General features: G+C 42.2%; 2 protein-coding genes and 1 long non-coding RNA gene across 16 annotated transcripts in view; 2 read left to right on the plus strand and 1 right to left on the minus strand.

Moving 5' to 3' along the window:
* CCKBR (cholecystokinin B receptor) overlaps positions 1–1,465 on the plus strand; it is a 10,815-nt gene extending 9,350 nt beyond the window's left edge. For all 3 annotated transcript variants that reach the window (XM_025459297.3, XM_025459299.3, XM_025459298.3), the window contains 2 exons: positions 1–165; positions 309–1,465. The exon at positions 1–165 is cut by the window's left edge and continues 2 nt beyond it. In XM_025459297.3, the coding sequence (XP_025315082.3) occupies positions 1–165; positions 309–847 (704 nt within the window). In that variant the 3' untranslated portion in view covers positions 848–1,465. The remainder of the gene's footprint in view (positions 166–308) is intronic.
* An 8,512-nt stretch (positions 1,466–9,977) lies between these two features.
* Positions 9,978–55,403, plus strand: LOC112667546 (uncharacterized). 12 transcript variants are annotated; one of them, XR_007404453.1, is made up of 7 exons: positions 9,978–10,371; positions 10,564–10,629; positions 11,320–13,247; positions 17,539–17,701; positions 49,201–49,310; positions 50,830–50,946; positions 55,073–55,403. It is a non-coding gene; the product is annotated as an uncharacterized LOC112667546 (long non-coding RNA). The 12 variants fall into 12 exon arrangements; XR_007404447.1 differs by having other exon boundaries at positions 11,320–13,240; XR_007404448.1 differs by lacking the exon at positions 50,830–50,946 and having other exon boundaries at positions 11,320–13,240.
* A 1,534-nt stretch (positions 55,404–56,937) lies between these two features.
* Positions 56,938–58,570, minus strand: CAVIN3 (caveolae associated protein 3). The gene is made up of 2 exons (XM_025459300.3): positions 58,074–58,570; positions 56,938–57,569 (listed from the first exon to the last, which is right to left on the minus strand). The coding sequence occupies exons 1-2, from the start codon at positions 58,455–58,457 to the stop codon at positions 57,162–57,164; spliced, it is 792 nt and encodes a 263-aa protein (XP_025315085.1). The 5' UTR covers positions 58,458–58,570; the 3' UTR covers positions 56,938–57,161.
* Between the last annotated feature and the right edge of the window lie 13,519 nt (positions 58,571–72,089).

Consider the following 72,089-nt stretch of genomic DNA (forward strand, 5'->3'; position numbering starts at 1 on the left):
CGGTACTGCTGCTCCTGCTTTTGTTCTTCGTCCCAGGCGTGGTTATGGCTGTGGCCTACGGGCTCATCTCCCGCGAGCTCTACTTAGGGCTTCGCTTCGACGAGGACAGCGACAGCGAAAGCCGAGTCCGAAGCCAAGGAGGGCTGCGGGGTGGGGCGGGACCAGGTGGGTGAGATCCAGCCTTGGGAAGGGGCGGGGCGGGGCCCAGAGTGGGTGGACCAGAAAGGAGCGGGGGGGGGGGGGGGGGGGGGGGGGGGCTGGGGGCGGAGAGGACGCAGCCGGCTCTGACCGCCCCGCTCTGTGCTCAGGTCCTGCCCCCCCCAATGGGAGTTGCCGGCCGGAGGGCGGGCTGGCTGGCGAGGACAGCGACGGCTGCTACGTGCAGCTTCCGCGCTCGCGTCAGACCCTGGAGCTGTCCGCGCTGACCGCGCCCACTCCTGGGCCCGGAGGTGGCCCCCGGCCCTACCAGGCCAAGCTGTTGGCCAAGAAGCGCGTGGTGCGGATGCTGCTGGTGATCGTCGTGCTTTTTTTCCTGTGTTGGTTGCCACTGTATAGTGCCAACACGTGGCGTGCCTTCGACAGCTCTGGTGCACACCGCGCACTTTCAGGAGCGCCAATCTCTTTCATCCACTTGCTGAGCTACGCCTCAGCCTGCGTCAACCCCCTGGTCTACTGCTTCATGCACCGTCGCTTCCGCCAGGCCTGCCTTGAGACGTGTGCCCGCTGCTGCCCCAGGCCTCCACGAGCTCGCCCCCGGCCCCTTCCAGACGAGGACCCTCCCACCCCTTCCATTGCTTCACTGTCCAGACTGAGCTACACCACCATCAGCACGCTAGGGCCTGGCTGAGGGGTAGGGGGAGAGTGGAGGCTGAGACGGGACACACCCATTCCTACAGGCAGGGACCCACCCAGACACACAAGAGAGGTAGATCCACTGACAAAGGAGACTACACCCCAAAGCATGGACTAATCCCAAAGCACACACAAACACACACATATACACAAGTGGCTTACTTGACACAAAAGAAACAAACCAGACTCCCACACAGGAAATAAAGCACACTGTTGATAGGGAACTGAGCCTGGCACATGGAAACATGGCCCTGACCTTAGACACACACACACAGCATCCCTAGCAGTGGACTATCCATACATAGTGGAAACTCTAAGAGAATCTGGGCTGCCTCTCATATCCACATAGTAATGGCACTGATTCTTTAGGGCTCTGGAGCCTGGCACAGTACTGACTCCTGAGATGCTCCAGAGTGCCCCCAGTTTGACCTCACAGTGCCCTTCCCCATTTCAGCACTGAAAATATTAACTAGCCTAATCTCACACCTCCCTGACCAACAGCCTATTTTGCACTGAAAAGGCCCTTAATTCGTTTCCAGTTAAATAGTATGGCCCTGCCCCTCATCCCTCATCCAAACTCAAGAAATAAAAATGACTTGGCTTCCTTCCTGAACTTCCTTTCTGGACTTTTTCTGGGGGGCAGGTGAGGGGCGCAGGATTTTGTAGACTCTTCCCAGTCAGGTCTCTCTTTTCGCTGCTCACTCTTGTGCATGACCTCCTGCCAAAAAGCCCACAGTCTGAGGCTCAATGGGGATTGGGTATTCTCCTGGGTTGTCATCCTGGACCCACGTAAAGGCCAGGGTCATACACAGTAGCTGGGGATGGGGATGGGGGTGGGAAGTCAGATATCCATGATTCATCACGATTCCTCAGCACATTCTCCTGAAATAGTGTCATTGCTATATTAATAGATACTAAAATTTTATTGAAATGATAAGAGGAAGCACTGTATAAAAAGACTCAGTTTGCAACACCAGGGTTCAGATCATGATAGCTATACAGAAGCTAAAGAGTGGGGCCTCTTTAATGCACTCTTCTCTGGTGTCAGAATCTGGCCAAGCTTCTGCCCCATGGAATCATCTTTACTGGCCAGCAACAAAGGGGGGAGGCAAATGCTGGATCCGAATAGGAGGAGTCCCAGAGCCTAACCCCCTTTTGACTGTAACTCAGATCCAGCTCCAGAAAGAGGCAGAGACAGCAACATCACCCCTCCCCACACATAATGACAAGCAAGAACAGATGACCTCACCAAGGAACATACTTGGATATTCAGAAGTATGATATGTTGGGAGGCTTTCTTGATATTTCATCTTGTAGGATGGGAAAACTGAGACTGAGAGAGCAGGAAATAAAGCTGTTCAAGGTCATACAATAAATTAGAACATGACAGGAAAAGAAAATCCAATTGAAGTAGACACAGAGCTGGAGTTGGGAAAAAAGCCATACTCATCAGGAGGCAGACCCAAGTTTTATGGGGCCTGGAGCTTATAAAATTGGGTGCCTTTTTTTTTTATGAAAAAGACTACAAAATTACAGATACAAAATTGCTAGGACCTTGGAAGTTGCCTGTGTAGTGAAAATCCCTGAAATTTAACCCTCGTTAAGCTCACAGCCAGTACCACCTCTAACTCCACCCGCTAACTGGGCTGGACAAAGTCTGAGTAGAGTGGAGGACAGTGAGAAAGGAGAGTGGTCTTCTGTTTACCAGTGCTGAGGCTGCTCCCATCCATCCTTTCTACAGGGCCCTGGGCTGCAAGAGGCAGGACACGCAGGAAGAAAAGGAGGGAGAAGGCGTTCCAAGCTGTCAACTACAACAGTACTGGTTAAAAATAGAATCCCAGCTGGTCTGACTTGCTGAAGACAAGATATTGGGCCTTTCTCTCTCATGCCAACTTTTCCAGGGGGTGGAAATAGGGTTGCTCACAGGCTTTGCCACACTCAAAGGGGGATTGCCTTGATGAGGCTGCTCTACTGTCAGCCCCTCCAGCTGGGGCCTGGGCTCCTGATGACCACCAGATGGCAGTGGGAAGCTCCGTGGGGGTAGTGCTCCAAGTTCAATTTCAGCCTAGAGTGTGAGCCTAAGTACTGTGGCCCAGTCTAGTCTAGAACCTAGCATGGCCTGAATAACACTATTTCACACACAGTGCAGCCCTTTGGTCTATGAGGTACTTACATGTCCATCACCCTCTAACCCCGGCCCTGTCTAGTTACTCGAATGTGGAATCTCAGGGACTTCTCATCCATTTTCTATCTCTTGAAATCTGTTGAACATTTCAGGTCTGGATTTAATATTGCTGTCTCCACAAAGTGCTCCTTGGTCATCCTCACAAAGCTTGTCTGCTCCTATAGTACTTACTGCTTTCTCTCTTCTATCATATTTATTTGTGTTCCTGCCCAATTTCCCATACTGGGCTGGGAACAGCATGATGTGGTGGGAAGATGACAGAGCCTGGGCTAGAAGTTGGGGTGATGAGAGGAGGGTGGGAAATCCAGCACTTCTCAATGCCATGTGACAGGCATCTTACAAATACCAATTCACTTCATTCTCAGAGCTCTCCTGCAGCATATTTCTCTTTATTCGACAGATGAGGAGGGTGAAGCTGAGAAAGCTTAGTGGACATGAGGTCCTACAGTTGGAATGCAGGCACACTGAGCTCAGGGGCCTGCCCCCAACACCTTTACTCTCTCCTGGCATGCTGTGTTGTCTTTTAAGCCTTAAAGACCTGGGTTCCAATGGGCCTGACCTGCCTTTTAAAATTTGTGTGATTTTGTACAAGTTATCTCAGTGAACTCAGTCTCAGCTATAAAACAGGAATGATTACATTAACTTCTGTGATATGTGATTTATAGTAAGACATACACATTCAGTCTTTATCCTCTTTCCTGCCACAGAGCCCCTATAACCCATGGAATTTCCTAAGTGATGAAAGCCAAAAAGGTGCCTTTTGACATGTTAAAGAGCTGACTTTCCCAAAGCCCCTAGGTCACTTTGAGAAAGGGCTGGTTGCAGTGACATATCTGATAAAGAATTAGTATCCAAAGTCTAAAGAACTTACCAAACTCAACACCCAAAAAATAAATAATTCAGTTAATGAGCAGAAAACATGAACAGACATTTTTCCAAAGAAGACATACAGATGGCTAACAGAAACATGAAAAAGAGGTTCAATATCACTTGTCATTAGGGAAATACCAATCAAAACCACAATGAGATACCACTTCACACCTGTCAGAATGGCTAAAATTAACAACACAGGAAACAACAGATGTTGGTGAGGATGTGGAGAAAGGGGAATCCTCTTACACTGTGGGTGGGAATACAAACTGATGCAGCCACTATGGAAAACAATATTTTTAACTCAAAAAGTTAAAAATAGAGCTACTCTATTACCCAGCAATTGCACTACTAGCTATTTATCCAAAGGGTACAAAAATACTAATTCAAAGGGGCACGTAACACCTTGATATTTATAACATTATCAGCAATAGCCAAATTACAGAAAGAGCCCAAATATCCATCAACTGATGAATGGATAAAGAAGATATGATATATATATATATATATATATATGATATTACTCAGCCATTAAAAAGAATAAAATCTTCCCATTTGCAATGACATGGATGGAGCTAAAGGGTATTATGCTAAGCAAAATAAGTCAGTCAGAGAAAGACAAATACCATATGATTTCACTCATATGTGGAATTTAAGAAACAAAACAAATGAACATAGGGGAAGGGGGAAAAAGAAAGGGGGAAGCAAACAATAATAGACTCAACTATAGAGAACAGTTGATAGAGGGAGGCAGGTGGGGGATGGGCTATATGAGTGATGAGTATTAAGGAGGGCACTTGTGTTGAGCACTGGGTATTATATGTAAGTGATGAATCACTAAATTCTACACCTGAAATCGATTTTACCATGTATGTTAACTAACTAGGATTTAAATAAAAACATGGGGAAAAAGTGGGCTCGTTGTCAAGAAACCAATCAAGTGATGGCGGGTTAGACCTTTCAGCCCTACCCCCTCTCCTTCAAGGAGGGGAAAGGGTCTGGGAATTCAGTTCAAGCACCAATGGTCAATGGTTTAATCAATCATGTCTACATAATAAGGCCTCTATAAAAACAAAAAGGACAGGTTTTGGAGAGCCTCCAGGTTGGTGAACACATAGAAATTGGGGAGAGTGGCTTAGAAGACTTGGAGAGATCATGGAAGTTCTATCCCTTTTGCCCACACCTTGCCCTATGCATCTCTTCCACCTGGCTGTTCCAGGTGTTCTTTTATAATAAACTGATGATCTAGCAAGTAAAATGTCTCTCTTGAGTTCTGTGAATGCTCTAGCAAATTAACTGAACTCAAGGAAGGGATTTTGGAACCTCCAATCTATAGCCAGTTAGGAGCACAAGTGAAAATTTGGACTCACAATTGGCACCCAAAGTAAGGGGGCCATTGTGTGACTGAGCCCTGAATCTGTGGGATCCAACACTATCTCTAGGTAGATAATGTCACAGTTAAGTTGTAAGATATCTAGCTGGTGTAAGAGCTTTGCTTGGTGGTGTGGGAAAAAAATACATCATAACTGGTGTCAGAATCGTAATTCACACTGCCATTTTGAGAATTATATAAAACAATGCTCAAAGTGCTTATCACAGTACCAGGCACATAGCATAAGAAGGGTTAGACTCAAGATTGCTTGAGGATCAGCATGCAGAAGAGCACCAGGAAACAAGGTCCTCTGCAGAGACCACTCCTAACTCAGGGGAGGAGAACACTGGGTCCAATAGGAGGCTCGGGGCCTGCTAAGAGATGGTATTAGAATATGGTGGAGTCAGGCAGAATTTAAATCCTGATCTGCTTGACCCTAAAGCCCACACATCCTGAGCCCATGCATCATCACTATGAATCCTAACTCTGATGTCCTAGAGGGGTCATTCAGGGATGGGGAGTTAGGAGCAATTGGGAACCACTCAGACTCTTCTCAGGACTCAAAGTAGAAAAACAGGCAAGTTTATAACTCCCTGCAGACCTAGATCCTTCAGCAAGCCCCACTTCTCAAATCACCGTTCCTGGAGGAAAGCCCCTGAAGATTCATTTCCCCAAAACAAGAGGGGGGCAACTGTCCTGAAAATCTTACCCCCTCAAACTTTACAAGAAAGCAGGTTTCCTGGCTAACCCTTAGATCTGGGGTCAAACCGGAGAAGAGGAAGCATCACAGTGAACATGAACAAAGGAGGACCTTAGGCCAAAAGCTGGCCCCTTTCCTAGACAACTCAAACCAGAGTCTTGGTTGATCATACACTCTAGTTAGTCAGGTCTGATTAGTGAGAAGCAAAGGATGTTTTATGGAAGGACTTTGTTCCTTCAAGTTATTTCTGGGATAAAACAAGTGAGGGGGAGGAAAGCAAGTACAAAGATTGAAGAAGAAAACAGGCCCCAGCTGTAGTCAAAGTTCTGTTGCTGATATAATGCCTAGAGGAGGGACCTCCTGGAAATGATGGCCTTTGTAGATTCTAGCAACATTCCTTTAGCTGTTTCCTGTTCTCTGAGCTTTACTTACTATCCCCCAACCTACAGAGGCACTTGGTCAGACACATTCTTGGTCCATCACTAGCACCATGCACAAAGGTAAGTACCTTCCCCTTGGTAAAGCCTGATCTTTTGGAAACAGAATCTAGCCCAGCCACATAGCCACATTTTGAGGGAAGAAAATAGTTTACCAAATAGGCCCACTGAAGGAGCACTTTGTCTTAATCAGTTTTGAGCCCCAGAACCCACCTAGGCATGTAAGTAATAAAAGATAAGACGTGTAAATATGTATTTGAGGAATACATATTTGAATGATTATGCTGGTTTGAGTGATAAGGCTGTCCAATTTCCGGGGTGAAACAAGTAAGCTTTGAGCAATGTGGGAAAGGCCGAAGCACAGGACATTCCCAGTCATATACGTGATCCTATCTATCTACGTTTCAAGAAGCAGGGCCACATCTTGTGTGTAGGCGGGGAGAGGCAGGTGCAAAGGCCCCTCCTGAAGACAGACAGAGCCTTTGAGGTGGGACTCAGTTTGTGAGCAGGGAGAAAATTCCCTTTTTCTCAAACCAGAAGTAATTCCCCAGTCCCTGCAAATTTAGTAATGGATGACCCTTTGGGGCATTTGAAGGCCAGCCCCAGGCTGCCTAGATGGACCTGTAGGTCAGCCCAGAAAAGGCAAGAGCAAGAGCAATGGGGTGGTTGAAGCAGAAAAGTCTGGCCTTAAGCATGGAATGTTTAGTTACTACAGCCAGAGAGATGGTGGGCCCTCCACACATGTCAGGGAAGAGCTGCCCCACCAACGTGGAATGGTAACGCTGCAGGACCAGTGAGAACTAAACAGCAAATATGGGAATCTAATGAGAGGACACCAAAAAGCAGCAACAGTATGGGAGGTAATGCCGGTTTCCTGGTATGAAAACTGGTCTCACTGGAAGGATCTGGTATCCAGTCTACCTCAATGCTACTTACTAACTGTGGAACGATTAGTTTTGACTGGTAACTCCCTTTCTGAGCCTCAGTTTCCCTCAACTGCAAGTATCCTTGACCTGGGGATATCTTATGCTTTGCCATGTAGTTGTGAGGGTCACATGAGATGGAGCAGCTATCTCCCCTGGAAAATGTACAAGCCCAGGAAGATTGTTAGAAGCCCTCACACTGAGGCAATTCTAGCACCCACCTCCACGTGTAACCCAAAGTGAAAATAATACTGAATCATATAGCATCATGGGATGAAGTCCAATAAACTTCTGCCTTCCCCATGATGAGTACTTCAGAGACTTTTATTTGAGATGCCAAAAACGGATTTACTTATAATTTTTTATTAGTCTTATATGCACACAACTTAAAGAGTCAACTAGTTCTACAACATTAAGACAATTAGCAGTCCCTGCCCGGCCCCCTGCCTTGCTCCTTTCCACTACTCTTTCCCCAGAAGGAATCACGGTCAAATCTTTTATCTTTTTTTTTTTTTTAAGTATTTATCCCCATATCTTTTAATAACATGCTAACATTACTTCTTGGTTCTCCTGGTTGGTAGTATTATCTACTGACTACCCACCATGGAAGATAAGGGTTTCCTATTTCTACCACCAGCCCACCAGAAATATAATACTCCTATACCCCCCTTTCCACCCAATAAAATCATAACTTTTGTTATCGTGATAACTAGCCTCCAAAGTGATCTTGAATGATGCTCACCTCCTTGTATTCACAGTCCTCTCTTACGTAAAGTAGAATTGACTTGCATCACCAACAAAATACCAGAATGTTTAAAAAAGCAGAACCCATACCTGCAACTTGTGGGACTTGGCCTCATTCTCCTCACCACAATCACAGTCCTGTTGGGTCCTATCTTTATTTTACATTCTTATGTTTCATTCATCATGGATTTATTTTGCACTAATTTTTATTTTTCTTAATATTGCATTAAAATTCTCATTATCCTAATCACTAATTTTTCTGGTGCCTTTTAAATTTTGCACCCAAGACAAGAAAGCACCTAACTCACTTGACCTTAGTCCCAGCCATAACATATTGTAATAGCTTCTAGAGAAAGGATGCCTGGAAGATAAATTGTTTTAAACTTGATTGTCTATATATGCCTAATTCTACCTCACACTAGATTCATAGTTTGGCTAGGTATCTGATTTTAGGTCGGGAATTTTTACAAATATTTTGAAGATGGTGTTCTTATGAAGTTCAAAGTCATTTGACTTCTGATCTTTTGCTTTACATAGTGACTGTCAACTTTGGAATTTTGTTGGCTATACATGTCAGTCCTATTCACAGTAGGACAAGATTTAATAGCTAAGGATAACAGTCAATGGGAAGTTCTAGGCAGTGGATGGAGCTTGTCAAGTTGGAGCTTCATTGAAGGGTGATCTAGTTGGGCTGTTGGAGAACTCTAGATGCTGGGATATTTAATTCTTTCTTCTTGGGCTGGTCAGATCTCCCAGAGAAAATTTTTCATATTTTCTGGATAGAGAATAAAGGTGTGGGTCCCATCATCTGAGGAACCAATGGGAGAAGACAGCAGGGTGGAGTAGGGTGGGCTATGAGGTCTATACTGTGCTCATGTGCTCTTGAGCATCCAAGTGTTTTGTGGTATCCCTGGCCTTCAGCTGTTCCTGAAGGATCTTCAGTCTTACCTTCTCAAGCCAGATCTCCTGTTTCTGTCTGGTAAGAAAAGCAGTATCTTCTTCTCAAAAGCTTTCAACCAATCTTCTTTTATTTTCCCTCTACCTCATTTTCAAAGATACCTTGAACATCAATTTCTAGACCTTTTGAGGGTTCTATCATTCAGCTGTGGCAATTCTTTGCTTACTTGTACCTTACATACTGTTGTAGGTTCTATTAAGCCATGAGACACCTGTCCATTTTTCAGGTTCCAAAATGTTGTCATCTCCTCTTTCCTTACCATTTCTGAGGATTTTTGCCTTTAAAAATCCCTTTAAAGTCAGTTGCCTGTGTGGCTCAGTGGTTGAGCATCTGCCTTCAGCTCAGGACATGATCCCAGGGTCCCAGGACTGAGTCCCACATGGGGTCCCTGATGGGAGCCTGCTTCTCCCTCTGCCTGTCTCTCTTCTTCTCTGTGTCTCTCATGAATAAATAAAATCTTTAAAAAATAAATAAAGTCAGTTAAGGGATCAGGCAATGCTCAGCATGGTGCCAGAGAGTAACAGAGCATAGGAGATGGGGGATGTGTTCTACACTTTGGCCTAGGATAGATGAGGAAGTCCCATTTCCTAGCTCCTTCTCACTTTCACTCATATTTCAAACAATGCATTAGGAGGGAGGGGAAATCCCTTTACAATAGTTTTAGTGGGATTTAAAAGGATAGCAAAATAGAATGCCTGTGTTCAAAGTATAATGTTTCCTGGGAGGTACCTTAGGCCTCTGCTTAGTTTTTCTACGGAATTACCCAGCTTGGATGGATTGCTTCTGGAGGTGAAGTCTGGCCTTGAAAGAAGCAAATGCTGCAGGTGCTTATGGAGGTACAATTTCATTATCAGATTTAGTGTGTTCCTCAAATAATCAATTGAATTTTAACAGTTACAATTTAACAGGAAAACAATGACAACATCCATTATTTTATCCAGAGGGCTCCCATGGACCGGTACTGGGTTCTGCTGGTCTGGTCTTTGCCTCGGGTAAGTCTGTAAGTCATCTCAAGGGCAAGGCCTGAAGGAGAGACGGACCCAAGCCAGTTCAGGAGGAGCCGCAGAGATACCAGGTGTGCTTAGGGGACGTGATTCGGTGCCAGGCCCTGCCACACACCTTCGGGCGCCCCGCCCCCTGGACCGCCACCCACCCGCGGGCGCTGGAAAGCGTTGAACTTCCAACGTCTGGAGGTGAGAAGCGGGACCACGCGGGGGGAAAACGGCTGAGGCCAGGACGGTTGAAAGGAGAGGGAGAGAGGCTGATGCACAGAGGGGTCGCTGGCTGAAATGGGCTTTGGGGACAGGGAAGCAGCAGAAAGGACAGGAGGGTGAGGGCAAGGAATGGGACCCCAGGAGGGGATGGGAGAGGAGGGGGGGCGGTGTAAGTGAGTGATCCACAGGGAAGGGGGACAGATGGGCAAGCAGCAGAGGAAAGCCAGAGAATGGGAAGATCTCCTGGGGGGGGGGGGGGGGGGCTTGGTAGGATTTAGGAGCTGAGCCACTGTGCTCACTCACTCCAGCAGAGGGGCCCTCACCAGGGACAGGAAAAACACGTATTGCTGTGGAGTCCAGAAGTAGCTGCCTGGGTAAGTCTTGATTCTAATATGTTTTGATGACTGGCAGGCCTCTCACTCAGCAGGACTTGGAAGACACTGCTGTAACTATTGGGTTGTAATTGTTGGGAGCTGGCAAAATGCAGATAGCTGTAATCATAATCCTACTTCCTAATCACATAATGTGTCCTTAAACCTTTCAAAGTGCTTTCCCCTATTCTAATCCCGCCCCTGCAATGACCCTGGTAATGTTAGGGGCTGGTTTTGCCTTGTCCCCCCCTTTATACAGGCAAAGAAGTTAAAACTCGGGTGAAATGATTCGCCCAGAGTCCTAGATCAAGTAAATGACTGAGAAGAAACAACAGATTGGTTGACATTTTAGTGAAGCCAGTATTGGCCAGTCTGGATTAAAGATAATTATAGCAGGATGTGACTCTGTGACAAAAGGTAACAGAAGTGATAGCTTGATGAGCCCACAAAATAAAGTCCCCAGACTCAAAAATCATCCCCTCCTCACTGGTAAGTCCAGGAAGCAGATGCTCCTCGACCTGGGCCTGAAGTTTCCAGATCCCTCTATAGTATCTCTGAGGTCCCTCTACTGGGCCTGCCTTGACTCAGACTAATAGTCAATTTAGAAATTGGGAACCTTACTCTGTTTGGGCTGCTATACCAGAATACGGTAGACTGGGTGGCTTATAAACAACAGAAATTTATTTCTTACAGTTCTGGAGGCCGGGAAGTCCAAGACCAAGGTGCTAACAGGTTTGGTATCTGGTGAGAGTCTGCTTCCTCAATGGCCATCTTTTTCTGTAATGTCACAAGGTGGAAGGGCCAAGGGAGCTTCCTCAAGCTTCTTTAATAAAGGCATTAATTCTATGCATGAGGGTTCTGCCCAAATGATCTAATCACCATCAAAAGCCCCCCCCCCCATCTCCTAATACCATCACCTTGGGGGTTAGGTTTCAGCATATGAATTTGGGGGGAATACATTCAGACCATAGTAGACTTAGAAAGGACTCACTTTGCTTGGTAGTATCAAATGTGCATAGGCATAATGGTTACTCCTTTGTTTTTAGGAATGAAGCAGTGCTATAGCCTCCTACCTTGTGTCTCAGACTGGCATGCCTGCCCTCCCTGTTGTTTTATAACGTGCTTAACGTTTCCTCTGTCTGATGTGCAGGATCTACATAACTTAGATTTTTAATCAATTTAATCTATTGATGCTGAACCCAGGAGAGGATTCGGGGATTCTGGGATGGTGGGTAGAAACCAGCTACAAGAAGGTCTAGAGAAAGAGCTTTCCAGGTAGACTGAATAGAGAAGGAAAGGTTCTAGGGTAGGAATGACCTTGGTAAATTCAGGAGACAGAGGCCCCAGGAGACCAAAGCGCAATAACCAGGGGGAAAAAATGGCTTAAAATGAAGTCAGGGAGTAAGGCAGGTATGCAACTGCTGTTGTAGGGAAGAGAGCTTGGAGTCTAGGGCATTAAATCTGGGGAAGGGTGGGCTCCATCAAGTCTCCAATTAAATGCTGCAGAACAGCAGAAGAGGTGAAACAAGAAAAGCCAGGCCAACCTGGCTGAGCCTCCTAAATGAAGATGATGTGGGGTGAATGGAAGGAAACAGAAAGACCACTAGTCTGCAACACAGTGCCAGTGACCTCAAGAACCGTACTCAGAACCATACCAACTTCTCAAAGCTAGAAAATAAAGGGTGGCTGAGGGGATATTTAAACCACAAATCCAACTCAAAGCTGCAGACCCTTGTTAAGTGACTCCTCTCTGGAGGACTCTGTGGGGCATCCACCTCTGAGGCTGGAGATGCACCTCCCCACTGTACACTCTATAGAAAAATGGGAAATCTTTTACATTGTCGATGGTGGGACAATATAAAAGTTTATTATTCACTAGCTCAGGGGTTGTCCTCTAAAATTTTTTTTAAGATTTTATTTATTCATGAGAGACACAGAGAGGCAGAGACACAGGCAGAGGGAGAAGCAGGCTCCATGCAGGGAGCCTGACATGGGACTTGATCCTGGGTCTCCAGGATCACACCCTGGGCTGAACGCCGCACTAAACTGCTGAGCCAGCTAGGCTGCCCCCTATAAAAATTTACAACCAGACTATAGAGAGGAGTTTTAACTGACTTTCTGGTGGTAGGTATGGTTGCAGTGGAGTATAATAAGCAGTGGAGGGATAAAAAAAGGTACTGGAATGTAACACCACCTGGTGATTCCAGAGTCCTGATGAGCTTCTATACAGCCCTCACCTTCAGTTACACTTCAGAGAAAATGATATAACTCTCTTAAATGTTTTTTAAATGTTTGTGTTACCCCTTCTGCCTGAGGTTTCTGTACTGTTACCACCTTATATCAAGCCATCATCCTCTCTCACCTGGGTTATTAAAATAACTATCTTTCTGCTTCCACACTTGCATCCTTACAGACTATTCCTCAAACTGCGGTCTGAGTGGATCTTCTAAACACTGAATCAGGACTTCTTTTTCCCAGTAAGGTGGACTAGGTTATTTGGATCAACTCTCTGACTGAAAACAACTTGAGAGAGAAAAACTGGACAAAACATAAGAAACATTTTCTTAAGGTCAACGAAGGGATGACAAAACAATAAGGAATTATCAAGCCCAAAGTGAGTGGTAAGAAGGCACGGGAACCCACTTTTGCCTTGAAGGCACTCATACATTCCCCAAATTAGACAGTTTTGACTGCACTGTGAGTCCCACTGTACAAAAATCAAAGGCAGCGATGGGCAAAGTAAGGAGTCTAATAGGAGACTGTGGTCAACAGGTTCTAAGGTATCTCCCACCCCACCCCCAAGTGTAGGGAAAGGGACTTCTGCCTTTAATCTTAACAATAGAATATGGCAAAGTGATGGAATATCATTTCCATGATTATTATGAAAGTATCCGTCTTGAGACATGGACTTCTGTAGACAAGTGGAAGGGGACTTAGGGCAGCTTCTAGCAAGAAACTAAAGCTGCAGATTCAAAAAACCCTGTGAATCCCAACAAAAAGGGAATCAATATCTAGAGTCATTGTAATCAAACTAGGAAAAGCTTAAAAGCTGCTAGATAAAAGGATGGACTATGTTTTAAGAAAGGTGCTTTGTATATAGGAGACACTTAATAAATATTTGTGAAATGAATACACAATCACATGTAATTTGGGAGCTTTTATGCTTACTAGCTGTATGACTTACATCCCTTGACTTCTTTGTAACTCAGCCTCTTAATCTGCACAATGTAGATAATAAAACCTACTTAATGAGGACAATTGTGAGGGTTACATTCCTGGTGTAATTAGGTATTCCTGTTCTGCACAGACTCTTTCCCAGATTTGGGTTTCTGGTCTATTCTGTGCAAATTTACTCTCTAATCTAGGTCTCCAGTCCAGGCTCTCTTCCCAGTTCCAAACATCCATCTTGAAATACTTCTACATCTAAAACATATTTCCTTCATTCCCTTTTAAGGGGCTGGAGGCTTCAGAAAAACAAGTCCTATTGCAATAACATCTGTTCAGCTACAGGGGGGAAAAGGTGAATGAACAAACATTTAGCTCAGGGCATATAATTCCCTGACTTAAATAATACTCAGTAGTACTTTCCCAAATTCTGTCATGATAAGAATTACCTGTTGCAGTTGTTTGTAATATAACTTTTGATTCTCTTCCCCCTGAACAATATGACTCGTTGGGTTTAGGGTAGAATCCAGAAATCTGACTTTTTAGCAAGCACCCAGGTGACTCTCACCCTCAGAGAAGAGTGAGAATATAACTAGATGGTGAGGACTTTAAAAAGTAAACAAGCTACTGATTAATATGAACAGGTATTTCCTACCCTAAGAAAGGAGAGAAGGAAGCACAAGAGGCTGGGCCTATCAAGGTATGGATATAATATGGCTCATGTCTGGACAGGCTCACTAACTTTTGGAAGACATAAGTGTGCGTAAAATATAGTAAAGCAAGCAGACTATACTACCATCAGATGGGCGGTAATGGACAAAATAGGAGCTCTGATTGTAGGGACGTGGGCAAGCTTTGTGAAGGAAGTGCACTCTGAGCTAGACTTCCAGAGTTCTTTCAGGTGAATATAAATAGGAAAGGGAATTGCAGGAAAGAAAAAGTTTTAAGCAAAAGAATAAAGGCAGAAAATGCACAAGTTGGTTCCAGTTAAGGCAAGAAAACTGAGCTATTCCTTCCATACGTACAGGGGAAATGCCTGGATGGGGAGGTAGAATAGGGCCAGGTGGAAATGAATGGGCAGTCTGAAAACGCAGTGCAGAAGACCTGAGCAGATGAGGGGTTAAAGGGTGGGTGAGAACAGGGAGCAGAAACCTGAGGATTCTACCAAGAGACTAGGAGCCCCTGAGACAGAGAAAGCCCAAGATGAGTTCCTGCCTCAGGATCCCTGATCCTCACCCCTTCAGAGAGCACTTTCTGATTCCATATCTGACTAGCAAATCCTGAAGCTTTAGCCCCCAAATGCCAAAACTCTCACATTCATCTATCCCAGTAGTGGATGGAGACTCTGTGATCCGCAAGTGAGACTTGAAATGTGCCCCAGCCTGTTCCAATCCCTACCCCCAAAAAGTCTTGGAATACTTTTTTTCTTTTTCTTTTTCTTTTTTTTTTAAGATTTCTTTATTTGTTCATGAGAGACACACACAGAATGAGAGAGGGAGAGAGGCAGAGACACAGCCATGCAGGGAGCCTGACATGGGACTTGATCCCGGGCCTCCAGAATCAGGCCCTGGGCTGAAGGTGGCACTAAACCACTGAGCCACCCGGGCTCCCCCTTTTTTTCACCAGCGATTTCCTCTGCCCAAGAGGTTTTTCCTCACTTCATCTGACTAATGTGCTCATTTGTCAGGTCTCTGTTTAGACCCTTCTTACTCAGAGAACCCTGTTCTCCCTGCTTGGTCTAAATTGTTCTCCACCTGTTACCTTGGAGATGCCCCTTTGGACTTTTCTTCATAGTTTACAGAAATATTGAAGATGACATTCTATTTTTTTTTAAGATTTTATTTATTCATGAGAGAGACACAGAGACACAGAGGGAGAAGCAGGCTCCATGCAGGGAGTCTGATGTGGGACTCCATCCTAGGACTCCAGAATCATGCCTTGGGCTGAAGGTGGCACTAAACCGCTGAGCCACCCAGGCTGCCCCGAAGATGACATTATTATTTGTGTTTGAGGCTCTCTTCCTTCACACAGTAAGCTCTGTGGGCCCATCTGTCTCCCTCACCACTCTCTGCTCAGTACCTACCCCAGGGCAGTCTCTCACCGTTAATATTTGTTTGTGGGGGAGGGGTAAGGGATTGTGGCCTTTTCCAAGATCCTCTGCATTCTCCAGAACCTCATGCGTTTCCTGCATCCTTCTCCAGAGCTTGTACCTGGATTCAAATCCTGACGTCAGTATTCACCAGCTGGGGTGTACTGAACAAGTGGTCTACACTGCTTAAACCTCAGTTTCCTTTTCCTGTAAATTTGAGACTATGACAGTTCCTACCTCACAGAGTCATGAGGAGGATTATAATAAGAGATTCCATGTAAAACAGCCAACAGAGTATATGGAAAATAGCAGTTGATAAAGGTTAGCTGCCATCATTATTGTTGCTAATAACGAATCACCTCTCAGAGTCAAGGTATCAGGCTTTTTTTCCACAAGAAAGTTCTCATTTTATTAATATACTTAGATCTTATAAATCAAGAAAATGCAGTAGAAACATGGGTTCTAAGGATGAAAATCCACAGAAAACTTTAAAATTTTTCTGAATATCTAAATATGATCAGAGTAGAGAGGAGGAAAGGGGTCACAGTCTGGGTCTCAGGTACTCCCATATCTTCTTCTCTCTAGTGTTAAGGAAGAAGGAAAAGCAAACAGGCAAGTGCCCCTTCCTGGGAGGGGAGGGTTGGGGCGGTGACGTTAGGCTCCCTTCTCTGTGGGAGGTTTCTGCTTCTCTGGCTGACACAGCCTGCCATGACGCCCTCCCTGAATGCCAGCTCTTACAGAGCACACGTGTAGTTCTTTGGAGGTCACATATCTATCTCTTATCACACCCCTTAACACACCCCTTACCAGAAGTTTTTTTCTGGGACTTAACCAGTGATGTCTCATGCACGCAGTCCAAGAATTCCTGTGTGGCTCTTGCCATTGTTTCCTCCATTCCACACCTTGGAGTACTTCCCCTGTCCTAGGACACTGCTGTCACTGCTGCTAGAGTTTCACTACCTGGGAGCCATGACGTTTTCCTCCAAATGTAAGGGGGACACCCCACTCCCCACTCCATGCCACACAGATCCAAGATAAGTGGGGTGGTACTGTTCTCATACGGGGATTTTACAATGGGATCCTCCAGGGAGATCTAGCTGCTAAAGAATCTAAAGGGCCTCCCCTGGAAGTGGTCTCAGAGCATGACCAGGAGTGAGTATTGGGCTTACGATCCTCTATTCCACAGTCAGTCCATTTTTTTCCCCTCTTTTCTACCTTTTCTTCAATTTATTCCCTTCTTGGGGTGTCAACAGGGCCAACATCCCCTGGAAAGTTGTTAGAAATGAAGACTCTCAGGCCCATCCCCAGACCTTCTAATCAGAACCTGCATTTTAACAAAATCCCCAGGTAATTACTAAAGTTTGAGAAATACTGATACATAGGACACAATTTTTGAATTCTCCCAAAGGGGAATTTTAGCCAAAGGAGCTGAATTTCCCCCCATTTTACATATGCTGATTATTGTACAGGCATTCCTTGGCTGCTGAACTAGTCAGCCCAGGGGGTCTGCCACAGTCATTCTGCGGAGATTCCACATAAGCAGCCCCATACCTGTTCTTTAGAGATACCCTAGTAGTTTAAAAAAAAAAAAAAAAAAAACACACCCCACCCAACCCAGAATGATAGGTTATCTTCTTCTTCTTTTTTTTTTTTTAAAGATTTTTATTTATTCATGAAAGACACAGAGAGAGAGAGGCAGAGACATGCAGGGAGCCTGATGCGGGACTCAAGCCCAAGACTGTGGGATCACACCTGGGGCTAAAGTCAGGCGCTCAACCTCTAAGCCACCCAGGCGTCCCAATGATGGGCTATCATACACAGGTAAATGGTAAATCTTGAAGGAATGTTGAAATCATCAGTACCTGTAACTCGATAATGCCTTCTTCACATATGTCTTATGATACTTCAGTATATTAGGGAAGGAAAATGATTGTAATGTACCTGTTTTGTTAGTGATGTACACATTCACTGTGCTTAGAAATACACAGCACAACTTACACTGAAATTGTAAATTCACATGATCCTTGAAGGTAGTTCTCTCCTGGAGAGCTTGTATAACTTGTATCAGAGATTGGTCTGAGGACATGAATGCTCTCAGAAGAAAGGCTGAAAAGGGCTCTAGCTGGTGTCCACCTGCCACCCCAAGGTGCAGTGTTTCTAGAATTCATCCAGAGGTTCTTTGGCATGCTTCCTAGGATATAAGTCTCATAAAATACAAAGAACTGTCTTGTGAATGAATTCTTAGAATTTGTTGCATCCTCTGGTTTGATTTCTCCCTGATTCTGACCAGCTAACTGGATGAGCTGGCATTGTTGTTTTTCCTCCTCTGATAAACCGAGCTCTAGAACTTGCTGTCTGAGGAATCTCGTGGAATATTCAAAACAAGAAGATAACCCCCACCACCACCAAAAAAAAGAACATGTGAAATCATGCTATTATTTTCCTGCTTGGCTGCTGTCCTGTGTCTATGTGGTTGACAAGTTTCTGAAAACCTGCAGGGTCTTTTTCTGGCTTGGTATGCTGGGGATGGAAATTTCTGAAGTCCTGTAAAATTATTTTAGGGCAACAGTGTGGTTGGCTTACTAGAGAATCAGGAAAGAGGCGGTCTTCTTTGGAGCAAACTGGTTTACCCATTATGTTAAAAAGCGTAGCCTCGATAGGATGTGATCATAAAGCAAATTCATTTCCGTCCCTGCTCCCTCTACTCAGAGGCTGGTTCTTCAGGTGGGTACCTGTAGTTCTTGAAGACACTTAGAAAAAAGGTCCTCCAGCCAATTTTAGTCATGAAGTAGTCTCAGTCGTTAAAACGGCCAGTCCCATGTAATAGTTAAAACTCTGAATTTCATTTAAGGCAAGTATTTCTCCTTCCTCCACTTCCCCAGTTCAGGTTGCTTCAGGCTGGAAGCCTGCCGTTGTGGAAAGCGAAGTAGGGGCCAGAGGAGCTGGGTAGAACAGCTGGCTTCTTTGCTTTCCTACCTAATGCTTCTACTGCTCCTTTCCCACTCCCTCTAGGGTGTGGGTCCTACAAGGACTTCCGGGCTTCTGGTGGAGGTGGACTGAGGAAGGAGGGGGAGGTGGAGGGGGCTTCCTTTAGGGGAACTGAAGCGCTTGGTGATGGTGTTCCAGGACCTCAGTACGTGTTCAAAGTGGACCCCTCCTCTTACGCCGCTCTTGGGTAGGGGTGGCAAGGTGGAGGGAGGGTTGTGGAGGAGTGAAGGGCTTGGGGATGGCTCCACTGAAAACACTGGACAACAGCACCTCCTCTGCTGGCCACTTGCTCCACTGGCTTCTGCATTTGATTCCAGGCCCCTGTTGCCTAGCAGCCTCTGGCAGGCAGCCCACTTGTGCAGGGGCTCCTTAAAAACAACCCTCACGTTCATTTTCTCCCTTCCCCCATGTGACCCACGGGGTGCATGTGCTTTTCTGTTCTGCATTAAGTAGTGTACACACTCCTCCTCCTACCCTGACTCCAGCCGTGGCCTTCTGCTTTTAATTTTCTCTGGCATGCATCCAGTACCAGTCGATCTGGTCCTCTGGATTCTAAGGAGCACGGTTTGCCAACTAATCTTTGAAAACTCCTTCTGAGACTTGAGAGGAGGAGGAGCTCACCTCCCCAAGAGGGAGGAGGTGAGAGGGGAAAGGCCACAGTGCTGCGACTATGTTTCCCAAAGTCTTTTTTCAAATTCCTCAAACCTCACTTGAAGGGTTGAGGAGTGCGTGTTAATCTCAGGGTCACAAGGCTGTCTCCAACAAGCAACCTTGCAAATCCTCGCAGGTGGTCTCTCAACCTGCCTTTGAAGTCAGGGGAATTGTCACTGTTTTCTCCTTTTCTCTGGATCTTGTCTGCATCCAAGACATCTCTCATTTTAACAGGTGCTTTCTAGCTCCACTATGCACCCATAGGATTTCATTTTAAAGCCCCTCTAGGAGAAGGAAGCATCTTTATCTTTTTCAACATATGAATGACAGATTGCCTTCCTTTTTGTCTTTCTGTCCTTATTAACTGTTTATTACACTATATTTTTGTGGGAATGCCTTTTTTCCTTTTTTTAGCCGTTTAGAAATGAAATTGGACAATTCACCATAACTCAGAGTCATGCTTCAGAGAAGTAAGGGAATCCTTCTGTTTTTCTTACTGAAAGTAGTCGAAGGCAAATTCTTTTAGCTTTATGGGTGTTTACATTAGAAACTGAAGTTAGGGAGATTTTTAAACAAATTCAAGCTTAAAAATATACTTTTTTAATTTTTAGCTTTTCACATCAGGATTCAGACATATAGGAGAAAGGTTGAAACATAGGAGAAAGGTCGTTTTTTTTTTTTTTCCCAATGTGGGTGGACAAGCTGAGGATAATGTGGGTGCTAAGTGGGAGTTCCTGGCTTGATTGGATGAAAGCTGTGGGGCTGGTTGGGCTTAGGGGGAAGAGATAAACATTATCCTGGAGTAATGAAGTGGGGCCTGGGAGTGGCTGAATTATAGGCAGTTCCAGTCGCACCATATCTTCCTGGCCCAGGGAATGGCACCAGCATCTTAATGATAACCTTATGTAGGAAAAATTTTGAGCTTCAATAATACTATGTATTATCTATAATACCCTCTTCTCAATATCTGATTCTGATTTTCCTAGAACTTATTTTACAGCTCAGAGTTGTAGGTAGCAGCAATGCAAAACACCTGACCCTGACACCACTCCCCACTCTCTACCACATACACAATAAACTAACTTCGGCTCCATAATGCACATGCATTTCAGTATTCCTAATCCATAAATATGTCTGTTCTTTAGATTCCCCTTTAAACTGGTTATAACACCTTATCTACTTCCTCATTAGTGAAGATTTTAAATAAAAATCTTTAATATGTATATGTGCAGGAGAGTCATGCTTTTTTCTTATTTTGAAAATGACCTTTTTTCAGCTTTAGAGTTCTTTCCCCAAGATGCCCAAAGGATTCATCTGACAGAGGCAGGTAAACTTTGCCATCAGAGAAGTGCATCTCCTATAGGCTGCTTATACCTGAGTACAGCTCTTGGCACCTGGAGGTGAATCCAAAGTGACAAAGCATCTTTGCTATTTTTCTAATTTTAATTTTCCTCTCTGCTAATTTGATATTTTGGTTTTGGTTCATTTATAGCCACTACTCATTAGTAGCAGCAGTGATGGAGAATTTGCTTTTAGAGTCTGACCCTGTGGTGATCTTTAGAAATGGCTTAATGGATTACAGAGATCTATTCCATGCTGAGTGAGAAACAATGGAGAATCCGGATGTTAGTCCTTTTTGTTTGTCTGTTTTGAGCCCAAATCAATTAAGAGTTCTGTGCCCATTGGGAAGGAAACTTTCATACCAGGGCTGGTGGAATTTGGGGTTTCTGGTCCTACTCTTAACTGAAATTGCAGAATTGAAGCAATAAGCTCTCTTTATGTGTCTCTCTGTCTATGTGCCTATAGTTCAGAAAAGCTTTCAACTCTTTATTTTGTGATTAGATAATATTTTCCTACCACCAGAGGGTATTAATACATTTGATTACCAAGAACTCTATTCTGATTGTCTGATAGGAATAAATAAGTGCTTATATATAAAGCAAATATTCCCAAAATTCCCAGAAAGCAATAAAATTGAACTTCTAATATTTTAAATGTGCTACATTAAAAAAAAATTCTTACAAAAACCAACTCAATAACATTTTAAGACTTCAAGTACCTAAATTTAATCTTCAGAAAATAAAACTAGTTTAATATTTGGGGTTTAATAATAACAGCTATGTTTTCTCTGATTTATTAGTGTTAAGTATAATTCCTAACAACATTCTACTTTGGTATTCTTTTTTGTAGATCTTACTGATCAAAATAAGTTAACATTCTTCATAATGTTTAAGATTATGAAAAAAATGGAAATTGTGTTTAACTAAATTGAATCATTATTCTTAAAAACTTTTTATTTCAATGGTAATTTTTTTTTATACTATGTCAGCTTAAAGGTAACTTCCAAGTTATCTTTAAGGTAACTTAAAACCTTTGTGTATGTGTATATTGAAAACTGCAAGCTGGGGGAGTGGGGGGTCTTAACTCTGACATTTACCATATTAGAAATTGAAATTGAGAAAGGTTTATAATTCTTATTTATTGAACCACTTGAAAATAGCAACAATGAATGCATTGCATATTAATATTCTTAGGAATCTTGTACAACTAGTTCCAACATTGCAAATGCCCTGACATGGGTTTTAGAATAACAGATAAGTTTGTTCCAGAATATAAAATGAAGGACAAAACTTGGAAATAATTTATCATTTTAACATGCACAGTTCAGTAACATAAAGTATACTCACATTGTTGTGCAACCATGACTACTATCCATCCCCAGAAATGTTTGATCTTCCCAAGCTGAAATTCTGTAATTACCCAATCCCCCCAGTTCCCAAGATCCTAGCAGCCACCATTCCACTTTCTGTCTAGAAATACATTTTAATTGTCTTGGTTTATAAAACCTGAGTCTGAAAAGCTACAAAATGTGTTAAAGTCTTTGCAAAGTTTGCTTGGTTTTGATGGTCTTGTTTCCTTGGTTTACTGTTTACCCCCTTTTCCTGTAATATGAAGTTCTCTCTTCTGTGTAAACTGTCTAGATTACAAAATATTGTCTTACCAGAATAATTTTATGTGCTTTATGTTAACTTTATTATGCTCTTGATTATTTTTATAAAGCAAACAATGTTTCTTTACTTATGAAAGAACTAAGGTTCTTTACAGTCCTGCCTATTTTTAGATGTTTTGTTGTCACTTTCAGATGGAGCCAACCAGTTGTTCCTTAGGTACCCATGGTACTATGTCAACTGTTCATATCTCTTGACAACTTTTGGGGTTTACCTTCCTAAAATCCAATGATTTTTTCTTTTACCCTATAAAAGAAAGGTGTTAAAAATAATTAGAGTTTATTTGTTATGTTACTGTTGATGATTTTCATGGAAAGAGTCGTTCAAATTAGAAAAGATGCTCAGCCTTCCCTAAGTTAAATTTATATAGGTAAAATATTATTAATGTAAATATTTTAGAGCCTAAATGCTTATGGGAATACCCTGACGATTTGTCAATGTTTCTAGTTATCAGTGTCCAGATATGTTTCGCCTCATGTTAGCAACAAGAATGTGGTATGACCAATATAAATTTCAGTTATTATTTTAAGTGTTTGCTTGGTTGGAATCTTCTTTACTTTGGATCTCTGGTTTTCATTTGGGGATAAACATCAGACTTAAATCTATAGGGTTTTATTAAAATGCTGATGTTTAAGACCTACTCTAAGTCTCTTTACTTGATATTGTCGATATATTTTTGGTATATTCTTAGTATATTAGTATATATATTATACCTCAGGAATTTTGTACATCTCAAGAATTTTTCCTCTGTAAAAAGTGTGCTCATCCATTATTATAAATCAGATTTCATATTCAATGTATTTTTGGAAAATGGCCTTAATTATCTGTATAGACATGTTGACTAAAGCTTTATATTTCTTTTGGATCATCTTTGTTTTGCATGACATAGAAATAACCAAAATTCTTTGTCAGTTGCATCAGTCTTGTTATGAACACTCCAGTAATTGTCACAGTCATTTTAAGTCTCTGGCTTCTACAGATAGTGTTGGTATTACTTGGATGTTTCCCTGAAGGCTCTATAATCATCTACAGGCCAGGGTTCACATCTTCAACAAAGAAGCATGATCCCAGAGTCCATGGAAAAGGACTGTACCAGATACTTTAAAGAATAGATCTTGGGTACAGGTTTCTGATGTCATTGCCTAAACAACTTTAAGACTGTACAGTGGGCTAAGTCAAGATTTCCAGAAACTTTTTTGATCAAGAAGCCAATGGGTTCATGATACTGCCAACCTAAGATCCAGCTGAACAAGACTTGATTACACAGGACTGAATGAACTGAAGAGAGATTATTGTAGCCATTTGTTCAAATGTTGTTGATGTCATTTTAATGTTCTATTTTCTGGGTATAAAAGGAAGCTCTTTCTCTTTCTTATTAAGGTTATCTATAACCCATAACAATTTAGTAGATTCTGGTTATGTGAACTGAAATGGAATATTCTTTTTTTTTAACTTTTTAAAAGATTTTATTTATTTATTCATGACAGACAGAGAGAGGCAGAGACATAAGGCAGAGGGAGAAGCAGGCTCCCTGCAGGGAGCCTGATGCAGGACTTGATCCCGGGACCTGAGCCAAAGGCAGACGCTCAACCACTGAGCCACCCAGGTGCCCCTGAAATGTAATATTCTTGAATGATATTCTCCCTGCCTGACTGCCCCTCCCAAATTCAGAAACTTTTTTTATGTGTTCTTACTTCTAATTGTAATAGAGTTATTTACATAGGTTCAATAAGAATCTACCTATCTTTTTACTGAATATAATTGGAAAAATTGTTATGCAACCAAGGCCTTGTCTGGAATGTCATACTTGAGAATGATGCTTAGTTAATTGGGTACTGCCAGCCACAATTTTTTCCCCAAGAGAATATTTTAAAATATTGCTTTCAACTGTTCACCCCAAATTATGGAGTACGAACCAGCCATTTACACTTTTTCCTTTGTAAAATGTCTCTCCCTACAAAATATTTTTCTTAATAATATTGTCAACAGGTTACTCATTTCCTGTACTTGAGACACAACATTCAAAATTAGTTGTGTTCCGTCTCTTGATTCTTCTGGATTTCTCCAACTTTCCTCCATGCTTCCTATGTAAATAGGAAGCAAAAAACTGTTAACCAAAAATACTTTTTTACATTTTAATTAGTCTGTTATTTATGAAGATTAGCTTTTCAAAGCAGTACTGTTATTCCTGTCTTTCTTAATATCCATCATTATAGACACAGTTCTAAATTTAAAAAATCTTCCCCATCTCTGCAAACTATATCCCAGGATGGACAAGCTGGACTGAATAATGATTTGTGATACAGTGTGAAGATCTAGTCTACCAAGTGCACATCTGGCTTAAGACCATAACACATTTTTTTTTTTGCTTTTACATACTCTTTATTGCCAATAGTTTAAAATGATCAACATAAAAAAGAAATATTTTAATAATAAATATTGATCTTTTGGCTGTAATAAATAGTTTATTCATAAGGAATGCACTTTTCCAGCCACAAGGATCTTCAAAAATTAACAACAAAAAATTATAGATGGCCATCGTTCACAGCTGAGCATCCAAAGCCTGCTCTGATTACAGCCTTTAAGCAACATGGGAGCTTCCTCCCTTCTGCCTCCTCTTTGGGAAGTCTTCTGTCTGAAATGCTCTCAACAGAGAGAAGAGACAATGCACCTTTCTGTGAAGTTGTCTGAAAAACCTTTTAAAACAGGTATGTCAAGAAAAACTGCATTCTGGTTCACTCTCAGATTGTCCAATGTTAAGAACTGTATGCCTCAGCCTGGTCTGATTCCATCCAGTCCAGCAGGCCATAGAGGAATTGTTTTCGTGCCACCACCGGTCCATTTTTTTCAACATGCCGTAAATCATCTGACTGGCTTCCCTGTAGAAAAGAGGAGTCCCATAGAGTCCAAGAAGTCTTTTAGTTACATCTCTGTAAGAGCACTTTCAGAGCATATTCCATTTGATTTTTTGATTCTGATGAACAGCCAGACATCAGCAGAGTTGTCAGTCTGAACGTTGTAGATATCCTGTCCTCATTAATGTAGTGAGCAGATATTCTTCATTTTGGCTACAGATGATTATCTTCGTTTGATCGTGGTAGAAGTTCACCTGAAAGGTGCCATCATTGAAGAAACAGTTTGAAGAGACTGTCCTCAAAGAATACTTCAAATGTTCAATATCTTGCTGTAACCTGCACAGAAAAAGGCCAAATGGCATGGCTTAATTCATGAAACATTCAAATGCAATGAAGGCAACTATCTCTTCCAAATTGAGAATGGGCATTGCCTCAGTGAAGGACATCCTTTGGACATAACATCAGGTCTGTAACCTGAATATACTCCTAAAGTACTATGTAAAACACGATGACTTGGACTTTCTGAAAGAGGTAGACGTGGAAATGCATAGGATATGCCTAGCTTAATTCCAGATGAGCATCAGGATTATCAACAGATACACACCTTCTGTATCATGTTTACGGAGAATCTGTTTCACCAAAGCCTTTCCACTGTTCCTTTCCTCTGGAGAGAAATATAAAGTTCAGGAGCAATATTTGGATCACTTCTTACAGCTCGACTCTGAACTTTTACCATGAACAGTAGGGGGCAATCTCTATACCCCAACTCTCAAACGTTTCTTTTACTGTGCATTACTTCCCAGTTGGAACAGTATTTCACCAGTCCAAATCACCACTGAATTTGTAATATACTTTTTCTCCTTAAATTGTTCTTTTTCCCTTTTTTTGAAGATTTTATTTATTCATGAGAGACAGACAGAGAGGCAGAGAGACAGAGGGAGGAGCAGGCTCCATACAGGGAGCCCAACGTGGGACTCGATTCCAGGTCTCCAGGATCACGCCCTGGACTGAAGGCGGCGCTAAACCTCTGAGCCACGGGGGCTGCCCCTGTTTGTTTGTTTGTTTGTTTGTTTGCTTTTAAGTACTGCTTTACTTGCTCAATTTTGAGATTCAGCCAAATGGTCTAATGTTTTTTTCAAGTAAGGTAAAGCTTCCTCCACAGATTTGACAGGAAGATTTCCCTGGAGTATGCAAAGTTTACTAAACAGGACATAAAAGCAATCCTCAATCACATGATGGCCCATACTCAAGAATCAAATTCAAAATTCTCATATCCTAAAAATTGAAGTGGTGATTTATATGTCCACCCTATTCATGTTTCATATTCCTGCTGAATGATTTTTGGAAATTTTCTGAAGATTCTCTCTGGGAGGGTCCTTATCACACAATTTCCACCAGAACCACTATGGACAACTGATCTGAGCTCCTTTTGTCCTTTTTGGAAAAAGTTTCAGAAGACCAGGGGCAGGTGGAGGAGCACTCTGGCTGGGGACCCTCCTCAGACCCTCTTAAGGCCAACTTCTGGCTGCTCCAAGTCTATGTTTTTGGATCCACAGCCACCAGGCAGCAGTACTATGGAGGACAAGCTGCCTATGTCATCAACCACTGCATTGCCAGGCTCCTTCAGGTGGGCATGACTCCCAGGACAAAGGAGGAGAGGCTCCTTGCTGACCTGGGGAAGTTGTCAGCTCCTGACTTGTCACTTTTATGGAACTAAGGTTGACTTTATGGAAACTGGTTTAAAAGTTCCAGCCTTAAAGCTGGTAAGGGAGGTTACTTTTATGGCAGGGCAGAAACCTATAGATTCTTTAAGTACTTTGAGAAGAGACGAAGTCACCCAGAACAGATGGGTACTGCAGATGTAATCTGGTGGATAAAGTTCCGTGGACTTGGCCTCCTAGCCTCAGGATAGCAAGTCATCAAGGCTTTCAGAAGTCCAACTGAGATTCCTTATGGAAACATCTAGCAGAGCAAAATGTAACAAGGTCTTTTGGTAAACATTCTTACTGCACCTATGTAAATAATTAGGCCAAGAGTAATGAGGCAAACTCACTTTGTAATCAAGAATCTTTGAGATATTTTTTGATCAGAAGTGGGCAAACTGTAGGGAAAAATTTGTGCTCAGATGGAAAATTATGTGTGGTCATTCTAAATTACACCTGGGTTGTCTGATTCTGATTCTGTAAACTATTGAGAACTAATAATAATGCTAATGAATTTTTGTCCATAGACATGCAAACAAATTATGTTCAGGAATTAAAGAACTGTAAAATCAATTTTGGCTCTATTTGCACATCCCTTACAATATCCCTAACCTATAACTGTGTCTGTCTTTGGGATTCTCCTTTGTCCAGGTTGTAACACATCACTAGTTTATTCATGAATGAGTTAAATAAAAATTTCATATCTGTATGAAAGTCATGATTTTACCCGCTTTTAAAAATTAACTTTTAATGTCTACTTGGAACTGAATTGCCATTTAATGGTTGATCACGTGTGCCTGAGTCTTTGCTTCAGCCACAAAGGCCTAGAGACTTTCAGACAAGTGTCAAGAGACTTTTGAGGCAACCCAGTTTGGTGATTTTGCAAGCGACCTAGCACAGGAACTTTCTAGAAGCTTTATGGTGGCAGCCCTGTTCAGAACCCACTTGTTTTTTCTGTTCTACCAATTAAAGCGGGCTGAGACTTCTTAGCAATCATTGTTCTGGTCATTCAGCTCTTCTTCAAGGGCTGCTCACACTCCAAAAGTATACTTAAGAGGAAAAATACAAATTAAAGATCCTCATATTCTCTCAAAGACAAGAGCAAGATAGTGCTGAAGCAACTGCCACATGAAGATTTATAAGCTTGTTTAAGTGAAAGTCATGTAAAACTTCATTCTTGTATCCAGATGGCAGGTAGAAAGTATGGTCATAAAGTCCTCAAAGAGGGCTGACCTATTCTTTTTTTTTGGGGGGGGGGGGGGGCTGACCTATTCTTTACTACTTTTTGATGACAGAGTACTACTTCCTCACACACTTTGTTAGAGACTGGCCAAAAATCTCCTGACCTAGAGTGCAGCAACAGTCAGTTGGGCCCCAGGAAATCATCACCTACTTAGTTATCTCTTGATCATAAGGGCAACTCTCTTATTTTCCATTTATTTGCTTTTTTTTAGAGACAGAGCAGGAAGGAGCAGAGGGAGAGGAGGAAATCCCAAGCAGGCTCCACATCTAGTACAGAGCTCCAAGTAGGGCTCAATTTTACAACCCTGGGATTATGACCTGAGCCAAAATCAAGAGTCAGATACTTAACCAACTGAGCCACCCAGGGGCCCCTCCATTTTTTAAAAATCAACTCTTGCTCTCTCTATAAAACAGTATATCAAAAGAGAAATATATCCCTTCAGCAACTGAGGAAAATCTTTAAGAAACATAAGTAACATATGGTAAGGACTTTTGTTGTCATGGGGATGGTTTTATAAGTAATTCTAGTAGGTCCAAGTTACTCTACTTCAGTGCTTGACAGCAGTGTCCTGAAATATTACACTCCTTCTTTCATGCTTCCTTGAGTATATGAGATGTGCATAGCCTGCAAAGCATTTGTATAAGACTCCTTCTAAAGCAATACTTGTCAGGGAGGAATTTTTAAGTCTATTAAGATGATATTTTGTAGAGGTTCTTAGTGTTATACTTCTGGAAAAAATGATGACAGAATGAAGGTATATCCGTTGAGCCAACATGGTTATAATTAGTCATGGTAGTTGTTTAAAAGAACTATTTAGAATTCATAGTTTTATGGTGTGGTTTCTCTTTTCCCTCACAGGACACATTTTGAACAATGTTTACAGAATCCCTTAGGATTCTGGAATTCTTGACATAGAGAGCATTGTTCAATTATACTCTTGTCACAGGCTCTGTCCATTAACACCCACACTCACTATGTTCACAATCCATAGGAATTGGTTCATATAATTTTCCATAGCTGTTTTCTAATTTGAACATTAGATAAACTGCATTGCACTCCCTGTACAAAGACTGCCAGAAGTGAGCACTCCCAAGTACAGTTTTATAAAGAAACTTTGATAATAAATATTGGGATATTAGAAGGCCCAAAACATGGCATCTCTTTTCCCTGCCTAACTTTTGAAGAAGTAAGGCAGATAGAGGTGAAAAGCCACTTTCACTAACAAAACTTGTTTGGAAGTACATGGCTTGTGGATGACAAAAGCAAACTTCCTAACCCCAAACTCTAGAATTAGACAAACTTACCTAGTTATAGCCCATCCTAAAAATCCACAAGGTTGGAAGGTGAGTGGGAGATGGGCTAGATGGGTGATGGATGGGTATTAAAGAGGGCACTTATTGTGATGAGCACTAGGTGTTGTATGTAAGTGATGAATCACTAAATTCTAATTCTGAAACCAATTTTGCACTGTGTCTTCACTGACTAAAATCAACAACATCATCCATGGGGTCAAATACAATCAGCAAGGCTTTCCACCAACAGGCAGGCTCCCAGAGTGAAAGGGATATCAAGGCTGGGCTTGTGCAAACCCAGAAGGGAGAAATCCTTCTCATGAATACCAGAGGCATGGGAAAGAAATCTTCCCCCACTAACAGTATTTTTTCTCAATTTTCTGGAAGTTTATTTTCCTACTGTGAAATAGCTTTGTCTCAAATTAGATGACCCAGAAACAAAGGACTCAGTCATAATAGGTTGTATAGCAAACTGTTAATGTCATTCTTGCAATACAACTTCTCGTCTTTTTTTTTCCCCATTTATTTTGACTCACCTGTTAGAGAAGCCTTGTGCAAAACACAGATGCTTCAGGGGGTTTCTTCCCTGTGCTATAATTAAATCTTCCAAATTGTGAAAATTGTGTCACCATACTTTTAGTCTTGACGGTGGATTTGCCAACTGCTGACTTGGGGCTTTATAACTATCAGCCTTTACTTGCTCCCAAGGTAGCATTCACTTGTGGGTTTGCTTGGTAATACTCTGATATTTAAGGACATATTAGAAAGACCCCCGAGGGTTCCAACTCTCTATTGTTAAGAATGCATGTTTTGGTAATGACATTGGTCACACAAGTCCTAAAGACCCAGAGGGGCACATACTGTGGTGAAACTGGTGTGTGAAGATGCAGGTGGTCTGAGCTGTACAGGTATTCTTTTGCATTCTAACAGAAGCCACTATCACATCATCTATGAACTGACATAGCATGTATTAGCCATCTCTAAAGTTGAATGCACACATTTCAAGGGTGGCTCAAGACAGTCTTTTTTTTTAAGATTTTATTTATTCATGAGAGACAGACAGACAGACAGAGAGAAAGAGAGAGGTAGAGGGAGAAGCAGGCTCCATGCAGGGAGCCCGATGCGGGACTTGATCCCAGGACTCCAGGATCACACCCTGGGCTGAAGGCAGGCACTAAACCGCTGAGCCACCCAGGGATCCTCCAGTCTTTATTTTCTATTTTTTGTGTATCTGTTTATTAGTACAGTAGAACATGTATATAATTTGTAAATATACAGATATTGAGGTTTCATGTCCAACATTGTTCTTATAGGATGTGCAGTCAAGATGAGAAAATAATAGGATATATCATCAAAATATGAAAGCATCTTGCTAATGGGTTTCCCAGGTATCTTCACCAAATTGGTAATAGGCGAGTTTGGCCATTATGCTCACTTATCCTACAATTCATTCAGAAGATGCATGTCAACCTGCTTCTGATTATATGCCTGAAAACTTGTTCTCTGAAAGGACCTTTTTCTGCTTACCTATTTCTAATACTCAGAAAAGTGCTTGGCGTATAGTATGTACTCAATATTTGTTGAATGAATCTCGGAGTGGCTTAATTCAGTATCCTATTTTAAGCAATCATTTCTCACAATATAGCCTTCCATAGTTTAGAAATGTCTCATTTTTATAGCATGGGTTGCTGATGAGCATATTCACTTAGAGTTACATGAAAGTTTCTTTAAAATGCTAGACCATGCACACACACACACACACACACGCACACACACGCATACACACGCACAAGAATATTACTTCACCATCAAAAAGAATATCTTGCCATTTGCAACAACATGGATGGAACTAGACGGTATTGTGCTAAGTGAAATAAATCAGAGAAAGACAAATACATGATCTTACTCATATATGGAATTTAAGAAACAAAACGAGCATAGGGGAATGAAAGGAAAAATAAGATGAAAACAGGGAGACAAACTGTAACAGGCTCTTACCTATAGGAAACAAACTGAGGACTGTTGGAGGGGAGGTGGGTGGGGGATGGGATAACAGGGTGATGGGCATTAAGGACGGCATTTGATGGAATGAGCACTGGGTGTTCTATGCAACTGATGGAATCACTAAACTTTACTTTTGAAATGAATATGCTATATGTTAATTAATTTGAATTTAAATTTTTAAAAATGTTTTTAAAAATGCTAGACCTCATAAATCTTATGAGGTTCCATAAGATTTGGTTCCATCTACTTTGACCAGAGCCATATTCAGTTTTATTTGTTCACCATGGGTAACCAACTATCTTGATTTGCCTGAGACTGAAGAGTTTCCTGGGTGAAGACTTTTAGTGTTAAAATAGGCACAGTCCTGGGCAGACCAGGATGAATCAGTCACTTCAGTTCCACTGGACACAAAACCTCTATAAGGACTGTTACTTTACTTTTTTCATACAATGGACAAGACATGAGCAGGAGCATCTGGACATCAGTTTTCTATGCATCCTAGAAAGCAGGACAAGGCAAAATAGCCCCAGGGTAGGAATATACTTATACTTCCCTCAGTGCAAAATAGCATTGCTTAAAATCAACACTGTCAATCAATTTTCACTAACCCACTACAGCAGTTCACCTTGTTCATAAGGATCAGACTTGTGAAGACATGACTGTTTTATCCTCTCCCCAGGCTGAAACAAGGTGTAGGTTAAGCACATGTTTACAACAACCCACCAACAAAAGAGCATTCCAACGGTTCCAGAGGCGATGGGCAAATGCCATATCCAAAAAAGAACTGAAGCAAGAATTGTCCCTTCTTGGTTTTCTTTTTTTGTAATGGGTGACATCCAAATGAACAATATACTCAAGAGCTGAGGCCGTCCACAAGGCAGAACTAACCAAAGGTCCACTGTGATGTTGCTCAAAGGTGATTTGTTTCACAAAGTTTTGGTTTCCTACAGTCATAAGGGGCTGGGAAAGAAAACCATTGAATTCAAAGGCAACTTGGCTCCTCTGATCACAGCAAAGTCATCCAGGAAGTAGTACTTAACAAGACCCTTGGCAGGGATGGCATGCTTGACAACCCTCAACTATAAGCCAAAAGAGCATAATCTTTGATGGAAGAGGAGTGCCAATGAGGGGATAATAGAAGAGCTATTTTTCTGGTTTAAAAGCTTATATAGATCCATAAGGACAGACCAGCATAGGGACACCTGGGTGGCTCAGTGGTTGAGCATCTGACTTTGGTTCAGGCCCTGATCCCAGGGTCCTGGGATCGAGTCTGCATCAGAATCCCCACAGGGAGCCTGGTTCTCCCTTTATTTCTCTGCCCCTCTCTATGTCTCTTATGAATAAAATAAAATCTTTTTTTTAGAAAAAGGACGGAGCAGCATAACACAATAAAAGGAGTCAGTATCTTATGTTTGTTCTCGTTAGCTCAGGACCATCTTATTAAGAGCTAGCCTAGGACACACATAATATTGACCCAGGGCCTTGTTAAACGATGTGAGTGAGCGGGAGGTTGGGGTGACTGGGTGACAGGCACTGAGGGGGGGCACTTGACAGGATGAGAACTGGGTGATATGCTATATGTTGGCAAATTGAACTCCAATAAAAAATAAATAAATAAATAAATAAATAAATAAATAAATAAATAAAAAATTTAAAAAAAGATGTGAGTGATAACCCCTTATTCACCTGAAAGGTCTTAGCTTTTGGCACCTTCAGGGAAGATTAAAGGGTCATATGCCCAACAGCTTCACACTCACACACTGAGGTGACCTTCACACTAGGTCACATGTTAGCCACCTCTAATCCCCACTCTGGACACAGAGGTGTTTGGTGTTCACTACCTGGCCAAAAAAATATTTTTATTTGTTCTCTGCTCACCCCCATCCTTCCCAACAGTCCCTGCTAAGTTTGAGAACACGTCTGCAACAAGCAATGAGTTACTCTAACATGTTTGAAATGTGTGATGGAGGGCAGCCTGGGTGGCTCAGCCGTTTAGCGCCGCCTTCAGCCCAGGCCATGATTGGAGACCCGGAATCGAGTCCCACGTCAGGCTCCCTGCATGGAGCCTGCTTTTGCTTCTGCCTGTGTCTCTGCCTCTCTCCCTCCCTCTCTCTCTCTCTCTCTCTCTCATTAATAAATAAATAAAATATTTTTTAAAATGTGTGATGGATTAAGTTTCCACATGCAGCTCAACTGCCATCCCCACATAAGAACAAAGATTTGTTTGGCCCTCTCCAATCCATTGGAGCTGAATGTAATATTCAGGACTTATTTCCTTGTGGTTTTGTTTTATCTCTACCCCTCTTGGCCATCTTCTGGGAAGTTAAACAGGAAAGTCACCAAAATATTCAGTAGCCCCAGTATGATCCATAAGCCTATTCCAGTGCTTAATGCTTTCCAGAAATACATCTACCTTCAGACATCATTCTTTGTAGCCTCAGGCACTAGCAAGCTTCCCCTAAGCATTTCAGTACTTTCCCATCTCAGAAGGCCTCTCTGTTCCCTCCTCTGAGTCTTGGTTGAGCTGGACAATCCAGCAAACCATGCACTATGACAGTAAGGTGGCTGCTCTGACACAACTATGATTAAAAGAAGCACAACTCTCAGGTCAGCATGAGGCTCTGTCTTAAAGTCCTCCTTGTTATAGGGGTGCCTGGGTAGCTCAGTCGGCTAAGCATTCGACTTTTTCAGCTCAAGTCATGAATTCAGAGTCATGAAATTGAGCCCTACACAGGGTTCTAGGGTCAGCAGAAAGTCTGCTTGAGATTCTCTCTCTCCTTCTCCTTCTGCCCCTCCCCCCCCAAAAAAAATAAATCTTTAAAACAAATCCTCTTTACAGTCAAACAAACTGCTGACAAACCTGGTCACATACACTGGCCTTAGTGCTCTTTTCTACATCATTAAGCCTCCTTTACCTTCCTGTGATGATGGTTATGTGTATCTGCCCTAGATTTACACGGTCTCCTTCCGCGTACTGTGTAATCACACCTAAATCACAATAAACATTTTAAAATAATTCTTAAATACCTTTGACAATGCATACATATATATATATATATCTATATACATACTCTTGTCCTCTTCCTAAAAACCACTTCTTGCAAATAATCTTATATACATTTGCTCACCTTCTTTTTAAAGATTTTATTGGGATCCCTGGGTGGCGCAGCGGTTTGGGGCCTGCCTTTGGCCCAGGGTGCGATCCTGAAGACCCGGAATCGAATCCCACGTTGGGCTCCTGGTGCATGGAGCCTGCTTCTCCCTCTGCCTGTGTCTTTGCCTCTCTCTCTCTCTCTCTCTCTCTGTGTGTGTGTGTGACTATCATAAATAAATAAAAATTTTAAAAAAATAAAGATTTTATTTATTTATTCATGAGAGACACAGAAAGATAAGTAGAGACACGGGCAGATGAAGAAGGAGGCTCCCTGCGAGAGGGGAGCCTGATGCAGGACTCCATCCCAGGACCCTGGGATCACGCCCTCAGCTGAAGGCAGATGTTCAACCACTAAACCACCCAAGGATCCCTACATTTGCTTTTATTTTGCTTTGCTGATGGTTCTGATATTGTTTGTTCACTGGTGCCTTTTTGATGACACATCCCAGAACCCTGTAGCATTATAACAAAGACTCAAAGACCAGGTGTCTTGGTAAAGTGTGCTAGCATTTCTGAAAAGAAAAACAACAAAATTTCCCCCAAATTCTTATGAAAATACTTACATACACTGAGTTTTTTTGTTGTTGTGATTCTTGTTGTTGTTGTTGTTGTTAACATCACTGGGAGCAAAAGTTTACCCTAAATTAACTTTGCATCTTTTCCATCATGCACCATAGGCAGAGAATTAGACAATAGTTGTCTAATTTCGTTGCAACTGAAATAGCTGGTTTTGGATTACTGGATGCCAGACTGAGTAAGGGATTCATTATGACTGATATTAAAAACTGTACAGTTAACGCTTCAACACAGTCTCTCATATTGAATGTTGTGGAGAAAGAGCCATAAGGAAAAAAAATAAATAAACCAAACCCTTTCTCTAAAAAACAATTTATCTGAATTATGACTTATTATAATGTTTTTGTGAATTATAGGCAATGTCTTTTCTCTGACTCAAGAATAAGTAAAACTTAAAGTTCCCCCATCTCACCATCACTTATCAGGGGAATGTTTTTCATCCAATTTTTTAAATTAATTTTTTAATAATTTAATTTATTTATTTGAGAGGTGGGAGGGGCAGAAAGAGAGGGAGAGAGAGAATTCCAAGCAGACTATGTGCTGAGCAGGGAGCCAGATGCTGGGCTCAATCTCATGACCCTGAGGTTATAACCTGAACCCAAACCAGGGGTGGAACACTTAACCAATTGAGCTACCTAGGGACCCCTCATCTAACTTTTAATTGTACATACCCATATGAGGAACAGTCTGGGTAAGGCCCAAACCAGGGATCAATCAACCTGTGAAGTTTATCAATCTCAGCACTATTGACACTTTGGACAGGCTAATTCCGTCGTAGGGGGTTTTCCTGTGAATTGTGAGATGTTTAGCAGCATTCCTGACCTCTCTACCTACCTGATGCCAGTTGTGACACTCAAAAGTGTCTCCAGACTTTGCCAAATGTCCCTTGGGGGCAAAATCATGTCTAGTTGAGAACCAGTGGGTCTAGCGAAAGGACTGTGATGGACCCAGCTTGGATGTAAAGCTTAGTCCTAGGCCATTCAGCTGTGACCAGGGAAAACAGGGATCAGTAAATTAGAACATAACTCTAGCTGGATCTATGTGGCTGCCTCCTTAAGGAGTGCTGAAAGATTCAACCACTCAGTGCCTACCACACTGCAGAGATTTCCTCTAGGGTTTGGCTTTTGCAGATTTGGTCTTTGCAAATGTTTGCAGATGGTGTTAAGCTCTTTAATTTATCATTATACTTGCATTTTACTTTTGTCTATAGGTACTGAAATTTCTTGTCTTCTTTTGTTTTTTTTTTTTTAATTTTTATTTATTTATGATAGTCACAGAGAGAGAGAGAGGGGCAGAGACACAGGCAGAGGGAGAAGCAGGCTCCATGCACCGGGAGCCCGACGTGGGACTCGATCCCAGGTCTCCAGGATCGCGCCCTGGGCCAAAGGCAGGCGCTAAACCGCTGCGCCACCCAGGGATCCCTCTTGTCTTCTTTTGAAAGCTTTTCTTGTTTCGGAAGCTTTTCTTCTGTTTTTAGGTATTTCTAGTATACTTATAGTTTTTGTATTGTACCATCTTCAATTAAGCTTTACGTTGACTTTTGTTTCACCTAGTTCAGAGCTCCATTTTTCCTACTCAACTCCCTCTCATTAGTATAGCCTGCAAAGTACTAGGCAAAACGGGTGGGTCTAATTGTGCCAGTCCTCCAAGAAGAAAAAAAAAAAAAAAGGACAGAAAGATGGTCATAACTAAAAATCCTATATTTACTTGCTTATAGCCCTTGGAAGTCTGGGACTATATTAATGGCTAAAAGCAAAAGCTTACAGGAACAAACGCCCTCACACACACTATGTTAATGTCTAGAGTATTTAATGGTCTGAGTAAATTGCTTGAAAATCAAAGAGCCGGGCACCCTGGTGGCTCAGCAGTTTAGCACCGCCTTCAGCCCAGGGCCTGATCCTGGAGGCTGGGGATCCAGTCCCACGTTGGGCTCCTTGCATGGAGCCTGCTTCTCCCTCTGCCTGTGTCTCTGCCTCTCTCTCTGTCTCTCATGAATAAATAAATAAAACCTTTAAAAAAAAAAAAAAGAAAAGAAAATCAAAGAGCCATAAGTCTATTTGAGGCACTCTGTTAGATCCCTCAACTCACTGGCCCAGAGAAAAGATGAAAATCCCAGCCCTTCTCTTGAGAGAAAGGTTGCACTGAGTTTTTCATAGGACAGAAAAATTCTATAACAAAGGACCTTCCTTCTGAAATAAGAATACTTAAGTGGTGTTCGGGTGGCTCAGTTGGTTAAGCATCTGACTTTGGCTCAGGGTCATGATCTCAGGGTTCTGGGATCAAACCCCATCTTAGGCTCCTCACCCAGCGAGGAGTCTGCTTGTCCCTTTCCCTCTACCTCTCCCCTCGACCTGTGCTCTCTCTCTCTCTCGCTTTCTCCCAAATAAATAAAATATTTGAAAAAAAAAAAAGAATACTTGAAAGAATGAGCTTCCAGGGGCATGGTGAGAGCACCCCTAACCATGGCTGGAGCAGAGGCAGAGAGGTTCGACTTTATTGCAGAATACTGGAGCACTGGCAATGGTAGAGTGGAAGAGAGCATAAGGAACAGAGATTCCCAGCAACAGAGCAAAGAGCTTTTAGGAAAGTAGGCAGAGCATCCTTCATGGTGGCGACAGTGTAACAGCAATCAGTCCTGAACTATATGCAATTAAGAACTTGTGTCTATCAAAGTGGAGGAGCTGCATCTACTTGTGCCTAATATTATGGGCAACAATTCCTAACAGAGATAGAGGTGCCAACACCTACCAGCAAACAGGTAGTTGTGGAAAAAGGATGATAACCTCAGTATTTTTGACAGACTGCACATTAATGCATTTCCACCACTGACTGAGGATATGGGAGGCAACAGGTGCTCAGGAAGTAGTTTTGTGGTTCAGAGAGGAAGTATCAGCCCCATTTCTCTCATCTAAGGCATGCTTTTAGAAGGAGCTCCTTGGAACTGAGGTAAGAGGGTAATGAAGCTAAGTTAATAATTATGCATCAAGGGCCCACGATTATATGAAACAAGCACTGTTATGACTTTTAAATACATGTAGCATTGAGAAGGACTGAAAAATAAATTCAATGTATCCTTGCCCTCAAAAAGTTTACTGTAGAGCAGGGAATGGAACAATTATACAAATAGATTATAACAAAGTATCACACAAGAATGCAACCTTGGCTAAGAGGAAGAAATCAAAAGTTTTTGAGAAAATCAATAATAACATTTTGATCAACCGATTATATCACCTAGATTTGAGTAGGGGCACTTAAGAGATAATTTCAAGAGCTCATATGAGAAGCAATGAGATTCTAAGTGAGGATAATGGCAATGTAACAGAAATAAGGGACTAGATTTGTGAAATGTTGCATACTTTTTGCATACTTGTTGAAGATTTGTTGACTAATTGTATATAGGAGATGACTGCAGAGAAGACAAAATGAGCATTGGGAATTGGGACAGTGGAGGTCAGGTTAACAGAAGTTTAAATGACAAAGTGAAGCATATTAAAGTTTTTTAAAAGATTATTTATTTATTTATTTATTTATTTGAGAAAGAGCTAGAAAAAGTGGGTGGGGGAAAGTGGGGAGGGAGAGAAAGAGAATCTCAAGTGGAATACTCACTGAGCATGGAGCCCCAGGCAAGGCTGTACCCGGAGATTCATGTGGGGTTCCACTCAGGGCTGGAGGCTGAGCTCCATCTCAGACCCTGAGATCTTGACCTGAGCTGAAACCAAGAATCCCAAGGTTCAACCACCTGCACCACCAGGCACCCCAAGTATATTAAAGTTTTTAAGTTTATTTAAGCATTTATTCATTCCAACCAGATAGCACCTAGTAGGAAGTAGCTAGGATCACAGGAATCAGGGTAAAGACTTAAACAGAGAGAGTACAGAAGCAAGACAGGGAAATAGACTGGCTATTGCTTAAAGCCTAGCTGGCCATTTGGGACTGGTTGTCCTTAGGTTTCAATTTTTTAACCTCAAGGCATTTACAGGTTTAGAGTTTGGTTTGCTTAGATGGGCTGCCCCAGCATTAGAGCTACCTCTGTCTAATGGCCTTCTTCTTTATTTTTATTTTTTTAGATTTTATTTGTTTGAGAGAGAGTGAGCAAGAGAGCACAGCAGGGGGAGGGGCAGAGTAAGGAGAAGCAGGCTTCCCACCGAACAGGGAGTCCTAACGCAGGGGTTGATCCCAGGACCCCAGGACCACAGAATCATGAGCTGAGACAAAGGCAAACACTAACCTAACTGACTGAGCTACCCAAGTGTTCCTAATGGCCTCCTTCTTTAATTAACAGAACATACATAAGGGAGAAAAAAGGAGATGAAATGGATGATGACAAGCTTACTTTTTGAAATGCTGCTTTAAATGCAGTATATATAAGAGGTTGCAAATTATATAGGGTGTGGCCATCTTTTCTTAGTTTTCCCCAGCAAAGACTCCTGTCTTTCCATGCTGTCTGTTCAGTTACATTCCCAGTTTGTAGATACTCTGTGCACCATAAGTATTTATGCCTTGAAAGCCGTGCTTAGGATCCATGCCATCACCACCCACCTCCACCCTGTCGCCTCTTTTTTTAGCTTTAGCTCGCTATGAGTAACTCAGATGCCTGCAGTTTTATTTTCTTCTATGTGCTGACAAGATGGAGATGAGCCTGCTCAGCTGGACCACAGGAGCACACCACTACTGAAGCTCTGTCAAGAGAGGAATGGCTGCCTGCAGAAATTTGGGCTCTAATGAAAGATTATCTATCCTCTGCATTTTTTTGGCTTCTCAGCACAATATGAAAGTCCCTGATTTGGATACTGAAAAAATAAATGTACAAGATCAAGACACTATTCTCTATAAATCAAATGAGGTCATCTTACTAAATAGAGTCTCTTCAGCTCTTCGTATTCTCCATGTGTCAGCACAGAATTGCCTCTATCTTCCTATTTCTGCTTCACACTCATAAATTCCATTCTCATTTCTGACAGCTTTTACTTATTTGAATCTATATTTTACTGTTTAACATTTTTAAAATATTGATTTTTTCCTATTGACAAAAATAAGATGTACTCATTCAATTTGACTTGGAAACTAAGGAAAAAATATAAAGAAGAAAATATGTGACCTGTCCTCTCACCACTGTTTATATTTTGGTCTATCTTCTTCCTCCTAGGCACATTTTAATTTTAAGATGTAGCTGGGATCACACTGCATAAATGATTTGTTTTTCTCATATTTTAAATCATTGTATTTTGAAATTTTTCTCATATAATTAAAGTTTTAAAATTTTTTAGATTTTATTTATTTATTTATTTGAGAGAGAAAGAAAACAAGCAGGAAAGAGGGACAGAGAGAGAGAGAGGGAGGAGCAGACTCCCCGCTGAGCATGGAGCCTGATGTGGGGCTTGATCCCAGGACTCTGAGATCATGACCTGAGCCAAAGATAGATACTTAACTAAATGAGCCACCCTGGCACCCCTAATTAAAATTCTTTTAAGCCATTATTTTGATAACTGCATGAAATTTCACTACTGTGAATGAATCTTCTATGCTGATTCCTTAACTCTTCATAATGGAATTTTCCTGGGTTACGAATATTCCTATTACAAGAGAAAAAGGAAAGACTAAAAGCCAACATTTATATAAAGAAAAAAGTTACAGAACTCTTAATTCAAGATTTCTGCTCATTCTGCTGTGAAAGATATATACAGAGTGTTTAAGAAATACATAAACTTTCTGACAGTGATTGTATGAAATATAGAAAAATAGAAAAGTTAGAAAAATAGAGCTATTTTCCTTGTAGCCTAAGGACTTTTTTTCTTAAGAGAGAAGGTAGGCAGAGGGAGAGAGAGAAAATCTTAAGCAGGCTCCACACCCAGCACAGAGCCCAATGCAGAGCTCAATGTGGGGCTGGACCTAACAACCCTGAGATCATGACCTAACCCAAAATCAAGAGTGAGACACTTAAAAGATGTGGTATTCACACACACACACACACACACACACACACACACACACACAGAGAGAGAGAGAGAGAGAGAGAGAGAGAGAGGAATATTACTTAACCATCAAAAAGGATGAATACCTATCATTTACATTGATGTGGATGGAACTGGAGGGTATTATGCTAAGTGAAATAAGTCAATTGGAAAAAGACGATTATCATATTGTTTCACTCGTACATGCAATATAAGAACTAGTGAAAGGGACCATAAGGGAAGGGAGGGGAAACTGAGTGGGGAAAAATTAGAGAGGAAGACAAACCATGAGAGACTCCTAACTCTGGGAAACAAAGGGTTGAAAAAGGGAGGTGGGTTGAGGGATAGGGTAACAGATTATGAGCATTAAGGAGGTGCATGATGAGATGAGCACTGGATGTTATACTATATGTTGGCAAATTTAATTTAAATAAAAAAAAAAAGAAAAAGAGTGAGACACTTACCTGGCTGAGCAACCCAGGTACTTCTAGCCTAAGGACCTCTGAATTAGGTAGAGTTTTCCATTTTTATTACCAAAATTCATACACATTCACAAGTGCAAACAATTGAAGACGAATAGAAAACAAAAAATATAAGTATATGTTACCAAAAAGTAAGTCCTTTTTGTTTTTTTAAGATTTGTTTATTTGAGAGAGAGAGAAAGAGCAAGCACGACTAAGCACAGAGCCCAATGCAGGGCTCAATCTCACAGTACTGAGGTCATGACCTGAACCAAAATCAAGTCAGATGCTTACTGACTAAGTCACTCAGGTGCTCCAAAAAGTAAATCATTTTCTTTGATATAATTATACACATATATTTTAATGGAATCACACAATTCATATTATCCTACATTTGTTAATATTAATGACATCTTTTTACATTTTATTCTTTTTTCTTATCCTATTACATAGGGTAGAACTCCTAGAATAATTTTGAATCATAACAATCATAATGAACATTTTTGTGTAGATATGCAGAGGGTCCTTTTCACTAGTAGGCACTATAAGTAGTTCATCTGTTCACTGAACTAACAGGAGGATTCTTTGGTAGTGGGAAGCAGTTTCTATCCCCCTCTACAAATGCATCTCATGCCTGCCACAGTTTTCAGCATGGCCTCTGTTAAATCTACAGCATCATTTAGGGATCAGCAATTTCCTAGTACCAAAGCTTGTTCTTACATGAGATTGCCCAGTCTTTTACAGGCTTCCCTTAATGGATGCTATTTGGGTTTTTTCCCTTTTGCCAATGCCTCTATCCTCTGATCCTCTTGCGTACCCCTGGGCACATCAACTACTTGAGATCCACATAATGTTCTGCAAGTTTTCAAAGCAAATTCTACTAAATCAAGAAGGTAATAATCCCCACATTATGTAAAATGCCTTCTACATGTCAACTTTAAAATAGAGAGGATCTAAAATAATGAAAAATTTTAACTCCGCAAAGTAAATTCAATAGAAGTCAAGGTTTTAAATATATGGATAGATAATAGTGTAGATAGGTATAGTCTCCAAATTCATTGATCCTTAAAAGTAGTTATTAAATTTCCATTCATAAATATGAGAAACTCCTTTCTGAAACTTATTTTTGATGAGTATGTTTTCACCAGAATTAATGTATGATTTATATGTGTGAGAAATTGAGAAATTATAAGTCTTATCAATTCTCATTAAATGTGTGATTTGTCCGTGAAAACAATTTTTAAAACTACTAGTTTTGTGTATTCTAGGATGATCAATGGTTCTCAAGTATACTGAAGTAAGGTGGAATCCATTTAAGGAAAGTAAAATGCCACGATGATCTAAATCATCCCTAAAGTCATAACTTTTGTTCCAGAATGAATTTTTCTTGAATTTTTTCTTTCAGGGATAACTATGATCTTGATAGACTGAATCAAGTAACATATTAGGGAGAAAAATACAGGTACTTAAAATGAAATATACCCAGAAAATTATCATGATGTTTTTCCCATATAGAGATTCTAGAGGGAGAAACAAGGATAGAGGGGGTTCTATTATGACTGCTCAAGTTAATAATTCTGCCTTAAGAGCTGCTTCAGAATCAAGAAGGGAAAGGAAGCTATCACAACTCCTACTTTAGTAAAATTCCTTTATGAAGTTTCTTAAATTAATTTGCACAACTCCAATTTTGGTAACTTTTATTCTAAATGTTTTGTTTAGCCCAAAAATACCGTAGCAAAAGTATATAACAGAACTGAAAGATGTGTTATCACTCAAGTGGGTATTTATTTGATATTAATTAAAATAGAAAAATGTTTGTTGGTGAAATAAGTTATATATGAACCTTAATTCTTAAAGATGGCCACATGCTTTCTCTCTCTCATAATTATGAAAATTACAGAATAATGCACTTGGAGGATATTCCATACAAAGAATCAGTTACGATTTATGCCAGAACTGAAGTGCCTGAAATATTTTATGACTTAAGTTTTCTAAATGTTCTCTATTTATATAAAAAAATTATAACATCTGGCTTGATACTTGAGAGAAATAAATGTAAATGATATCATGAGATAAAATCTGTAATGTCCTTTGTGAATTGATTTTGTTAAAATTAGCTGAATTTACAGATACTGTTTTACACAAACTTGCTTAAAGTCTTCAAAAATGTAATTTTATTTCTTTATTAAGTTTCATTTTATTTTAATGTTATATTAATTTAGTTGTAATTTGGCATTCTTAACTTGTTTTGGAAATTTATGAAATATAATGAAATTTTAAAAATATTTATGAAATATTTTATGAGGTAGAAAATATACACATTTGTATATATGTGTTTAAGTGTATATATATTTATGATATGTAAGTGTATGTGAGTGTATTCATACATACGTATATGGGTATGAATGCACATGGGTATATAGATAGAGAGGTTTTCAAAGGTCTTCCAAGAAATTGAATTTAACTAAGGTAAATATTGAAATGTTTTAAAATCTCTATGTAAGTGTGTCTATATGTGTGTATGAAAAAGTAAGTTTCAAGTTTAACTCTAAGGAAAAATTAAGTCCATAATTTAATCCCCCCTCCTAAATTCTAAGGACTGGAAATTTTTAGATAAAATTCCATGAATAAGTGTTTGTATGTGTTATCTATTAATTACTAGTCTCTATTAAATGTAGGAGGATGCTATATGAGAAACTAGGTATTCTAGTTTCTGGAGTAACTAGTAATTCTTGCTTCGTGTTCCCCAGTCTTCCCTGGATGAGTTTCGAGTTTCCTTTAATTTTCAGAAACGTTTGTGTTACGTTCAGATGATTCTAACATCCTCTTTGGATCTATATTCTATAAAGTCAATTTTAAGTTTCTTAAACTGTCAGGGGGATGAAATGGTACATACTTATTATACCCATAACTGTTCTACCTATATATTTTTCTTATCATCTTATCACCCTGGAAAAAAATAATAAAGTAGGAAAGAGGAACATAAATGCAAATTCTGTCCATCTTTGATGAAACTAGGAAACATGTGAAAGCCCTAACCACAAATAGGAAGTGCTGCTAAAAGCAGTGAAGATCAAAGTAAGGATGATCCCAACTTCAAATCACAGAAGATACACATGTGCAGAACTAGCAGAATGTAGTTCTCCACGGTGAGCTACATTGCACACCCTCAAGTACAGAAGACACAAAATTTAGTTTATAGCAATGAGACTAGAGTCCATAGGCTGCTGGCCTGAGGAGCTTCCTTAAAATGAGTAGTTTCCTTCTTATAGGAGTAGAGTTTGCAGAGCTGAACACGAAATCAGACAATCATCTTGCAGCAAGTAATTCCACGAAGCAGAAGAGAAATTTTGCATTGTTAATTGCTAAAGAAAAGGAAAAATCCATACTACCAACTCTGTGGTAGTACGGTAATGTGGTAATAAGAATTCCTGCTAGCCTGGACAACTGCCCTGGCTCATTCACCATGTAATAAGCATCCTCCAAATATAATCCACAAGAAATCATCTTTTTCAATGATACGCAAAGTTTAAAAACTTGTACGAAACTTAAATAAAGTTACTTGGAGGGGGGAAAGGGGAGGAAAAGAACATGGCAAAATAAATGGCAGATGAAAAATATTTTCAAAATGTTGCTATAGAGAAGATGAAAATTGTGATCTAATATTTCTTCATCAATTTTAAAGACTTGGCAGTTCAAACTACAGCATAGAGATGCAAAACATGGGAATACCAATGTGCTGTGGTGCTTCAGGTCTTCCGTTAGTTTTTATAGGCTATCAATTATAAACATTTAAAGATCCAGAGGGTCTTGAATTGGGAATTATCTAAACCAATAATCAAATGCAATACATAACTTGTGACATTAGGCCTGATTTTCTTTATTTGTAAAAATGACATGATAATGATCCCTACTTTATAGGGCCGACATGAAAATCCAATGCTAAAGTTTGGGATAGAGCTTGGCATACAGAAAGTCTTAATAAATGTAACCTATTTGTGACCAATTCTTGGGGAGATGCAATCTCAGGAAAGCAAGAGTGAGGTCAAAGGAAGAATTGAGACCTCCCCAGAAGAGGAAGGAAATGAGGCCCAAAAAAGGAAGGAAAGCAAATACAAGATGGTACAATAGGAGAGCAGACTATAGCGTCTCAAAAAATGTTGATAGATGGACCACATGACACCACTTCAACCTGAGAATAGTCCCTTTGGGCAGCTGCTTGGTTAGAACTGAGTGCTAGACATGCTGCAGGTTGCTCCCACAGTGCCTGGTGCAATGGACCTCAAACCAAAGCCTGGCCCTTGCCCCCAGATAGCCAGATCAGCAGTCAGTCTTAGGTGATGAGACAAATGTGGCAACTCTCAGGGCTTTGCCTCCTCAGCCAAGAAGCCAGGCTGGCGGCTGAGGGCCTGGGGGCAGCATGGGTATGGTTACATGGATCAAGAAAGGACATAAAGCAACAAGCGTTGGCAAGGATGTGGATAAAAAGGAACCCTAGTGCACTCTTGATGGGAATGCAAACTGGTGTGACCACTTGGAAACCAATATGGAAGTTCCTCAAAAAGTAAAAAATATAACTACCCTATGATCTAGTAATCACACTACTTGGTATTTGCTCAAAAAACCCCACAAAAACACTAATTCAAAGGGATACATGAACTTATAAATTTATAGCAGCATTATTTAATAGCCAAGCTATGGAAGCAGCTCAAGTGTTTATCAATTGATGAATGTAAAGAGAAGATATATAAACATACAATGGAATATTAGCCAGCAAAAAGAATGAAATCTTGCCATTTGCAACAGTATGGATAGAACTATAATGCTAAGTGAAATAAGTCAGTCAGAGAAAGACAAATATCACATGATTTCATTCATATGCAGAATTTAAGAAACAAAACACAGGAAAATAAAAAGAAAAATCAAAAAACAAACTCTTAACTATAGAGAACAGATAGTCATCAGAGAGGAGGTGGGTGGGAGGATGGGTGAAATGGGTGAAATAGGTGAAGGGGATTAAGAGTATGCTTATTATGATGAGCACTGAAAATGTATAGAATTATTGAATCACTGTATTATATACCTAAAACTAATATAAATTGTATGTTAATTATACTGGAATTAAAACTTGATAGATAGATGATAGATGATAGATAGATAGATAGATAGATAGATAGATAGATAGATAGATAGATAGATCTCTCCCTTAAAAAAAAAGGTCATAAAAAAAAAAAAGGTCATGGGGTGTCTGGCTGGCTCTGTCAGTAGAGCATGCAACTCTTGGTCTTGGGGTTGTGAGTTTGAGCCCCATACTGAGTGTAGAGATTAGTTAAAAATAAAATCTTTTAGACAGAGGTAAACAAACCAAAAAGGACTCTTAATAATAGAGAACAAACTGAGGGTTGATAGAGGGAGATAGATGGGGGATGGGCTAGATGAGGAATGGGTATTAAGGAGGGTGCTTGTGATGAGCACTGGGTGTTATATGTAAATGATGAGTCACTGTATTCTACTCTTAAAACCAATATTGCACTGCATGTTAACTAATAGAATTTAAATAAAAATTTAAAAATAAATAAATAAATAATAGAGGCACCTGGGTGGCTCATTTGGCTAAAGATTCAACTCTTGGTTTCGGCTCAGGTCGTGATCTCAGGGTCATGAGATTGAACCCCAAACTGGGCCCTGGGCTCAGCATGGAGTCTCTTTGAGATTTTCTTCCTCTCCCTCAGCCCCTCCCCCTCTTCTCATGTGCTCTCTCTCTCTCAAATAATCTTTTAAAAAATAATAAAATAAAATATTTTTTAAAAATAAATAAGGACATAAAGTGGGCCTAGAGTATTTTTAATAAAAAATATTTGACATTAATTATAAATAATAGCCAAAGAACATATAGAAATAATGTGTCAGATCAAAGAGAAAATTAAAATCAAACTAAAGGACTGAGTATGTGAGAATGAGTGTGAAGGGAAAAAGAACTCTAAGGAGAAAGAAGACAAAGAACAGACAAAAGAAGCAAGACTGCATTGCGGCTTCCATGGACTCTAGGCACTTTTGCCTTCATGGACTCCTTCACCCATTAAAAAATAATAATAATAAATAATAATAATAATAATACAAATACATACACACATATATGTAATATTTTATGATTGCATTGGTATAAAGGCCAATATAATATTAAAACATTTCATTTTTTTACCTAAAAGTTCATTTTTTTCTTCTGATTAAAAAAAATTTTTAAATACTCTTATGACCCAGAAAGGATTGTGGGCCCCAGCCATTGTCTCTACTGTGCTTTAATGGGCCCTGAGAGGAAACAACAGAGCTCCAAAAACAATTAACAGGGCTCCCTCCAAAAGCCAACTCCTTCAGGCAGGTTCTTGTTTATCCTTGTGTTCCCAGCACCTCCTGGAATAAATTTGCCTATTTTCCAAGTATTCAGCTAATGCCTACTCCATGCCAGGTGCTGTGCTAGATGCTGGGGTTACGAAGAAAAATAAGATGTTGCCCTTGCCTTCTGTGTTGGTTACAGTGTCAATGGGACTATGTCTATTAAGATTTATATATTTTCAGGAGAAAATCAAATATACACACTAAAAAGCTAAAGCTGGGGCTAAACAAAAAGTATGTTTATTAGCTCACATAAATGAAAATGTTTGTGGAAGTGCTGGATTCCTGCCTGACTGAATTTAAGGATCAAGTGTGATCATAACAAAACCACCATGACCGGTAAGCTCTCATGGGCCTGGCACCATCCTGAGCACTTTACACATATCCACTCATTTAATTCACAACAAACCTACAAAGTAGGTAGTGGGGTTTTTTGGTTCTGCTTTGGTTTGTTTTTTTGGTATATAGCCATGTAATAGAATGTTACTAAGCAGTAAAAAGGAATGTAGTTCTGATACGCTGCATAGTGTGGATGAACCTTGACAATAGTGTGCTAAGTGAAAGATGCCCATCACAAAAGGGCGTATATTGTATCATTCACTTTATATGAAATGTCCAGAATAGACAAATCTGTAGAACCATGAAGTACATTAGTGATTGTCAGCCTTGAGGGAGGCAGGAATGGGGTACTGGGTTTCTTTTGAAAGTGATGAAAATGTTCTAGGATTAAGAGTATTGATGCTTGCACAATTTTGTGAATAGACAAAAATCATTGAATTGTATACTTTAAAAAGGTGAATTTTATGGTACATGTGTTATATCTCAATAAAGCTGTTATTAAGAAAGAAAAATGTCATCCCAACATTCTGTCAGGTTGGTGGCTTTGGGATGGTGAAGTGAGCGATGGGACCAGTGTATCCTGTGTGCCGGCACCTCTTTTGCTATAGTGGGTTCCTTGATCCCATAACAAAGTAGGCAGTGTTATTAACTCCATTTTGGCCAAAAGCAAAGTGTGATACTCAATGTCTCTCCATTTCTCAGCTCTGCCTTCCAGTGGACAGTCTCTTAAGTCTTCATAGTGGCCCAAACTTATTGGTTATTTATGAGAGAAAAATTCACAAGAATTCTTTATAAAGAATCTACAGGATTTGGTAAGTCATTGGATGTAGGGATTGGGATGGTGTGGGGGCAAAGAGACAGATCTTTAGTTGTAACACTTTCTAAGGTAAATATAGAAGAGAATCTTGACTTTTGAGAAAAGATGCACACAGTTTGGCATATGTTGGATTTAGCGTTTCAATAAGATACTCAGATGAATATACTTTTTTATTTTTTTTACTATATCTCATGTCCTTCTAAAAAGTATCTTGAGAAACTTACATAAAAATAAATAATACGGGGCTTCTGGGTGGCTCAGTCGGTTAAGTGTCCAACTCTTGGTTTCAGCTCATGTAATGATCTTGCGGTCATGGGACTGAGCCCCACGTTAAGCTCTGTGTTCAATGCAGAATCTGCTTCAGATTCTTTCTCTCTGCCCCTCCCTGCTTGCTCTCTCTCTCTTTTATCTCTCTCTCTCTAGCTCTTTCAAATAAATAAAATTTTAAGAAAAAAGAGAGATACTACAACAACATAAATAATAAATAGAAATCAGCAGGCACTGGGGTGGCTCAGTTGGTTAATGGACTGACTCTTGATTTTGGCTCAGGTCATGATCTTGGGACTGTGAGATAAAGCCCTGCACTGGGTTCTGCACTGAGCTGGAAATCTGTTTGATATTCTTTCTCTCCATCCACCCCCCCCCCCACCCCTCTCTTCCCTCTCTCTCTCAAATAAATAAGTAAAAATTTTAAAAAATAAATAAATAGAAATTAGTTTGGAGGGAAGATCATTTCTCCTCAGGAAACCTCCCCTATAATTACTACCACCCCTGCTGTGTTAGAAGCCCTATTTGTATGCTCCCATAGCACCTTATATTTCTCTCAGCATAGCATTTATTTAAAACTTTATTATTACTGTCATTTTAATATAAGTTCTATGATGGTTCTATTACAGTCCTATTACATCTCTATCCATGTAATATACCATCCATCTTCATTATGTAGCACAAGAAAGAGAAAATGAATGAATGAATAAATAAATTCAAAATCTTACTTAATTCTTCTAAGACAGCTGGAAAAAGGAAATTATCATTCACCAGCAATGAAGCTTGGATGTCTTTGACTATGAAAGCCATGTTTCTTTCCATGTACCTTGACACATCCCTATTCAAAATGGATATGAGTAAACTAAAACAATACACAAAAGAATGGCCAAGATTTGGGATGCTGGTTAAAGCGTCTGCCCTAGGGCATGATTCTGGAGCCCCGGGATCAAGTTCCACATAGGGGCTAACTGCATGGAACCTGCTTTTCCCTCTGCCTGTGTCTCTGCCTCTCTCTCTCTCTCTCTCTGTCTGTCTCTTATGAATAAATGAGTAAAATCTTTAAAAAAAAAAAAAAAAAAGAATGGCCAAAATTTGATAACAGATCCCAAGGAATGAGTGAATAAACCAGCAATGTTTGGCCTGAGGAAGATATTATGGAAGAAATTTTAGATGGGCCTGTCTTGTATGTCCTGCTGGAGCTGGACTCCAAGGATATACACATCATAAAAATAAATTTTGTTTTACAGATGTTGCTGAAGGGAAGCCAACCACCACATAGGAGAAACCATAAAGACAGATTTTGATCTTAGTATAAAGAAGTCTCCTATCAATCAAAGTTGCCCAAAAATAGAGATGCCTGAGAGGTAGTGAGTTCCTTGTCATCCGGCTTTTTCAAGCACAGGCCAACTAAGGATAGAGATGGTAGTGGATGTTGTGTTGGAAATGCAGAGGGATTGGATGGCTTTTGGTTCCCTTCAATGCTGAAGTTATGTGATCCAATTCTCAATAAAGAAAAGTCAAAAGGGTCTCCTGTACTTAACAGGGAAAGAAATTTCCTACCAGGAATGTATATATTTTTACCCATGTAGGAGGAATGCCACAACAGAAAATGGTCATCGCAGTTACCTGGATAATCATGTCAATTATCTTCATCCCATTTCCACCATTCTATTTTCTTACACTTTAAGATCTTACTTTGGTTACCCATGTTGCAGAATGGAAAATGTTCTGACTAGCTAGCTAAATTAAATTAAAATTAAATTCATTTAGCATTTGGATTTATCAGGGAAATTAATGAATCTAGCACTTCTGTGGTCAGTTATTGCCTCTCTTAGCCAAATCATGCTGGGACGCATAATAAATGTGTGCTTCTGGTCTGAAGAACTGAGAACCAAACTCTGAATTTTGGTAACCCACCAGTGTGCCTCCATCCTGTTTAAAGCGGCCATCTAAATGCTACATATGCTAGAAGACAAGTTGGTACTTTGTGTCAGTCTCCACTACTTTTTTTTTTTTTGCCTTTTTAAAAAAGTTTTATTTATTTATTTGAGACAGAGATACAGCAAGAGAGAGCATACGCAAGGGAGAAGGGCAGAGTAAAGGGGAGAAACACAACCCCGCGGAGTAGGGTGCCCAAAGAGGAGATGGAATCCAGGACCTGGGACCTTGGCCTGAGCCAAGGTTTCTCCTCATCCACCAATGAGGATAGCCTAGCAATAGCTCATTTTATGCTTATTATCCAGTAATTACCATCCAGTCTTCCTCTAGATTCATATATACATTGATCTCACTAATATCTGAGAACCACCACTCAGGCAGTGATACTTATTCTGTGTCCTCCTAGATGTTGCCAAGGCTGTGGTGCCAGATTTTGTCCACCAAAACTCAGTGAATGACTCTCCACCCACTTCTATGATAAGCCTGTCCCATTTTCCCTGAATTAGAAATTCTGCTCTCTTGGTTTTCCTCTTTTTGAAGTGAATACATGTAAGGTAATGAACAGTGTATTTTTATCGGTTAAGGACCATTTTGGTGAAGTGTTGGAAGGGGAGGATGTTAACTGTGCAGTAGGGGACATTACTCAGAAGCACTTTTCTGCCTTGAATTCTGAATTTGGAATTGCTGCTTCAATCAACTAGAGATATCTATCTCCCCAGGAAAAGCTCATGCTTTCTCCATGGGTGCAATCTGTGCTTTCTTTGGGGGCCTTTGACACTACTATTGTTGCTCATTTGGTGTTCAATACTTACCAGAGGAACCAATGACAAAGTACACACATGAACTGACCTCCATATTATCCTCTTTTATGTAACTAGAGTCCATCTCAGAAAGTACTGAAACTGGTATGTATTCTGGAATCAGTGTCTTGCTTAGGAAAAACTATATATAGTAAGGCATATGGGGCAACCTTGCTGTCCTCAGTCTGGAGAGTCACCCAGATTCCATGTTCCTGAGGCTTGGGAGTGTGTGAGATAGGCAGCTTTTTTCCCAGGTGAGAAAATAGGTCCATGTTACTACACTCCTAGGAAGTCAGTGTACTCTCTGTGCAAGGAGTGAGTATGAGTGCAACAGGCTTGGGAGGTGACTTGTTGACTCTGTGCAGTGTGTGAGAGTGTGACTGTATGTGTGTGTCTGTGTGAGAGAGAGAGACAGAGGGAAAGCGAGACAGAGGATGGAGACAGATAGAGAAACAGAGAAATAAGAGAAAATGAGGAGAGACACAGCGTGAGATAGACCCCCCCAGCAGATATGTCCCAATGACACCACAAGATGGACTCAGTCAACATTCTCAAAAGAACAAAAAACCAAAACCTCCTCACACAGTACATTTTAGAGTCCTAAGACCATGGGTGGTCAACAGTGCAGATGCTTGGTAACCAAGAGTCTCCATATTATCTAGGCCTCCATTCATAATAAGCAACAGTCCCCAAATTAGTATTTAGTATGGGGGTAGCTAAAACTTCCAGTTCATTGCGAAACAGAAGTGGTGAAAGCAGGCATCTTTGTCTTGTTCTTGATCTTAAGGGAAAGCTTCCAATCCTTTTTTTTTTTTTTTTTTAAAGCTTTCAATCCATCATTGAGTATGATTCTGTAAACCTTGGGGGCCTTGAATCTGTCCACTCTGTACCCTCGTTTGTACTTCTTGCACCCTCTAGCCACTTGCTTGGACCACCACAACCACCTTCTAAAGTGAGTTTCCAGGAACCCTGAGTGGCTCAGTGGATGAACCTCTGCCTTCAGATCAGTACGTGATCCCAGGTCCTGGGATTGAGTCCTGCATCGGGCTTCCTGCAGGGAGCCAGTCTCCACTACTTTTAGTTTATAACATTAATAATAATAGCAATAGTGGTATGATTGAGCACGTATGTAACAAAGAGAACTATTAAGCAATTAAGCTAGTTTTAACTTGATGTTTATTATTTTTCCTGTAGAAGCATCAAGAAGGAATAAAAAGTAACACTCACCCCCAAGTTAGCCAAGACTTTAGGTTCCTACAGGTCAGAGTCTAGGCTCTGAGCCTTCACGTGCTACCCAGTGAGTTATCAAGACACTTTATGTAAGAAATGTGCAGTTGGGTTCTTAATTTTGTCTATGAGTTGAAAGGAAATTGGAACTGTGTATATTTCCAAGGATTTGGAAAAAGAACAAGAACTTGTTTTACCTTCGGGATAGAGAACTCAGCCTGCTCAGACCAGCCCCTCTTTGACAGCAAAACCTTGAAAGGAGTCGCTGCCAGGTAACTGATACAGGCTACATACTAAGGCTTAGAAGCCTACAGGGATAAGCCCTGAATTTCTCCAGGAGAAACAGAGCTACGACAGAGCCAGCCTCCAGGGAAGGACCCCTGGGCACAGAGCTGAACATGGAAACCTCTGGCTTGAGGCGTCAGCCAGGACACCAGTACCCCAACAGTGGCATCTTGTGGACATAAGAAGCCATAGCAGCAAAGACATTGAAGGTCTGAGAGACAAGGAGATGGTATGAACTTCCTGGTATAACTGTATGATCTAAGGAAGGAGAGGAGCCCTAAAGTGATTTTTTTAAAGATTTTATTTATTCATGAGAGACATACAGAGAGAGAGAGAGAGAAGCAGAGACACAGGCAGAGGGAGGAGCAGGCTCCATGCCGGGAGCCTGACGTGGGACTCGATCCTGGGTCTCCAGGATCACGCCCTGGACCGAAGGTGGTGCTAAACTGCTGAGCCACCAGGGCTGCCCTAAAGTGATTGATAATAGAATTCCTGCCAATCATGGACAGTGGGGGCTTAGATTCTTCTAGTTGAATCCATTAAAAAAATTTTTTTAATTAAAAAAAATTAAGTCAACTATGGAATTCTCCCATTTTCTTTTTTTTTTTTTAAACATTTTTATTCATCTATTTGAGAGAGAGAGAGAGAGAGAGCACATAAGCAGGGGGCGGGGGGAAGACCAGAGGGAGAGGGAGAAATGGACTCCTGGCTGAGTGCAGAGCCCTACACTGGGTGGATCCCAGGACCCCAAGATCATGACCTATCTGCTCCCATTTTAAATCCCCTCATCTAAAGTACTCCCCTGCCCCACCACCGTCTGTATCCTTACTCCTTTCTTTCCTTCAGAGCCCATTACCAGAAAGCCCTTCTAGTTCATATGTTTGCTTGTTTTTATCTGTCTCATAAGTATACTTATTTATTCCTGGTCTTCCCCTACATAATCCACAAAGGCAGGGATCTTGTCTTCCTTATGTGCCACTGTATCCCCAGCTCTTTTTTTTTTTTTTAAGATTTTATTTATTCATGAGAGACAGAGAGAGAGAGAGGCAAAGACATAAGCAGGCTCCATGCAGGAAGCCCGATGTGGGACTCAATCCCAGGACTCCAGAACCACACCCCAGGCCGAAGGCAGGCGCCAGAGCGCTGAGCCACCCAGGGATCACCTCTGCAGCTCTTAAAACAGTGCCTGGCAAAAACACCAAGTTCAATAAATTTTTTTTTTTTTTTTTTTTTTTTTTAGTTCATGAGCGACACAGAGAGGCGGAGCCACAGGCAGAAGGAGAAGCAGGCTCCTCACAGGAAACCCAACGCAGGACTTGATCCTGGGACTCCAGGATCATGCCCTGAGCCGAAGGCAGACGCTCAACCGCTGAACCACCCAGGCGTCCCTAAATTCAGTAAATATTTGTTGAATAATTGGATGAAATGAATTATACCCTTGAAACAAACTCTGGTCCAGGCGCTGTGCTAGACATTTATGTAACTTAATCATCACAACTGCCCAATTAATAGGGGCTATCATTATCCCATGTAATAGATGAACAGAGAAATCAAACTAGAACTACTGAACTCTCCTGCCTCTCACCATTCCTGTTTTCCATCTCACTATTTACCTTTCCCAAGAACACTGCCTTAAATATCCCCCACTTCTCCTTCAGGTTAGGTTGTGTCCCTTCTGTCTTTCCTCTGAAAATAACATATGTATAACAATCACTACACTTACATCATTCATGTTTGAATCTCCCTAAACTCTGAAGTCCTTGAAGGCTTCAGGATTGTCATTTTGGTGTTCACAAGAGTTCAGATAGAGCCTGGAATACATTAGGTACTCAAAAATGTTTTTGTATGACAATAACTGGATGAATGGGCTGACGACCATGCTCCCAGCCCTAGTGAATTCCCTCACACTTCTCACTTCTTCTGTGATGCTCTTGCTTCATGAGGGCCTACTGTGGGCCAGGCACGGTATGTGGTATGGGAAATACAGAAATTAAAAGAACAATCCCTACAGCAGAAGAGCCACCGTCTAGTGGAACTGGGTGGGGAGAGTAACTACAAACAATCACAATCAGCACAGTTAGTACACAGGTGTACAGGTGGTACTTTGGGAGCAAGGAAGAGAAGCAGCTGGCCCTGAAACAGGGGTCCCTTGCTGAGTTTTGCAGGAGAGTAGAGATTAGAAGGACAGCACATAGCTCAGTGTAATTCAATAGAATGACGGGAAGTGGTGCAAGCAGCGAGGCTACAAAAATAGGCAGGAACCAGATCAAGAAATGTTATAAAGATGTTGAAAGAATAATCAAGAACTCAGACTTTATTCCAAAGGTGATGGACAGGCCTGAATCAGGAGGATGATGGAATCAGATCGGCAGTTCAAACAACAGGGAAGTGAAAGATAAGGCCTAAAGTAGAGCAGTGGTCATGGGTCTTTAAAAAGTAGTCAGACTGCAGAGGTCAAAGCAATAGGATAACTGTTTCTGAGTGGGAGTGGGGGAGAGAGAAAGACAGGGAGCAGCCAAGGAGGACTTCCAGGTTTCTGTGCGAATGATGGTGCCATTCCTTGGTAAACAAAACAAAACAAAACAAGAGGAGGAGCAATTTTTAATGATATACCGTTAAGTGCTCAATAAATATCTGTAAAATTGAAATTGGACTTAATTAAAAGGTAGATTGCTTGCTTCGGACAGATTGAGTTGAAGTACATTTCAACTGCAGCTCAGGACAGTGATTTTGGGGTGTGTGTGATTGGTGGTAAATACCTGGAATAAATTTTCACAGAATATCCAGAATGAGAAGAGGGCTGAGAACAAAAGAAAATCCAACTTTTAAGAGGTGTAAGAGGAAGAGCAACTAAGAGGAAAATCACTTGTTGACATTTATTGAGCACCTACGGCAAGAGACTATAGTGGATGCTTCTCCACTAGAACTCAAGAAGCAAGAGGCCAACAGGTGATTTCTATGTACCACTAACCAGAGACCAAGATTCATTGGGAACCTGAGAAATGACGCAATAATCTTTTCAAAATTGAGCCACACTGCAGGCTCCAACATTTATCTTATGCCCGGGGAGCCTTTTCCTCCCGCCCCCTTCACATGGAGTCTGGATTAGGTGACATTACTTTTATTGACGGTGACTGCAAGCAGGTGTGAGTGGTGCTCCTCTTTCAGAGGACACAGGCCGGCCTGAAGGAACTGGGAAAGGCAGGCCAGAGTTGGGCTGTGGATGCAGGATTGACTCCTTATTTGGGCGTGAATGCTGCATTCTGAGAGGGAGATTTCTTTTGGGATTAGGCATAGACAGGCACAGGAGAGGCGGACAGCACCAGCCATCAGGCCGCACTCTCTATTTGAAGCACGGCGGCTTCTTCGGCAGCCCCAGGTCTCCCAGGATCTTCCTCGGTGTCCTGTGGCGGTTCTGACTCCGGCTTGGGCTCCAGCGCAGGCCCGGCTTCCGCGGGCGGCCCGTCAGCGCTCCGGCCGGGCCCAAGGCGGGGCGGCTTGACCGGCGTGGGTGTCGGCGAGGCCGGGCCTTTGCGGCCGGACAAGGCCCTTCGCAGGCTCTGTACCTTCTGCAACCCGGTGCGCCGCAGCCGCCGGGCCCGGGACTCCACCGGCTCCTCGTCTGAGCTCTCCCCGGCCGCGGCCTCCGGCTGCTCTGGGGCGGGCTCCGGCCGGTCCGCGGCGCCCAAGGGCTCGGGCCCCTTGTGGAAGGCGCTGGCTGGGATTTCAGCCTCGTCCTGCAAGTGATGGACGCAGCTCTGACGCCGGCAGCCCCCGCCCCGCGGCGGGCGGCCTGACCCCCACCCACGACACCGGGGCCCCGCCCCCCGCCCCCCCCCCCGGCCTCCGCGGGAAAGTCGGGGGCGGGGGAGGGCTACCGGGCGGGCGGGCGGGCTGCAGAAGCTGGCAAAGCAGGTGGGGCCTGCTCAGGCAGGGCGGAGGTCGCAGGGGCAAGGATCGGAGGCAGGGTACAGCCGCGCGGGGCGCCTCTGCCGCCGTCACTCCCATTCGGGGACGGGCTGGGACTTGGAGCAGATTCGGCGGACGTGGCCTGAGCTCGAGCCGGGCGAGGGCCGAGGGGCGAGGGGCGAGGGGCGAGGGGCGAGGGCCGGGCGCGGCGGGAAGCGGGTGCGGCTGCGCAGTCCGCGCCTCCGGGAGGGGCCAGGAATGCGGGTGCGGCAGGCGGGCGCGGGCCGGGGGGGCGGGAGGGCGGGGGGGGGCGGGGGCCGGAAGTCACTGACCTTGAAGAGCAGAACGTGGAGCTTCCCGCGCGCCACCAGCAGCCCGTGGTTGGCCTCCAGCCGCTGCACCTGGGCGGCGCGGCGCACGGCGCGCTCCTGGGCGGCATCCGCGTGCGAGCCCACGCGCTCCGCCTTGGCCAGCAGCTGCGCCAGCGCGTCGCTCGTCGTGTCGTGGCTGCGGCTCAGCGCGCCCAGGCCGCTCTGGATGCGGCGCACCGAGCCCGCCAGGCCGCCCTGCCTCCGGGCCAGGCCCCCCTGCCGTTCCCGCAGGGCCTCCAGCATGGTGGCCAGCTTCTCCAGCAGCGTCACCACCGTCACGGCGTGCACCGGGCCCCCCGCGGGCGCGGCGGGCCCAGGCCCCGGCTGCAGAGCGCTCTCGCCCATGAGCCCCGACCGCCCTGCCCTGCTTGCTGCCCCTGCGGCCGCTGGCTGCGCTCTGGGCCGGGGCCTCCCTTCCCGGCTCCTCCCCGGCTCCAGCCGTGACTCAGGCAGGCGGAGCGGCCCTCCCGGAGGCGGGAAAGAGGGCGGGGGGGGGGGAGGGGGGTCCTTGGGCAGCGCTCCCCCCTGTGCCGCTCCGCCCTGGGGGCCTCCGCGGGGAAGCAGGCCGGCCTTGTACCCGCCCCCTTCCCTAAACTCTCTCCCTGGAGGTTTGAGTTCCCCTCCCTCCGCTCCAGTTCCCTGGTGTGCCTCTTTCTGAACGTACTCCCACCACCGCAGAGGGTGAGCCATGGAAAATTCTGTCGTGCACATGGAGTGGGCAGAGAAACTATGTAAGTGCGGCCCAAGGGTAACCTGAAGGGCTTCCAGAGCCACGGCCTTCGGCCTCCCACGCCTCCGAGGGCTGTACTTGCGCGCCGGGGCTGGCGGTGGGTAGGCAGAGAGGCTCTGGGATGCGCCGCTCACGGACCCAAGACTGTTGAGGCCTAAGGCCTCGCTTGCTGACCACACAGACTGCTCAGTGCGCACTTGCAGGCGGCAGGCGGGGCATCCCTGGTATTTTCCTAATAGTCATCGCCAGGGTTTAGCCACAGGCCTCCTACTATTACTGCCTCTCCAGTTCTTACTGTTGGGTAGCATTACCCTGTTTTCTTTCTTCTAGTTCTCTCACCTTTTCTTTATGCTTCAGGGGTAAAGCCCAGCTACACCTAGCTCTTAGACTTTAAGCCTGGAGGGCCGGCAAAACACCTCTTCCTTTGAAACCCTTGAAAGAGTTACTGTAAGTGCTGGTATGTCTTTGTTTCCACAGAGGTTGGCTGTGGCTCCTGCCTGATTTTTTTTTTCTTTCTAGAAATAGCTGAGAAAAACTGCAACGAGTGAGAAAGATTTGAAATTGCTGCTGTAGAGGGGGAAGGAGTGCACATGGAGGGTCCGGTTACTGTGGATCATGAATTTGTAATGTCATCAGTTTGGAAAACCCCTTGTCTTGTCTTTAGCAGTACTTGGTAAACTGATTGTAGGCTCAGGAGTCCAAGCAATCCTTTCATCCTGATCCCTCTCCTCACCCAATCTGTGAGGGCCACTTGATAACTGTGGAAGAAACTGTAACTCACTCTGCAAGTTACATGGGAAGGACCCACAGTCTGACACTTAAGTACCTCAGAGGATGGTAGCTATTGCCAGATTTCTGGGGATGCTAAGTTGATGATTGACTTCTACAAACATGAGGCTATGGAGCCTGAGCCCCCCTAACACAGAAGAAAGACTCCCTTGGGACCCTGTTGGAATCACTGTCTTCCATTGGTCTGTATTTGCTCAAAGAGACGCATCAGGATGTGCCAGATAAAATGCTTTCAAACCAAGGTAACAGAAAACCCAATTCAGTTCTTAAAACAAGAAATCCGGGATCTCTGGGTGGCGCAGCGGTTTGGCGCCTGCCTTTGGCCCAGGGCGCGATCCTGGAGACCCGGGATCGAATCCCACATCGGGCTCCCGGTGCATGGAGCCTGCTTCTCCCTCTGCCTGTGTCTCTGACCCTCTCTCTCTCTGTGTGTGTGACTATCATAAATTAAAAAAAAAAAAAAAAAAAAAACACACGCAAGAAATCCAACCTAAAAAAAGATTAAAAAATAATAATAAAATAAAATAAAGAAATCCAATCTAAAGGTAATTGTAAAAGACTATAGAGTGATGATAAATTGTGGGTCAGTCACAGCATCAAATCTAGTTCTTTATACTGCTCCAATTGTGCAGCTTCATCCCCAGGTGTCAGCTTCATTCCCAAACTAGGCACAAGGTGGCTAAAATACTTTCAGGCCTCATATCAACACACAAGGTCAAGAGGATAAAATGGACCATCTTTTTTTTTTTTTATAAAATTTTTTATTGCTGTTCAATTTGCCAACATACAGAATAACACCCAGTGCTCATCCCATCAGGTGCCCTCCTCAGTGCCCGTCACCCAGTCACCCCCACCCACCTCCCCTTCCACCACCCCTAGTTCATTTCCCAGAGTTAGGAGTCTCTCGTGTTCTGTCTACCTTTCTGATATTTCCCACTCATTTTTTCTCCTTTCCCCATTATTCCCTTTCACTATTGTTTTATATTCCCCAAATGAATGAGACCAAATAATGTTTGTCCTTCTCCGATTGACTTATTTCACTCAGCATAATACCCTCCAGTTCCATCCACATCGAAGCAAATGGTGGGTATTTGTCATTTCTAATGCCTGAGGAATATTCCATTGTATACATAGACCACATCTTCTTTATCCATTCATCTTTCGATGGACACCGAGGCTCCTTCCACAGTTTGGCTATTGTGGCCATTGCTGCTAGAAACATCGGGGTGCAGGTGTCCTGGCGTTTCATTGCATCTGTATCTTTGGGGTAAATCCCCAGCAGTGCAATGGCTGGGTCATAGGGCAGATCTATTTTTAACTCTTTGAGGAACCTCCACACAGTTTTCCAGAGTGGCTGCACCAGTTCACATTCCCACCAACAGTGTAAGAGGGTTCCCTTTTCTCCACATCCTCTCCAACATTTGTTGTTTCCTGCCTTGTTAATTTTCCCCATTCTCACTGGTGTGAGGTGGTATCTCATTGTGGTTTTTTTTGTTTTGTTTTGTTTTTTAATTTTTATTTATTTATGATATTCACACACAGAGAGAGAGAGAGAGAGGCAGAGACATAGGTAGAGGGAGAAGTAGGCTCCATGCATCGGGAGCCCGACGTGGGACTCGATCCCGGGTCTCCAGGATCGCGCCCTGGGCCAAAGGCAGGCACTAAACCGCTGCGCCACCCAGGGATCCCGTGTGGTTTTGATTTGTATTTCCCTGATGGCAAGTGATGCGGAGCATTTTCTCATGTGCCTGTTGGCCATGTCTAGGTCTTCCTCTGTGAGATTTCTCTTCATGTCTTTTGCCCATTTCATGATCGGATTATTTGTTTCTTTGCTGTTGAGTTTAATAAGTTCTTTATAGATCTCGGAAACTAGCCCTTTATCTGATACGTCATTTGCAAATATCTTCTCCCATTCTGTAGGTTGTCTTTGAGTTTTGTTGACTGTATCCTTTGCTGTGCAAAAGCTTCTTATCTTGATGAAGTCCCAATAGTTCATTTTTGCTTTTGTTTCTCTTGCCTTCATGGATGTATCTTGCAAGAAGTTACTGCCTGTGTTCTCCTCTAGGATTTTGATGGAATCTTGTCTCACATTAAGATCTTTCATCCATTTTGAGTTTATCTTTGTGTATGGTGCAAGAGAGTGGTCTAGTTTCATTTTTCTGCATGTGGATGTCCAATTTTCCCAGCACCACTTATTGAAGGGACTGTATTTTTTCCGGTGGGTAGTCTTTCCTCCTTTGTCAAATATTAGTTGACCATAAAGTTGAGGGTCCACTTCTGGACTCTCTATTCTGTTCCATTGATCTGTGTCTGTGTTTGTGCCAGTACCACACTGTCTTGATGACCACAGCTTTGTAGTACAACGTGAAATCTGGCATTGTGATGCCCCCAGCTATGGTTTTCTTTTTTAAAATTCCCCTGGCTATTCAGGGTCTTTTCTGATTCCACACAAATCTTAAGATGATTTGTTCCAACTCTCTGAAGAAAGTCCATGGTATTTTGATAGGGATTGCATTAAACATGTAAATTGCCCTGGGTAACATTGACATTTTCACAATATTAATTCTTCCAATCCATGAGCATGGAATAGTTTTCCATCTCTTTGTGTCTTCCTCAATTTCTTTCAGAAGTGTTCTGTAGTTTTTAGGGTATAGATCCTTTACCTCTAAAAGGGACCATCTTAAAATTTAGGACATTTCCCAGAAGCCCCCCAGAATCCACTTGCCTTCCACTGGGTTACATGACCTTTCCAGAACCAAATTCTTGTGCTCACTTCGGCAGCACATATACCAGAACCAAATTCTATGGCTAGAAAAGTGTTATGCATTGATAGGCTTTAGCTTCACCCGTCTGTGACAAGAGAGCTGATAATTACGTTTTGACAAATTAGGGCCACTTCTTAAGCTTCACCAGAAACATGGATGGTATGGGAGGAAAAGTGAATATCTGTATTAAAAAAAAAAATCTCAACACTGCTAGAATTAGTCAAAATATCTATTAGAGGAAGTGTATGAAAAAAATGACCAGCTTTGAGGAGTAATGCTAAGGGAGTCCAATGCAGTTGGAAGCAAGATGACATGGGTAGGTTCTCTTACAAGAAGAGAACATAAGGAGAATACCTTATCTCTAATGATAGAGGCAGAGATTGGAGCTAAGGTGCCAGAAGCCAAGGAATGCCTGAAGCACCAGAAGCTGAAAGAGGCATGGAAGGGTTCTTCCCTAGAAGCTTTAGAGGGAGCATGGCCCAGGAACACCTTGATTTCAGACTTCCAGCCTCCAGAACTGTGAGAGAATAAGTTTCTGTTGTTTTAAGCCATAGTTTGTTGGTAATTTACTTTGATAACTCTGGGAAACTAATATATCTATTAATTAATCACCATCATTATCATAGTATCCCTTTACATAGGTTGCCTCCTCAATGACATCACCAGGTAATTCTGTGGAAGTATGAAGTTCTCTGTAGGAAAAATTAATAGAGCTTGAAAACTCCTGGTAGCTCATAAACAATTAAATTAACATTTGCCCAAGTATAATGAATCTTGCAAAAAATAGTGGAATGCTATGGTGATGGAGCCAACACACCCTTTAAAAAACTAAAACAAAGGTATTGCCCACTCTACTTGTCAAGGTTTCCTTTTATACACTGGCCCATCCTCTTCCTAGAATTTCACATACTATGAGGAAAGGCTGGCTTTATTTAAAAGAAAAAAAAATCCACTACACCTTTCAACAGGGTTAAATCTGTGGAATATGTCTGCCTAACAAAAGATATGCTCACGGATGGCCCTCTGTCTCTGTTCCCTTTACTTTCAATGAGGGGAGGGTAAAGGAAACCTCTGAGAGAATAGACCAGGTTACAGTGCCTTAGGTGGTATAATTTGTAACCTTGTTTTCTTCCTTCTTTTCTCAGTGGTCAGGTGCCCCACTATATGATGTTGCAAAGATCCTCTGAAACAAAAGGGGCAGTACCGCTGCAGTTCTTAACAGCACACCTGAGGGGATGAGTATGCGCCATCAGTTCTGGGGACCAGTGACATGAATCCACAGGAGTTAAGAAGTAGTGGTACTTAAGCCTGTGACAGGTAGTGAAGCATATGTAATACCTCCCACCAACAAAGAATAGCTGCAAATGGGGGGTGTTTGGGTTTTAGAGTTGGCATATGCTCCACCCTGGGATTCTTACACATTCCATCTCTTGGATTATCCAGAAGGCCACATACTTTGAATAGGGTTCAGAGGAACCTCAGTGACTGGCCTTGGCCAGGTTATAAATCACATTCTGGTCAGCTCTACCTCTTGTGCCCTATACATCAGAAAGAAAGATATGCCTTGAGATCTCTGTGATTTCTGCCTCTCTCACAGATGATTTGGTGGGGAGGGGAGGAAGGGAAGGGAGCAGATCCTAGCAGGAAAAATACAGCAGAAGTATTCTGGGTTTTAGATTAGGGCAATACTTCCAGCCTTTGAGAATTATCCTGTTTTTGAAAAAAAATTGATTGCTAGCTTACCACAAAAGCTAGTGGTGAGATTTCACCAGAGGTTGCAGGGTTGTTTTGCAAATTGGAATGCTCTGTCTCACATAGCAAAACAGACTAACAGTCTTTGATTATTAAATGGCGGGGGGGAGGGGGGGTCCTGAGAAAACATGAGGTATGGCTATATGAGTTAATTGTACAAGAAGCATCCCTGGCCCTGAACCTCACCTTCAGCTGCCCAGACAAACTGGGGCATCCTCCAGGGACTTAACCCTTGAATCAAAAGTAACAATGTGCAACACAAGCAAAACCGTGCATTTAACAGGGAATAAGCCCCAGTGGACAGGCACTACCTTCCACCTTTTGTCATAGACATCCTGTCTACGGAAGGGGTAAGGCCATTCCACACAATGACAGAGCTCTGTGTCACTGGTGATTAAGAGAGCTGTAAATTTGGGGCAACAGGAAATAAGAATCTGAATTGACTCCAGAAATCAAAATCACCAAATGGATAGAAGATCCTGGAATGGTATGCTATAACCAAGAGGCCTGAGGATGCCTTTTTATAAAAATCAGGCATACTATTAAATCAAACCACTATCTTTTTATCTCATATTTTTAGTGAGTTGAATACTGTTCCCCAAAAAAGATATGTCCAAATTCTAACCCCTGATACCTGTGAATGTATCTTATCAGATATAATTAAGGTAGTAGCGTCTTATCAGATGTAATTCTGTTAAGGACAATGAGATGAGATCATCCTAGTTTAAAATGGGTCCTAAATCCAATGAATGGTGCCCATGTAATGGAGAAAACCAAGACACAGAAAAAGGTGATACACAGATTGAGACAGAGATCAGAGAGTAGCCACAAGACCAGTAATACAGAGGATCACCAGCAGCCTCCAGAAGCTAGGAGAGCAGCATGGAATGGATTCTCCTTCTGAATTTTCAATGCAGAAGTGCCTGAGTGGCTCAGTCGGTTAAGCATCTGCCTTTGGCTCAGGTCTTGATCTCAGGGTCCTTGGATTGAGCCCCTGAATTGGGCTTCCTGCTCAATGAGGAGCCTGCTTCTCCCTCTGCTGCTCCCCCTGCTTGTGGCCTCTTGTTTGGACTCTCTCTCAAATAAATAAAATAGTAAAAAACAAAAAAACAAACAAAAACCTTCCAATGGTGGGTGGCCCTACCAACACTGACTTGTACTTCTGCCCTCCAGAACTGGAAGTGAATAAATCTCTATTGTTTTAAGCCACTAAATCTATGGCAATTTGTTATGGCAGCCCTAGGAAACCATTACACAGAAAGATACCTACCAAAAGGATTAGGGGGAGAAAAAACTATTTTGACAATGAAGTAAATTAATATTCCATGGATGGATGTTTTGGCTGAGGTACATGGGAGCATCATGTACCTGAGATGAGACCAAGGTTGGCAAGAGCCCACAATTTTGGAGCATGTAATTGTCCCTGGAGCTACCAGTCAAGACGTGGGAGCTGAGCTTTTCTTGCAAAAATGTCCTGGGACATTCCAAAAGGCAAAAAGCCTGGAACACTTACTGAATAGACTCTATTGAACCTCCTTCTGTAATCTGAGGAACTCAGTGGCCTCTGACATGGAGGGCCTTAGCCTTGCCTGGATTTGAGCTTGCATTCTTGGGCAAATAACCAAGGAGCCACCATCAAAGCCGCTGCAGACCTCTACTGTGTGCTAATATGGCATTTCTCAACTACAGCCTCTGATCCAGGACCATATTTTGCCACCCACATAACAAAGGACAGGGCCAATCATTAGGAAATGGTGTGCCCTACCACTCATAGGGCAGCCCCCTGTACGGAGAGACAGAATGGGGCATGGAAGACAGACTTGACCAGGATGCCATGACTCCAGACCAGTGGTGACTAACGGGAAATTGTATATAGCTAGAGTCCTGCAGCTACATTCATCTTAGTACAAAGAGCCCCCTGTATATCTCAGGCTGGGCCCAAGGAAGGATAAGTCCTTATGAGCCACCCAGTATCTATCACAACTGGGAAATAATGTGACTTATAAGATTTAACACTACATTAGTTGGATGGTATTTAGTTGTAAGATTTTGTTTGAAAAATAACTCATTTGTTTGGTGTCTTAAAAAAAGAGATAGTTGCTAATCAATTCAACTAGAGAAGTGGGGGAAGTAAGCTCTACCCTGGCAGAGAAAAGCTTTGGCTCTGTCATCCCATCCCACTCTCAGGCAATTGGCATGGTTTAGCAATACTGCACAACACAAAGTACCGTATTAAATATTTCTTATTCTATTTGAATTCAGTGGATTTGGGAAGCAAAAGAGAAAGCTCTCAGAATCAGACCATATGAATAATCATTCACTAAGCCCACCAGGTATGGCAGTTGAAAGGCTTTGAAAAGGGTAACAATGTTTTAATAGGTCTGCAAGTTTACCCATTTAATCCAAGATTGAGAATGATCCCTATGACTGATGGAATGGTCCTTGAGGCTGGTACCCCAGCTTTTTAGTATCAGACCCTTTCCCGTCAAATGGGGTGGTATCACGTTAATCCACTGAATCTCATGGAAGTAATATACTATAGAAAATCAGTCTACTGCAAGCTAGTTAATTTGCCTGTTTGTGGGAGCTGCAGATTAATCATGACTCCTCCTTATTGTGGGGAGTTGGATGAAGGAAGTATTAATTGAACACTCAAAACATAAGGTTTAAGACACCCTTGCTGTCACCAAGTTGCATCTAAGCCACACAATGATTGGGCCAGAGAGCAATAAACGAGGCACTCCTGCCCCATAGGAGTACACAGGGTTGTTTCCGTGCCTGGACCAAGGAGAAAGACCAGAGGGAGGAGGTGTTGCTGGTCCTGGAGGCATGAGATTCAGCCAAAGGTCAGTTTGCTTGGAAGCTAATGTAGATGGGGGAATGCAGGAGAGAGCTGGAGCCATCCTACTGATGTGGGCTAGAAATTTATGTTAAAAAAAAGAGAGAGAAAGAAGGGAAGAAGGAAGTCCATGGAGGGGGGGACAGAGAGGAAAGAAGGAAGGAAGGAAGGAAGGAAGGAGAGGGAGGGAGGGAGGAGGAAGAAAATAAAGAAAAAGGAAAAGATAGATATTTACTGATTTATATTTCCATGACTGGAAAATTTGTGCAATACGTTAAGGAAACCATGTACTTACATGGTTCCAATTAGAATATGAAAGTTTATAAAGATAGAAAATTATAATGTCCAGATGCTGCTGAATTTATAAAGGTTGTAAAATTACAACATAAATCCTCAAAGAATGGAAATTACTCTTTGCAATTAAGCTAGGGTCCTTGGGAAGTCAGATTACAGTGCTACCTGGTAAAGCCTAATACAAGCGGTGTGATCCCAAACCCAATTTCCTAAATTTGTCTGAGGATTTCTCTAGCCTGACACTGTCCAATAATCATAGCTACTAACTTGTGGCTATTTAAATTTAAATTATAATTAAAGGGGGCCCCTGGGCAGCTCAGTTGGTTGATAAGCATCCAACTCTTGATCTCAGCTCAGGTCTTTTTTTTTTTTTCCTAAGATTTTATTTATTTATTTATTCACTAGAGACACAGAGAGGCAGAGATATAGGCAGAAAGCAGGCTCCTCATGGGGAGCCTGATACAGGACTTGATCCCAGGACCCTGGGATCACACCCTGAGCCGAAGGCAAGACACTCAACCACTAAACCACCCAGATGTCCCTCAACTCAGGTCTTGATCTCAGAGTGGTGAGTTCAAGCCCCACTCCCAGAGTGGAGCCTACTTAAAAATATATACAAAATAAATTATAATTACAATGAAATCCTCATTCACACAATCCACATTTCAAAAACTTAACAGTCACATATGGCAAGTGGCTATCCTAGTAACCCACACACCCCTAGTTAATTAACTACTCTAGTTAATACTACAGGGGTGAGCCACCCCAAATGTTAACAATAACACAGGTTTTTCTGAGAAATGAGACAAAGAAATCTTCCATTTCATCTGAAAGCCACATTTTGACAGGAAATGATCAGTATGAATGAAATCACAAGCAATTAATGAAGAAGTGATTTCTTCCATCAAATTTAAAATTTGTAGATAAGGATACAGGAAAATAGTTTCTAAAATGTTTTAGGACCGGGCAGCCTGGGTGGCTCAGCGGTTTGGCGCCTGCCTTCAGCTCAGGGCGCGATCCTGGAGACCCAGGATCAAGTCCCATATCAGGCTCCCTGCGTGGAGCCTGTGTCTCCCTCTGCCTGTGTCTCTGCCTCTCTCTCTCTCTCTCTCTCCCTTTCTGTGTCTCTCATGAATAAATTTTAAAAATCTTTAAAAAAAATAATAAAATAAAATGTTTTAGGACCTGGATCAGCACCCTCTAAAAAAATATATACCTTCCAACATGATTTACCTTGATTGTGGGAGTATTATTAGGGTTTTTTTAAGATTTTTTTTTTTAAAGATTTTATTTACTTATTCATGAAAGACACAAAAAGAGGCAGAGACAGGCAGAGGGAGAAGCAGGTTCCCTGCAGGAAGTCTGATGTGGGACTTGATCCCAGGACCCCAGAATCACAACCTGAGCTGAAGGCAGACACTCAACCACTGAGCAACCCAAGTGCCCCCAAGATTGATTGATTGATTGATTGATTTGAGAGAAAGAGAGAAAGAAAGAGCATGAGTGGGAGGGGCAGAGGGAGAGAGAACCTCGAGCTGCCTCTAGACCTGAGTGTTGAGCCCAACTCAGGGCTTGATCTCATGACCGTGAGATCACGACCTGAGCTGAAACCAAGACTCGGACTTGTAACTTACTGCACCACTCAGGTACCCCTATTATTGTTGATTTTATCCTTTTGGGGGAAGTAATGAAGAACTGTCTGTTGAAGTTAGCAAGATCTCTTCTGTCTATATAGTAAAAATGATCGAGATGTTCACTGCAAGCCTGCCTCACCCTGAAAGAGGGATGTGAGGGTTATGAGAAGGATGAGCATGTTTAGATTGGAGCATATAGGGGCACCTGGATTCTCAGTGGTTGAGCATTTCCCTTTGGGTCGTGATCCCAGGGTTCTGAGATTGAGTCCCACATCGGGCTCCACGTGGGGAGCCTGCTTCTTCCTCTGCCTATGTTTCTGCCTCTCTCTGTGTATTTCTCATGAATAAAGAAATAAAATCTTTAAAAAGAAATAAATTAAAATCTTTAAAAAAAAAAGATTGAGCATGCAGTTTTGAGTAAAAAAGTAAGTATAACTTTTAACTTTACACCTACCTACAACAGATATTTTAGTTCTTAGTTTTAATAACAAATGTTAAGTACACAAGAGCCTAGAACATGAGGGCACCCAATACAAATTTGTTAATTGAAAAAAACAAAAAATTTGCTTTGCTAAGCAAGGTAGATCATGCTTGCAATGACAGCCTTTGGAGTAAATGTGTTAATAAGAATTAAGCCCCTGCTTCTGATTGGCAACCTTGGGAGAGAGAGATAGCAAGGATGGGAGTAGGGGAAACACCACACATGAGCTGGGTTTGGTCACGGGCCAGGACTACAATATTTGGAGTAGTGAACCCTGCTAGTGTCACTGAGGCTCCTTAGCTTTCCCTGAAGCCAGCTCACCTGTCAAAGAGGAGTCACCATTATATTCATTGCCAGATGTCACCACCCTGAAGGAGATCCTGTAGACTATGGTGATATCTTGGCAACAAAAGTTGAGAAAGGAAAGGAAGGAATACACTGCTTTGCTTTGTGTCTATTCCCTTCCCTTAAATAACCCTCTGCTTAGGCTCTTCACAGGACTTGCTTTGTTTTAGCTACACAAATGAGTGAAGGGGAGGCAAAAATAAGCTTTTTGTACAACTGAACAATTTAAGCCCCCAACCCCACCCCATGATCCCAGGCTCGATCTAGGACCTGAGCCTCTATAAGATGCCTCAAGAGGCCAACACATAGTGTATTGGTTGAAACTGAAAGCAATAGCCATAGGGAAACCCTTTGCTTACCTATGTAGTGCACAAACCTTGTGGGACCTGGATCTTAGGGAAGAGGCTGCAGAAAGACCTGACACAACTCTCAGAAAGTGGCCTGCACTACAGAGTCCTTGACTGAAGCTTGTGTTTGCCAAGTCAAGGACTCTCTCTCACATCCTTCCAGTCAATCAGGGACCATTAGAATGAGAGGGCAAAATAAACTGGGAAGACTTTAAATGTCAAATACTATGAGAAAGAGGGAAAGAAAGAGAGAAGATGAAGTTGGTTAAGACTAGAGTTAAAAGTTCAGAAAACAGATTGAGTTAAACATATACAAGGGCACCTGGATGGCTCAGGTAAGCGTTAGACTCTTGGTTTTGGCTCAGGTCATGATCTCAGGGTCCTAGGATCGAGCCCAGCATCAGAAGATCATCAAGGGATACGTGGGTGGCTCAGTGGTTGAGCATCTGCCTTTGGTTCAGGTTGTGATCCCGGGGTCCTGGGTTCGAGTCCTGCATCGGGCTCCCCACAGGGAGCCTGCTTCTCCCTCTGCCCATGTGTCTGCCTTTCTCTGTGTGTCTCTCATGAATAAAAAAATAAAAATCTTTTTAAAAAAAGAAGATTATTGAGCCCAGCATCAGGAAATGAGCCATGCCTCAGTGTCCATGTTCAGCGGGGAGTCTAGTTCCCTCTCTCTCCCTCTCTCTCTGCCCCTCCCCCTCTCATGCACACACACACATACACACACACTCTCTCTCTCTCTAAAATAAAAATTTTTTAAATCTTTAAAAAGTATATATAAAATAAAATAAATATAAGCTAAATATAAATTCAAATTAAAATTCATCCCAATTGGATGATAAACTGATGGTTGAATTTTAGAAGTAAAACTGATCTTTATTTTGTCCATCTTCTTCTACATTGCATCTCATGTTGCCTAGGCTCTTAACCAGTACCTACATTGGCTAGAGTTTCTTTACTAGGTGAATTCACCCAAACCTTCATACCAGAAGAGTCTGAACCCTTAATGAATTAGCCTAGAATTGTGCTAATATTTTAATTTGCTTTTACTACCAGACATGGCAGGATAAGAAGTCATGCTAGGTGTTTCCTCACATTCTACCCATATTTCTCAGACTTCTGTTATATTGGATCCTATGCAGGCCTCACTTGTTTTTTTTTTTGTTTTTTTTTTTTTTTCAATAAACAGAAGCCCACTCAAGCTGGCCAGGCTTCACCAAACTGCTCTTCTCAGGATGAAAGAATCTTTACCACTTGACAACATGCAGCAATGCTGGAGACCGTATCCACATTGTTTTGAGGCTCTACCACTTGCAAACCTACTTGTCAGAACCCCCTTCTCTGGTTGCAAGGAACAGAAACTATCCTGGTTAATTTAAATGAAGGTGGGTTTATTATTAAAAAAAAAAAAATTGGCAGCTACCCCAGCTCCCAAAGCAGACTATTGAAACAATTTATTGAGTCTGGAGCCCTTCCTGAATTACCAAAAGGGAGGAGCCATTAAAGGATAATATAGCTTATTTATTCTTTCAATAGCTTCCCAGGCAGAGCAGGAAAGAAACCAGACCTCTTTTCTGAACAATAATGGGGCCCACTAACTCTGGGAAAAAGGCGAGATGTCCTTCTAATTGAGGAAATATATCCTTTTTCAATATGAGTCTAGATTGTACTCTCTAAAAATTAATGTCTGTTCCTGGGAGCAGTGGATGAGCTAATATAACAATTCTATTAATCAAATGAACTGACACAATTCCTGCTCACACATGTAGGAATATGGAAAAGGAAATCTGGTCAGGAAGATCTAAATCCACAACTAACTACAGACCCAGAAGCTCTTCTGCTCCCCTCCTTCCCCCCGTCCCCACCACCCTGCCACCTTCTCCTCCCCTATATGTACAAGTTCTGCAAGACCTGGGTGACAGCACCCATTATTTTGAACTGGCTTAACATCCTAGGGGCTTACCTCAAATTGGCACATTGAGACTTGGGATGTTGGAGGTG

This window comes from Canis lupus, chromosome 21, assembly GCF_003254725.2.
Source record: "Canis lupus dingo isolate Sandy chromosome 21, ASM325472v2, whole genome shotgun sequence".
In the NCBI taxonomy this organism is placed as follows: domain Eukaryota; kingdom Metazoa; phylum Chordata; class Mammalia; order Carnivora; family Canidae; genus Canis; species Canis lupus.

Bases quoted from the DNA above. Each gene is read 5' to 3' on its own strand.
- CAVIN3 (XM_025459300.3), bottom strand. From the start codon at position 58,457: ATGGGCGAGAGCGCTCTGCAGCCGGGGCCTGGGCCCGCCGCGCCCGCG. The intron at 57,570-58,073 runs GTCAGTGACTTC...CATCACTTGCAG, and splicing joins TCCACGTTCTGCTCTTCAAG to GACGAGGCTGAAATCCCAGC.